This window comes from Haemaphysalis longicornis, unplaced genomic scaffold (assembly GCF_048455015.1).
Source record: "Haemaphysalis longicornis isolate Haplotype H1 unplaced genomic scaffold, Haemaphysalis longicornis Haplotype H1 scaffold_2, whole genome shotgun sequence".
NCBI classification, from domain to species: domain Eukaryota; kingdom Metazoa; phylum Arthropoda; class Arachnida; order Ixodida; family Ixodidae; genus Haemaphysalis; species Haemaphysalis longicornis.
In genome coordinates, this window is record NW_027526295.1 from 7,232,491 (window position 1) to 7,304,579 (window position 72,089).

The window sequence follows — 72,089 nt, forward strand, 5'->3', positions numbered from 1 at the left end:
TACTTTTCTGCATATTAATTTTCAGGCCCACGGTTCTACTCTGTTCGTCTAGTGCGGAAAGCATGCTTTGCAATTCGTCCCCCGAGTTACTTAGCAAGCCAACGTCATCACCCAATCTGAGGTTACTGAGGTATTCTGCATTAACCCTTACTCTCACCTGTACCCAATCCAACGTTCTGAATACTTCTTGTAAACATGCTGTGAATAACATTGGAGAGATTGTGCCTCCTTGTCTGACCCCATTCCTTATAGGTATTTTACTGCTCTCCTTACGCAGGATGATGGTACCTGTGGACCCATTGTAGATATTCTGTAATATTTTTACCTAATGCTCATCTACCCCTGATTCCGTAATGCCTGAATGACTGCTAGGGTTTCGACTGAGTCAAATGCTTTCTCATAATCTATGAAGGCTATATACAGGGGTTCAGAATACTCAACGCTCTTCTCTATCACCTGATTTATGGTGCGAATATGGTCCATTGTTGAATAACCTTTACGGAAGCCTGCTTGTTCTTTAGGTTGACTGTAATCTAAGTTTGCAGAAATTGTGTTAGCGATTACCTTCGTAAGTACCTTGTAATCGACTGACAGTAAGCTGATCGGCCTGTAATTTTTCAGGTCCTTCATTTCACCTTTCTCATGGATTAGGATGATGTTCGCGTTCTTCCAAGGTTCCGGCACACTTGCGGTGATTAGGAATTGCGTATACAGGTTTGCCAGTTTTTGAAGTAGAATTTCTCCGCCATCCTTCAAGAGGTCTGCTGTAATGTGATCCTCACCAGGTGCTTTGCCCCCTTTCATGTATTTCAAAGCCTCCCTTACTTCTTCGGTCGTTATTGGTGGGGTGTCTATCTCCTCTGAACTACTTTCTTGTTCGGCATTATCGTGGATGTCCCGGCTACTGTACAGATCCCTATAGAACTCCTCGGCCACTGTGACTAAGTTATCCCTATTTGTGATGACATTGGCTTGCTAATCTTTGAGTGCATACATTTGGTTATTCCCCACGCCAAGACGCCTCTTCACTGCTTTCAGGCTACCTCCGTTCTTTACAGAGTAGTCGATCCTCTCCATATTATACTTCCGTATGTCAGCTGTCTTACGCTTATTGATTAACTCCGAAAGCGCCGCTAGTTCTATTCTGTCAGCTGGGGTGCAGATTGTCATGGTTTTGCTATTTCCTAATTAGATCTTTCGTCTCCTGGGAAAGTTTACCAGTATCCTGTCTAGCCATCATGCCCCCGACTTCTACTGCACACTCCGTGATAATGCGTGTAAGGTTGTCTCTGGCTTTCGGTGTCGTAAGCTCGGCTTCTTCGGTAAGAGCTGAGTATCGGTTCTGCAGCGAGATCCTGAATTCTTCTACTTTACGCCTTACTGTTACCTCATTAATCGGCTTCTTTCGTACTAGCGTGTTACGGTCCCTCCTCAAATCTTGCTTAATTCGAGATCTCACCATACGATGGTCACTACACCTTACCCTTCCAAGCACTTCCACATACTTCACAACGCCAGGGTTATCACATAAATATGAAGTCTATTTCATTTTTCGGTCCCTATTCGGGCTCCTCCACGCCCACTTCCGGCTCTCCCATTTACAGAAGAAGGTATTCATTATGCGTAGGTTATTCCGTTCTGCAAACTCAACTAGTAGGTCCCCCTGCTATTTTTCCACCCCAGAGCATAGTTCCCAACTGCCTTGTCTCCAGCCTGATTCTTGTCTACTTTAGCATTGAAATCTCCCGTAACTACGGTATACTGTGTTTTTACGTTTGCCATTGCTGATTCCACATCTTCATAGAAGCGTTCCACTACCTGGTCGTCATGGCTGGATGGGGGGCATAGCCCTGTACCACCTTTAGCTTGTACCTCTTGTTGAGCCTAATTACAAGACCTGCTGCCCTTTCGTTAATGCTATAGTATTCTTCTATGTTGCCAGCTATGCTTTTATTGACTAGAAATTTCACGCCCAGTTCTTTTCTGTCCTCTAGACCACGGTAACATAGAAAGTGTCCATTTTTCAGCACCGTAAAGGCTTCACCTGTTCTCCTAACCTCACTAAGCCCTATGACATCCCATTTGATGCCCTTTAATTCCTCAAACAACACCTCTAGACTCGCTTCACTAGATGAGGTTCTCGTGGTAAGCTTTGCCAGGTTCAGATTCCAATGGCGGCCTGTCCGGGTCCAGGTATTCTTAGCATCTTCTGCTGCGTTACTGGTCTGACCGCCGCCATGGTCGGTTGCTTTGCAGCCACTGGACACTGAGGGCCGTGGGTTAATTGACGTATCCATGGGAGGGTGTGGCCGTTACTACACCAGGGTGGCCAATCCTGCTCTGGTGAGGGAGTGCGTTACCGGCAATGGTCGCCGGTGTCAGGCCGGACCCCAAGCCCCAACTGCAATTGCATAATTGCGCGGTTTTTTTTTCGAAAATAGAAAATAGAAATTAATAAGGCGCATTGAAATATGCATCCCTTACGACATTCATAGAATGTGAAAAGACAAAGAAAAAGAAAAGAAAAAACAAAGAAAAACAACGATGACAACAACAATATTAATAAGAAGAAAAACAACAGAAGGAAAATAACAAAAAAAGAAAAAAAGTATCTACTGAAGAGATATATCACGCAACACAGGACCCGAAGGAACATGGGAGCCCACTATTGGCGGTGAGATCTTTGAGTGGCGCCCCCTGGCTCTGACGTCGGCTTAGGGATTCGCGCCGCTGTCGTCTGCTACACTCCGCTTGTGAGGGGCAACAGTGCCTGGGCTAGAAACCGCCCGCTTCGTTGCTGTAGTGCGTTAAAAAGCGTATTTCTAGCGACTCAGTTATTTGGCCAGCTTCTGACGCATCTGAATAATTTGAAGCTGTATCCCCCACAAGTTTGCAACACACGAAGAGATAGAGAACAACTTTCTTCAGAGTATCAGTCAGAAGATCGTGTGTAACTCGTCCTTTCTTGCTTATTCGCGAGGATCAGCGATCAGAGCTTCTCGATAAGTATTCAAAATGCGTAGGCTTCCCTGCAGTATTTTTGAGATGCTCCTATGAAGACTCAACAGTCTAATACTACGTACCAAGTAGCGGCCTCTACACGCTCATCGCACAGCAGGAAATAAAGCGGCTTTCTTCTGTTTCTTTCGTTGTTGTCTTGTATCGGATTAATGTTTCTTGCTTTTTTTTTCTGCCCAACGCATTAATTTTTCTGCGTCGTCACCAACTTCTTATTAGGAGGTTTCGGGATGTTTGGGAGCCTCACAAAGGTCGTGTGGATATTTCCTTCATTTTGTGTGACACACATTCCCTTCTTCACAAATTGGCTTTCATTACGGCTGCGTGCAAGAAGGTGCATATCCGCAGCGTGCTTTGTTTATTCACATGCAAATACAATGAGAAGGTTTGTGCCCCTCCACCGCGATCGCGCCCTAAACAACATGGTCCACAGTACTCGAAGGCGGCTTTTGTGCTCCGAATTTCTATCGTAATTATATCGTTATCATAACGAACTGACTCTAAACTCTAACAATGATAACATGATTACGGTGTTGAAGGCATGATATACTCGCTAACTAACGTAATAAATCGTATACCTGCATATATTACAAGACTCGAACCGAAGAAGAATTCCAAGTAGCTCTTTATTGCTTTTCAACCCTTCCAGGCGCGAAGAACAAATCCTATTCTACTCGGGATGGCATTCTATGATTTGAAGAAGTGAGTGAGTGAACAACTTTAACGGAGCTTCAAATAAAGAATGGTGCGCGAAGGCACCAGATGAGGTGGTTCCCTATTCGCGGGACCCATATGTGTCCAGTAATTCTTCTCCTCGAGCCACCAGCTGTTGCTTAATGGCGATGTCACAGCTGGACAGTAAGGTCTCCCATCGCTCGAGCGGGTTGGAATTGGGGGAGGAGGGAAGGGTGTAGGGGGGCGTCTTGAGTTTTCGGCACTCCCCAATAATGTGCGCGAGAGTGCCGTCTCCCCGGCAGAACAGACATGTGTTATCGTGTTCTGCAGGGTACATTTTGTGCAGAAGCGCCGGGTGTGCGAGCGGCCCTGCCTGTAAGCGGCGCAATATCGCCTGCTGCCGTCTGCTTAGTTGCTTGTGTGGCTTCGGAAGCCTCGTTCTACTTTCTTTGTATAGGCGGACGATCTCCTTATAACTCGTGACGGGGTGTGGTTGCTCTTCCTCGGCCCGGATGGCTAGTTCTCGGGCATAGTGGTCGGCGGTGACGTTGCCTTCCACGAGCGAGTGAGCCGGGACCCACACGAGCTCGGTGACTCGTCCCGGTGTTGTGGGATGTCTCTCGAGTATAGTTGCTGCCGCAAAGGAGACGATCCCCTTCCGATAGCTTGCGTACGCTTTCTTGGAGTCGGTAACCACCGTGCTGACCGTCTATGATTTGAAGAAAATTACTTTTACTCTCTTGTCCTGTACTGAGGACCAGGCCCACTAACCAGATCGATTTATTGTTAAACAAAGTTTTCCCCTCCTCCCCTTACTCCTCCTCCTCTTCCTCTTGAGTGCAGTTTTCCTATAACGCATATCCGGATATCGGGAAGATATGGCTGTGCAAAATGTTCCGAAATATCCCACCAGGTCTTAACAAATATATATGTGTTACTATAAATTTAACAAAGACATGACTCGTTTTGCTCAATAAACCTCCATACTGGTTAGATGCCTGGTGTAGAATCAGCACGCGCGTATATACACACTGGGTTATTTGGAACTCAACCTACAGTTTTTGCAGTCTATAGTGCATGTCGGCAAACTTTCATGCCTTGACAACGTAAAGTGATGTGACAAAACGCTTTCGAGCGTTCGGCAAGGTTGCAAAAACTGTTTTACCTTACATATGATTACCGGGAATCGTGATGCATTCTGCCAAAGCCGACAGCCCTGCTGAAGGCCTAGAATTTCTTTTGGTCTTCCATTTTCGCTGTTGTCGGTTGTCGGTCTTCCATTTTCGCTGTTCCTTTTGTTCGAATGCTTACATGAGAAGCTGACGCCTAACTCCGACTCTTCGCGCCCCGCATTGGACCGGCTTCGCAAGGAATGGGGTGGCGCCGGCAATGCTTCTCCCGTAGCGGTATCCAAAACTATACTTTAATTGACACCGTGAGCTAGTGTATGCGATTTTAAGCCTATTATTATGATAAAAAGTTACCCACACGCCAATTCTGGTGCGGACAAGCATCAGACGTTGACCGAACGCAAAGAAACAGCAGGGAGAGCGATCCTGAGTGAAGCAGACGACAAATGCGAGAATCCCTAAGCTGACGTCACGGAGGCGCGCTTCGCAGCGCCGCCTGTGTTCGCACTCACCGCCAATAGGGACCGGGCGGCCGTTGTATGGCACCACTGTCGCTTCAGCGAACAGCGCCGCCCGTGCCGAGCCGCTCGTCAGTGGAATGCCGGTGGCGGTCAGCGCTGCGATGTTGTGCATGGCTTTCTGTCGTTCTCCTGCGGTGCGGCTTGCAAAGCGTGGATAACCAAGATTACTTTTTAAAGCAAAGCTTTTTACCTCTACTCCCCCCCCCCCCCCAAGGGTTCTTTCGCGGCCGTTGGTGTCACCAGAAAACTCCAGCGAACAAATAAAAGAATTTACTATTTACTGGCATCGCTGGGAATCGAACCTGCAACTAATAGACTAACAAAGCGAGAGCCCGTTGTCTTACCAATTTAGCTACGAGCCCTTTTTTTTTTTCTTTATTGCCCATCTCGGACAGCAACACAAGGTACCAGGTAGAATGACAAAGAAAAAAAATCACAGTAATGCCGCCATGCCCCCCAGGGCCGGTGTTGTCATTTAAAATTCCCTAAGCGTAGTAAGGGGTTCAATTTTTGACAACCACTCTGGCGGAGAGTTCTTCGCTCTCTGAACTTCAACAAACTGTGACACACTTTCCCTAAAATACTGTCTCGTTGGTCGCGCGTCGACATCGCAATGCAGCCAAGCCATGCGACAACGCCAAATGCTGTGCAGACCTAACAACATGACACTGTCAAATGGTACACCATCCTCTCTATCAATGCACAAAAAACGAATACCGTGTGGACTAAGTGGAAAATCTTTCTGGAGTGACCGTTGGAGGACATCCCAAAGGAACACTGCGGCCCAACAATGAAGAAAAACATGCTCCACAGTTTCGGGTTGTTTGCAAATGGGGCAGTCGGTTCCCCATGGAACCGAGAGCCCCCTTTCATTCATCCAAGTAGCGACTGAAAGTGTACCCGTGTGCAATTTAAAAAAGAAAGTCTTTGCCCCAGGTGACACTTCCATTCGCTTGACTCTTTTTAACACATCTTGTCCTGGACCATTGCTGTACAGAGCTCTATACAGTGGCACTGGGAAGACTACGTCACATACATCCTTATATAATTTTTTCCTAGTTACACTGGCCAAATATTGCATCGAAAAACGCGTTGTTAAAAATCGGAATGACAAAACAATTTCTTTAAAATATCCATGGACACCACCTGGCATGCAACTTGAAGAAACCACAAATTCTGGCAAAGCACGCATTAACCGAACTTGGATTACAGTGCGTAGAAAAGGGTCCTGTACATCGCGTAGAAATAAAAATCGATTTACGAGTTGCCGTACATACAGATGAGTCAGTCCTAATCCGCCTTCACGGATTCGCCGAAACAAATTCGTCCTACTGCTCCTTTCCCACGTGGACCCCCACACAAAAACAGCAAATACGCGATGCAGCTTCTGGACATTCAAACGCGAACAATGCAGCACTTGCATAACGAACCAAAGCTTTGCCACGAAGAAAATATTACAAGTCGTGGCTCTCGCGAACACTGACAGCCCAGTTGCTTTCATTTTTTCCGCTTTCTCTTTCAGTGATTGCACCTGCCCCCGCCAGTAGGGCTCACTGTCGCGATAGTATTCCAGAGGGGTTCCCAAGTACTTTACTGGGGTGGTTACCCAAAGCTACATTAGCAAAGATCGCAGGCGTTGACCTCCATTCACCGTGCCAAAACCCCAGGCATTTTCCCCAATTTACCAGACTCCCCGTGACCTCCCCAAAATGCTTCACTGTTTCCACGGCGAACATCACGCTTTCTTTGTTCGAGCAAACAACGGCAATGTCGTCAGCATAGGCGAGAAGTTTGACCTCTGTCTCCTGTAATTTAAATCCGCTTATTTTAGCACTATGAATGATGCTGAGGCACAGCGCTTCTATGTATACACAAAACAATAAAGGACTTAGGGGGCAACCCTGGCGCACCGAACGCTGCACCTCGATGACCGCTCCCAATTCCTTATTCACTATCAACCGTGTAGTGCAGTTCCGGTACGCCATCGCCACTCCCCGTACAATGACAGAACCAAGGTTGATGTGCTCTAAAACATAAAACAGGATCTTGTGGGAGACGCAGTCAAAGGCTTTCTCCAGGTCGAGCTGGAGAATCGCCACGCCCGAGCCCATTGCATCGCAACATTCCAGTACGCTCCTCGCCTTGTGGATATTCGTAAATATGTTACGACCACTGATGCCACACGTCTGATGTGGACCTACAATTTTCTGGATTACCATTTGTAACCTTTTCCCCAGAACCTTCATAAAAATTTTGTAATCAACGTTTGTCAGTGAGATTGGTCGGTATGCTTTAACATCCCTTAATTTTTGCCTGTCGTCTGTTTTCGGAATTAGTATTGTATGGGAGGTAGAAAAAGATGGAGGAAGCGCTTCAATTTCGTAGCCTTGATTGTACATGTCGGCAAGAACAGGAGATATCAAAGATTTCAGATGTTTATAGAACGCCGCACTAAGCCCGTCAGGACCTGGTGACTTGCCCGGATTCAGGTTTTCGATGGCACACTTAACTTCCTCGGCCGAGAAGGGTTGTTCGAGCCATTCCTTTGTTTCGTCATCCAAGCGTGGCAACGCATCGATAAAATCTCGCTTGTATTTTTCTATGTCGGTTTCTCTGCACGCGAACAGTGCCTTATAGTAATCGAAAAATGCGCGTTCCACTTCCTCTTTTTCCGAAGTTACATAACCGTTGGTTTCTATTTCTTTAATCATATTCCGCCGGGCTTGCGTCTTTTCTATTCCTAACGCCCGTTTTGTGGGTGCCTCCCCGAACGTCCAATGTTCCGCCCTCGCCCGTACTAGCGCTCCGCGATAGCGGTCTTGGTCAATGACTTCGAGTTTGTGCTTAATCTGCCCTATGTCGCCTTTGAACATTCCTGGATTTTTGTTCTCCAACGCAATCAACTTTTGTAGGTTCGCTCGCAAAAGGTTTTCTTTTCTTTTTTCCTCATATTTTATACAGCTTGTGGGGATCCTGACGCCCAGGCCATTGCGCGATCACTGGGTTTGTGCCATCACGCGGCGCTTTTCCCCTCTCTCCTCCGAAATTCCGGCTCGTCTTGGCTCCTCTGTGTAGAGCCGAGCCGTCTCTCAAACTCTTGCGTGAGGTGAAGCCTGCAGAGACCGTTGCGGCGATAAAACACTGTCACGCAGCGGGCGCTCCGCCCTGGTAGCGGAGCTAACCTCACCTCATTGGTCCGTTTGAACGATGCCCGAACCCGACTCTCGCCGGGACGCGAACGCGCGCCCTGCGCGGGGGTCCGTTCGGGGAGACGCTTCCAGGACGCCGAAGGCGTTGGCCGAAGGTATGTGACGCTTTCTTTACCAGCCGGTGGCAACTCTGTTGCGCCGGCGAAAGCCCACCAGCCCTTCCGGCTGCGGCCCGTGCCCAAGGCTGCTCCTGTTGTCCCTACGCTTGCATATAGTAAGGCCGTACCTACCACTCGACGAACACGCCGTGCGGTACGCGCCTGTGAGCGAATGGGCCCCGTCTCCCTCGCTGCTGCGAGCCGATCCGGCCAGCACGGCGATGCGCGCGCGCACAACGTGCGAGCACCCCGGAATTTGCCCTGACAGAAGAGCCCACTGGCTCTGCGCCGACGAAACGTGCGCACTTGCGCGTGGCGCCCCATCGCCCCTTTCACCTAACGGGAAGTACGTACCTGTACTGTAAATTATGTAATTGGGACTGTAAAATATGTGACTAGAATGTTAGTATAAAATAAACGTCTTCCCTCCGTACCCTGGGCATATTCCTTTGTCGCCCCTTTCTCCACCTGCCCAACAGAGGCGGTGTTGATTTGGCGCGACGGCGTTTCAGTATCGTGAGCGTGCTCAACTAGCTCGAACCCACGGTGGTTCCTCGCGGTGTGCATGAATGCCTGCCTTGTGCAAAGCTAGCGTTATGCATATTGCGAGGTAGAGAGACCACAAACTGGCGCCCAACGTGGGGCCATTGGCTCATTAGCCTTTGGCCGCTAATTAAGCTGAGTACGCAACCGGAATCAGTCTTAACGCTTATCCGCTAGCGGTAGCTGCTACGGGGACGAGGCGACTGCCCCTCCGTACGCGAGTGTGCGTGCACCCCTCGTTAACCCAGCCCCACGGGGCAGTGCGACGGTGCAACCGCGCCCCACTGGAGCGGCGGTATACGTATTCCGGGAGGAAGGCCACAGCCGCCACTCGGAGTAGTGCACGCGAGATATATGCTTGTTGCCGTCCCCTGAGAGTAGAGCACGAACATGGTAGTTGACGCGCTATCTCGTGCTTCGTAATCCATCGAGATTTATTGTCTAAGTGTGACTTTAGCCGGCGGCGCAAAAGCGTGTGCCGGTAAAGGAGGCGAAATTGACAGCCGTTGAGGGGAGGAAGAGGACCCAGAGTTGAGAAAGGACGCGCGGACACCCCGCAGAGAGGGGCAGGCGCTTTTCGCGAACTCCATGCCGCGGGAAAGCGGACGGGCCTCGGCTGTAAAATCAGGGGGAAGCGATGCCCGTTGCAAGGCGGTTGTATTGAGCCGAAAAGAGCTAGTAGCCGGCTAGCAGAATGACCCGTTTTGTCGCCGGATTTGCGACGGTCTCTGGGAGACACTTTTTTTTTTTAATTTGATTTTTTTAGACGCCGAGACGTAGCTTGTCCTGCTGCGGGCGTGCGCCGAGATGCTACTTGTCTTGTAGCAGGCGCGGGAGGGGGGCTGAAGTCAGCGTGTGTCGCCGACGCCCCGGGGGACTCATTTCTGCTGGACGGTGAAGGACTCGTGCTTAACTACGTAGCCACCGATGATGAGGCAATTGAACCATTCAGTGTGGTAACCCCCTAAGTCTGAGTTGCGCACTGCTGCGCTAAGCTCATGACGAACCATTCGCCGGGCATTTAGGCGGCTCCAAAGTTTTGGTAAACTGAGTCGCTCCGTGACCTGGCCCGGGACGAGGCAAGACATTTTCGCGGTTGCCGGTCCTGCCATGTCTGTCAAACGGCGAGGGCGCCCGGTGGGAAGCCGCCTGGAATTGTGAAGCCATTTGACAGTGTGCGTCCATGGCAGGTAGTTGCTTGCGACTTGAAGGGACCTTTGCCGAGAAGCAAGCAGAGCTTTACTTATATGGTGTCACGGGCTGACTATTTGGCGCTTGAGCACAGTGGCTCTGCGCGGTAATGACACGGCACCCACGTCAATCCAGGCTTCTCTCGGCCAGTTCATCAATATAAATTCGCGAGGAGGTCACCTCAGTAATTATAGCACGCTAAACGGCAGGTACTTTCGCCGCCCGTGCTGACTTCACTTCTTTCAGTCTCAGTCAGCGCGGCCGCCCTTTCCGCCCCAGCCCATTGTGTGTGGTCAGTGTCCGCTACCCTTCAGCAAGTTGTAAGCAAATGTTTCTCTTTCTGTTCGGTTTGTAAAAGTGTGCATGTTGCGGGGCGTTGTTTGCATTACCGTGTTCCATTTTATGCCTGCTGAGGGCGAATGGTGTATTTAGTACCCATTTGTTTGGGTGATTATTTTGTGTTCTCGCTTTAGCGTACGGCAGGATAGAGTTGTGTTGACCATTTGTATATAGCGTGTAGCGTGAAGGCATTTTCTTTTTTTTTGCTTTTTTTTTACATGGTTCTGTATGGTCCGAGTGTTTGGCCTTGCTGAAGGCGTTAAGTGTTACCTTTTTTTTTTCACGATGTAAAGTAGTGTCTCTTTTATGCGTTTTTTTTAGTTATTTGTTTGAGTACAGGAACCCTCCTTAATCTGTACATGTAGGACGAAGTATGTACTATGGTTCTTTTTATTTACTTCTGCGTAGCGAGAAAGGCTAGCATTCTTTTGGAGCTGCTTCTTTCGGGGCGTCCGGTGTTGGCTGGAGAGCGAGGGTGAGAGGGTGGAAGCTCGGTCGGGCTTCGAGGATATAGCCCCCTGCTCCTCGCGCGCGGGGTTCGAGAAGTAATGGGCTTGTTTTTGAAGGTGTCGGATTTCGGCCGTCCACGGCCCCGGTGTTCGGGGAGAGCAGCGCGTACTGGAGGCCGTTGCGTGAACTGTGTGCGGTTGGGAGAGCAGGCCAGACTTTGGGGGACCATATACTCAATGCCAACGGGAGGTTGTGTTTTCCTGGAAAACGCGGGCCGGGCGTACGCTACGAGTGGGGCGCACCGCGTTGTGGCGAAGGGACTTGGCCCCGGTGGCACGAACACTGTGACGCGCGTGTTGTGGAGGCGTTCGTGAGTGCGTTTGGTGTGTGCTTCTGCCGGCTTCAGCGAACCCAACGGTGCATTCCGCGAGTGGCTTCTGCTTCGTCCAGTGCTCCCTCCGTCATGTCGTGTCTCGCCGGTGTGGTTAAAGGTCCGCGGGCAGAGTAACCGACGGATGGGGAGGGGGTTTCCCGCGCCGTGATCTTGACCGGGCCCTGAACAGTTGTGCTGACTCGGCGGTCAACGGCATGTACCCCCTGCGCACCGCCTTCAGCAGGCGAACGTGGCCGGGCTGCGCTGCACCGACGAGGGCGGGACTGGCGGCCAGTTGCGAGTTGCGGCATAGGTGCCCTCTCCAGATGCGGACAATATGGTGGTGTCATCAGAACCGCACCATGCGTCATGGGCACCAGGGCTCAACAACTGTCGTCCGGATGCTGCCTCGCTCACGCAGAGCAGCGGCGACCACCAGCGCAGGTCGCGCCTTGGCGGGCACCCATCGAGTGCCACGCGGGGTCTACAACTGAGCAGCGCCCCCGCGGTCATCATACCTGTCGGCTGGCTGCTCCAGCCGCATGTCCTCCTGGCTGGTACCCCCCTCGTGGAGCTGCTATCTCGCGCAACGGTGAGGTCGTTCCGGCACTGGTGCCCACCATCTTCTCTCCTCGATTTTCCACAACGAACGTTTCCCCGAAAAACTTTTGTGCTCCCAACCGCCGAACTTTGCACAAGCCCCGGGGAACGGTGTCTCCCGAATTTTTTTTGCAAATATTATTTTCGCACCGCAGCGTAGTTTGTATAGCATGCCTGTGTCTTTTCTTTTGCCCTAATTCTTTATAGTCATAGTGTGTGCTCTTTTTGTAACCCTATGTAGCATAGTCTCGCCCTGCATGTATATATTATTACCATTATTGTTCTTATTATAGTCTCGCGGTCACTGTAATCATTGTATATATCAATAGCTTCATTTTGTGTATGCATGTGGAACCGGTTACCATGTATTATGTATCTCAGTGTTGCGTGTAGTTTTCCTGTGTGTATCATTCGTGCTGGAGGGGGGGGGGTAGTGTTGGTAGTGTAGTTTGTACATATTTTGTATGGGCTGGGGACTGAGACTGCCCTGTGCATGCATTCTTTTCTACTCTTTGCCGTCTTTTGCATGCCTGGGCGATGGCCGGTCAACTCTTCTCAGACCGGCGAGGGCATTTAAGGAGAGGGGAGTGTGGGGATCCTGACGCCCAGGCCATTGCGCGATCACTGGGTTTGTGCCATCACGCGGCGCTTTTCCCCTCTCTCCTCCGAAATTCCGGCTCGTCTTGGCTCCTCTGTGTAGAGCCGAGCCGTCTCTCAAACTCTTGCGTGAGGTGAAGCCTGCAGAGACCGTTGCGGCGATAAAACACTGTCACGCAGCGGGCGCTCCGCCCTGGTAGCGGAGCTAACCTCACCTCATTGGTCCGTTTGAACGATGCCCGAACCCGACTCTCGCCGGGACGCGAACGCGCGCCCTGCGCGGGGGTCCGTTCGGGGAGACGCTTCCAGGACGCCGAAGGCGTTGGCCGAAGGTATGTGACGCTTTCTTTACCAGCCGGTGGCAACTCTGTTGCGCCGGCGAAAGCCCACCAGCCCTTCCGGCTGCGGCCCGTGCCCAAGGCTGCTCCTGTTGTCCCTACGCTTGCATATAGTAAGGCCGTACCTACCACTCGACGAACACGCCGTGCGGTACGCGCCTGTGAGCGAATGGGCCCCGTCTCCCTCGCTGCTGCGAGCCGATCCGGCCAGCACGGCGATGCGCGCGCGCACAACGTGCGAGCACCCCGGAATTTGCCCTGACAGAAGAGCCCACTGGCTCTGCGCCGACGAAACGTGCGCACTTGCGCGTGGCGCCCCATCGCCCCTTTCACCTAACGGGAAGTACGTACCTGTACTGTAAATTATGTAATTGGGACTGTAAAATATGTGACTAGAATGTTAGTATAAAATAAACGTCTTCCCTCCGTACCCTGGGCATATTCCTTTGTCGCCCCTTTCTCCACCTGCCCAACAGAGGCGGTGTTGATTTGGCGCGACGGCGTTTCAGTATCGTGAGCGTGCTCAACTAGCTCGAACCCACGGTGGTTCCTCGCGGTGTGCATGAATGCCTGCCTTGTGCAAAGCTAGCGTTATGCATATTGCGAGGTAGAGAGACCACAAACTCCTGACGCCCAGGCCATTGCGCGATCACTGGGTTTGTGCCATCACGCGGCGCTTTTCCCCTCTCTCCTCCGAAATTCCGGCTCGTCTTGGCTCCTCTGTGTAGAGCCGAGCCGTCTCTCAAACTCTTGCGTGAGGTGAAGCCTGCAGAGACCGTTGCGGCGATAAAACACTGTCACGCAGCGGGCGCTCCGCCCTGGTAGCGGAGCTAACCTCACCTCATTGGTCCGTTTGAACGATGCCCGAACCCGACTCTCGCCGGGACGCGAACGCGCGCCCTGCGCGGGGGTCCGTTCGGAGAGACGCTTCCAGGACGCCGAAGGCGTTGGCCGAAGGTATGTGACGCTTTCTTTACCAGCCGGCTGCCACTCTGTGGCGCCGGCGAAAGCCCACCAGCCCTTCCGGCTGCGGCCCGTGCCTAAGGCTGCTCCTGTTGTCCCTACGCTTGCATATAGTAAGGCCGTACCTACCACTCGACGAACACGCCATGCGGTACGCGCCTGTGAGCGAATGGGCCCCGTCTCCCTCGCTGCTGCGAGCCGATCCGGCCAGCACGGCGATGCGCGCGCGCACAACGTGCGAGCACCCCGGAATTTGCCCTGACAGAAGAGCCCACTGGCTCTGCGCCGACGAAACGTGCGCACTTGCGCGTGGCGCCCCATCGCCCCTTTCACCTAACGGGAAGTACGTACCTGTACTGTAAATTGTGTAATTGGGACTGTAAAATATGTGACTAGAACGTTAGTATAAAATAAACGTCTTCCCTCCGTACCCTGGGCATATTCCTTTGTCGCCCCTTTCTCCACCTGCCCAACAGAGGCGGTGTTGATTTGGCGCGACGGCGTTTCAGTATCGTGAGCGTGCTCAACTAGCTCGAACCCACGGTGGTTCCTCGCGGTGTGCATGAATGCCTGCCTTGTGCAAAGCTAGGGTTATGCATATTGCGAGGTAGAGAGACCACAAGCTAGACCTTTCTATGGCTTTTATTTTAACGTCTTGCTTATACAGCTCCCACTTCTCCCCGATTTTACCGTTGTGGCCTTCAGCTATTTCCGTAATTTTTTCTACTACAAAACCCATAAACATTTCGTCATGTAACAGCTTTTCATTCAGTTTCCACAGATCCCACGAGAAAGGGGTGTTCTGTTTTTTCCTACCCAGTCTGCATTTAACCAAACAGTGGTCCGAGAAAGAAATCGGCTGTACATCATAGCCATGACATTGTTGGATTAAATTTAGCGAAAAATAAAACCTATCTAGCCGTGCGTGGCTGCACCCCTGAAAATGTGTGAATCTCACGTCTCTCGTACCCTCAAGGCATTCCCCGACATCAATCAAGCCGAATTCGTCAACTATCTCAGCTAGGAGACTAGTGCTAGCGTCTCTGTAGCCACCGGCGTCTCCGGCCACCGTAGCGTGCGGACGCGGAATCATGAGCTCCCTTGGAGCGGCGTTTGCGGCTCAGTCTGGCCGCGGTAACAGGATTGAAGTGAACGGCGATGACGAGTACCAAGTTATTTTGCCCCAACTGCCGACAGGACGTATCGTGTTGAATACGGTGTTTCTACACGGGGACGTGAAAGCCAGACCGTTCCGCGTCGAGGACTTCAGAGACATGCTCGCACGTGTTGGTATGCTCTCCGACGTGATAGCGTTGGGGGCGTACCAGATCAACCACGTGTGGGCGGTGACCTTCAAAAGTGCCGAGGCTACAAAGAAGATGCTGGCGGCCGGCGAGCAGGAAGTGAAGGGACGCCGGTGCCTCGTCGTGGATCCGCAGGACCAGCAGGTGAGGCGTAAGCTTCACTGGCTGCTGCACGGCGTTGAAGACGAGGACGTGCGTACCGCCCTTGCTTCTTATGGCAAGGTCATTGAAGTCAGCAAGGAAAGATGGCGCGTGCATGGAGTGCAGGACAAGGGGTCCACGACGCTGGCGGTAACGCTGAAGCTCAAGGCCGGGTTGACGGTGGAAGATTTGCCGCATCAAATCAGGGTCGCAGGCGAGTTGGCCCTCTTGGTGGCGCCAGGCAGGCCCATGCAATGTTTGCGCTGCCAAGGGACTGGTCACGTTCGCCGTGACTGCAAGGTGCCTCGCTGCTCGAAATGCCGTCGGTTCGGCCATGCAGACGCGGATTGCGTCCGCACTTACGCCAACGTGACGGGGCCTGCGGGTAGAGAAGAGTTTTCAGAGCACTTGATGGACGTGGCCGAGGCGGAAGCAGCAGCACAAGGCACGGGAAACCTGGAAAAGGTGGAGGCGACCCCTGCAAGTCCGTCCCAAGACACGGAGCCAAAGAAACAGGAGGAGGTGGCAGCGTGTGTTACTGCGATTCCAGTGGACGGTTTAGAAAACCAACAGCCCACTGAAGTTGAGCCCGAATCAAGTGAGGATGAGACCATGGAGGCAGGCGGGCAAGCAAGCGCTGGGAACAACGGCAAGCGCGGCCTTGACAAGACGGACGAGGGAGAGGAAGATGGAGCCATGGCCACCAGCGAAGAGCCGCCGCTGAAAACTAACCCGGGGCGACGCTCTTCCTCTGTGAAACCGCGTCCCAGCGTCGTGAAGAGACGCGGACGCCCAGGAACGCCGGCAACGCAGCAACCGGCACCAGCAACGCCGTCGACGCAGCAGCCACCCCCTGTCTCCACGGCGGAGGAGGGCAGCGTCTAGCGAAACGCGGACGCGAAAGGGCGAGCACCATGCCGGCGGTCTCTAATATTTAAAGGGAGGCGAAATGGAAGGGTCCCTGAATGTAGCAACATTAAACGTCCGGGGTCTGGCTTCAAAGAGAAAACAAAGCCAGGTATATCGCCTTTTCATCGATCAGGACATCGATGTGCTAGCAGTTCAGGAGACGAAGGTGGACGGAGAGGAAGAGACCGAGGGCATGGTGCGCCGTTTCACGTCGAGTTACTACGCTTCTGTAAGTCACGCTGTGGGGACGTCGGCGGGTTGTGTGTTGCTCGTAAAGAAGTTGCCGGGTCTGGAAATGCAAGGGGTCACAGCATGTCTTTCTGGCCGCCTTGTTGTGTGCGATTGCCAGTGCAACTCTGTCGAGTACAGAATTATTTGTGTGTACGCGCCAAATGCATTGGAGGCCAGGTTAGATTTTTTGATAGCCTCAAGCAACACTTAAACACCGAAAGGCGGCTTATGTTATTGGGGGATTTTAACTGTGTACTGTCGAGCCGTGATAAAGCAAGCGAAACCACCTACAGAGATTTAGCTACGAGCCCACGCGACGACGGGGAAGACAGGTGGCGTACTCACCAAGCAGATTTACGGGTTTACCCCTTGCGTTATCGCTGAATGCCACGTGAAAGCGTCACGCGACCACTCACGCCCGTCTAGCCGCCCTGTGCGCACCTTGCTCATGTGCTAAGAGTTACAAAAATTAAAGGAAGCTCACACCAATGCATGGCATCTCACTACTAGTACGCCAATGTGCTAAATAAAGCCTGTGGCCTCCACTGTTCACGCAAAAAATCACAGCTCCTTGTCGTCCGCCCTCACGCCAAATCAAGGAATACTTTCAAATACTCCTTGATGGCCAGGCCATCACTCCAAGCCGCCGCATCAAGATCCTGGGCCTACATCTCGGAGTTAACACTAAGAGTGACGTCTCCTCGCAGCGCCTCAAACACAGCATTAATCAAATCATACACATCATCAGGCGAGTTACCACCAAGAAGCGAGGCCTAAAGGATTCCGGCGGTACCTTTCGATTAATTGAAGCTTTTGTCCTCTCGAGAGTCACTTACGTCAACCCCCTGTCTTCTTCTCAACAAGGAAGACATAGAGGTGCTTTACCTAATGAATAGAAAGGCGGTCGAGCAGGCCATTGGTCTTCTCATGAGTGCGTCCACACAGAGGCTGCTTAGCACGGGGATCCACAACACGGTGGAAGAGCTGATAGAAGGCCATCTTTCTAACCAGAAGGTCCGGCTCAGAACTGCGGTGGGTAACTGCATGCTTCACAAGATTGGCTGGGCAGCCCAGAATGTCACCACGCTTGACATACACCCAGACTCTTGGCGACTAAAACTAAAGATCCTTCATTTGCTTAGAAATATGAACCCTTCCCATGACGAGGGTCACCGATAAGCACGGGCTCAAGCGCTAAACACCACCCTCGGGGGGATCATGCAGTTGTCTACACAGACGCCTCCAAACATCGAGGGCAGCAATACGCCATCATCGTGGTTACCTCCAGAACCAACCTCCTTGCGTGTACCTCGCTTAGGACTCAAGGAATAACGGCAGCAGAAGAGGCAGCCAGCACCCTGGCTCTCATTCAACCAGGGGTTCGGAGGGTAGTCACCGATTACCAGCAAGCCTACTGGAATTACCAGTCGGGTTTGTGTCCTGACCTGCACTGCGCGTGCTAAAAAACCACTCCCCAAACGGTTCCATTCAGCTCATCTGGACACCCCCTCAACGCTTCAATGGAGGCAACAAATACGCCCACCCAACAAGCCTGCGCTTTTATCTCCCGTGCTATCGAGCTGCACGAGAACAGTCACCCGCTTGTCACGTTCAGGGAGATAACCCAGCATTATCGCCTTCTGAGAGAGACCGTACCTTCGCCTTACCCTGACCTTTCCAGAGAACAACAAACTACCATACGGCTCATAGAAACCGGGCTCCTTCCCACAGCCTACGCGTCTTCAATTAATGCATCCGAATCGCTACGACGCTGGATGTAAATTTTACACGGAAGTAGGAACACTCCGCCCCATAATCGGGGTGTGCGACTTTAGCCCTGCGCGCCCTGCGCACCCTCCTCTCTTTCCGTCAACTACCCAACATGAGCATTGAGAGATGCTGCTATCCAGGCCCTCTCTACCTACCCAGCTTCAGCGGTTGGACAGTACACAGGCCGTGCGGACTGCATATGGACCCCACAGAAGAAGGAATCACTCCCAGGGCTGTACTCTGGGCCGTTCAGAAATCTGAACAGAAGTATTTCTTCCTCCTCCTCCTCCTTTTCTGTCGCAAATCTCGTCGCCTCCGTCCGCGGCGCAGAGACCTAAAGTCAGATAGGCTAACACCGGGTTGGAGCTTTAATTTTATAAAAAAAAGTTTCCCCTCTTTTGCTACACCAATACAACTCAATCAAACACGTTCATGCATCATGCATTGATTTAACCTTACCAAGAATATCTCTTTAAAGTAATAAATGGTGTGGTTAAGTGCATTTAACTTTTCTCTGGTTTTACTATTTGTAGAGTGATGTGTGTGAGTTTAAGTGACGTAGCATGGGTAATCGTTATGGGGGCCGTTTACAGCTTTGCTTTCCAACCACATTCACGGGGTGGATTGGCGCAATTTTTTTTCAGATCGGTAAATCTTGTGCGTGGAGGCGACCTGTACGAGGCATGCCATGTGTGTGATTTACGCCCATACTCAGTAATTACAAATAGCAGACGTCGTTCAATGCGCCAAGCTGGCAGTCTAGCTGGAACTGCAAGTCCGTTTCTTCGAGCAAGTTTTTTATGCCTGCATGCAGTTTGGCGTATAGGGGAACATAGTGCAGCTAAATGCTCCTACAAAGCCTGTGTGTGCAGCTGATCCCGGAATGCTGCGGCGCAGGCATTTGTTAGTTAATGATGAAACGGTGTCGTGCACAAGCGCAAGTCAAAGATGGCGGGTGCTTTCTAAGATTTACATCTAAACAGAAATTGTAATGGACGATGCTTCCGTAACATTAATAATTACGGTAGAAACGTCTTTAATTGCACAGAAAGAAGTTGACTACAGTAATCGGGAATTGTTTACGGCATAGATACCGAATGATAGTAGAACGTTGTTCCTTGTCGTGGAAAAGCATTCCTTTATATGAATTGCAATGGCTGCCGGCTAGGTGGTTAATGGTTTTTCAAAAGACAATGCCTGCGTGGCTAACGGACGAGCGAAAGGTGGGTGCCGAAAACCTGTACTCAGTTTCACAACTGAATGCTGCGGTTGTTTTAAAAGCTGCCACCTACACTTGAAAAATCATGCACCCCTCCTTCATACGACGATGACCGCTTTTCTGATTGAGGCGAAAAGCAAAAAAAAAAAAAATCGCGCTAATCCACCCCGTGGATGTGATTGGAAAGCAAAGCTGTAAACGGCCCCCATAACGATTACCCATGCGACGTCACTTAAACTCACACACATCACTCTACAAATAGTAAAACCAGAGAAAAGTGAAATGCACTTAACCACAACATTTATTACTTTAAAGAGATATTCTTGGTAAGGTTAAATCAATGCATGATTCATGAACGTGTTTGATTGAGCTGTATTGGTGTAGCAAAAGAGGGGAAACTTTTTTTTATAAAATTAAAGCTCCAACGCGGTGTTAGCCGATCTGACTTTTACTTCTCTGCTCCGCGGACGGAGGCGACGAGGTTTGCGACAGAAAAGGAGGAGGAGGAGGAAGAAATACTTCTGTTCAGATTTCGGAACGGCCCAGAGTACAGCCCTGGGGAGTGATTCCTTCTTCTGTGGGGTTAATATGCAGTCCGCGTGGCCTGTGTTCTGTCCAACCACTGAAGCTGGGTAGGTAGAGAGGGCCTGGATAGCAGCATCTCTCATTGCTCATGTTGGATAGTTGACGGAAAGAGAGGAGGGTGCTCAGGGCTAAAGTCGCACACCCCGATTATGGGGCGGAGTGTTCCTACTTCCGTGTAAAATTTACATCCAGCGTCGTAGCGATTCGGATGCATTAAGTGAAGACGCGTAGGCTGTGGGAAGGAGCCCGGTTTCTATGAGCCGTATGGTAGTTTGTTGTTCTCTGGAAAGGTCAGGGTAAGGCGAAGGTACCGTCTGTCTCAGAAGGTGATAATGCTGGGTTATCTCCCTGAACGTGACAAGCGGGTGACTGTTCTCGTGCAGATCTATAGCACGGGAGATAAAAGCGCAGGCTTGTTGGGTGGGCGTATTTGTTGCCTCCATTGAAGCGTTGAGGGGGTGTCCAGATGAGCTGAATGGAACCGTTTGGGGAGTGGTTTTCTAGCACGCGCAGTGCAGGTCAGGACACCAAACCCGACTGGTAATTCCAGTAGGCTTGCTGGTAATCGGTGACTACCCTCCGAACCCCTGGTTGAATGAGAGCCAGGGTGATGGCTGCCTCTTCTGCTGCCGTTATTTCTTGGGTCCTAAGCGAGGTACACGCAAGAAGGTTGGTTCTCGAGGTAGCCACGATGATGGCGTATTGCTTCCCTCGATGTTTGGAGGCGTCTGTGTAGACAACTGCATGATCCCCACCGAGGGTGGTGTTTACCGCGTGAGCCCGTGCTTATCGGTGACCCTCGTCATGTTAGGGGTTCATATGTCTAAGCAAACGGAGTATCTTTAGTTTTAGTCGCCAAGAGTCTGGGAGTACGTCAAGCGGAGTGACATTCTGAGCTGCCCAGCGAATCTGGTGAAGCATGCGGTTACCCACCGCAGTTCTGAGTCGTACCTTCTGGTTAGAAAGATAGCCTTCTATCAACTCTTCCACCGTGTTCTGGAGCCCCGTGCTAAGCAGCCTCTCTGTGGACGCACTCATGAGAAGACCAATGGCCTGCTCGACCGCCTTTCTATTCATTAGGTAAAGCATCTCTATGTCTTCCTTGTTGAGAAGAAGACAGGGGGTTGACGTAAGTGACTCTCGAGAGGACAAAAGCTTCAATTAATCGAAAGGTACCGGATTCCTTTAGGCCTCACTTCTTGGTGGCAACTCGCCTGATGATGTGTATGATTTGATTAATGCTGTTTTTGAGGCGCTGCGAGGAGACGTCACTCTTAGTGTTAGCTTCGAGATGTAGGCCCAGGATCTTGATGCTGCGGCTTGGAGTGATGGCCTGGCCATCAAGGAGTATTTGAAAGTATTCCTTGATTTGGCGTGAGGGCGGACGACAAGGAGCCTGGAATTTTTACGTGAACACTGGAGGCCACAGGCTTTAGCACATTGGCGTACTAGAAGGGAGATGCCATGCATTGGTGTGAGCTTCCTTTAATTTTTGTAACTCTTAGCACATGAGCAAGGTGCGCAGAGGCCGCTAAACGGGCGTGAGTGGTCGCGTGACGCTTTCACGTGGCATTCAGCGAGAACGCAGGGGGTAAACCCGTAGATGTGCTTGGTGAGTACACCACCTGTCTTCCCCGTCGTCGCGTGGGCTCGTAGCTAAATCGGCAAGACAACGGGCTCTCGCTTTGTTAGTCTATTAGTTCTAGGTTCGATTCCCGGCGATGCCAGTAAATTCTTTTGTTTGTTCGCTGAAGTTTTCTGGTGACACCAACGGTCGTGAAAGAATCCTTGGGGGGTAGAGGTAAAAAGCTTTGCTTTAAAACGCCCGTGTGTACGGGATTTCGGCGCACGATAAAGATCCCCAGGTGGTCAAAATAATCCGGAGCCCTCCACTACGGCGGGCCTCATCGCCTGCGTTGCGTCGGCGCGTTAAACCCCACAATCAATCAATCATACGACGATGATGGTTTATCGCAAAGCTTTCTCGCAAAGCTTTGACCAGTTTAGCTTTGAATTTGACCAGAACGCAAGAGGGTCTTTTGATCGCAGCTTCTTTGTCATTGACAATTTCCCATTCAATTTCACACGAAGAAAGCTTCGCGTTCAACCATCATCGTCGTGAACGGAGGGGTGGACAATTTTGCTGTTTAATTTTCCGCTTCCGTGCACCCCTCTCCGAATCCTAACTTCTTTCAACTATCAACTTCTGTGAGTATGTCGGAAATGCGTCTGTGCTGGAGGACCTGGGCTGATGAACCCCTGTTTGAGGCAACTAGTCGCCCGTTTTTGGCTGCTTCGCAAGGCGATACACGATTTTTTAGGTACTCGGTAAAGAAATACTTACGCATTAAAACACAAGCTGACGTTAGCCCTGCGACATTTTTGAATATCGGTGTAGTGTGCAATCCTCGCAGATGGTAAAATGGGAAAGGAAGGGGGGTGGTTTGTAGCTTGGGCGTTCGAGTGCCAACACTTGCCGTAGGGGGGCATCAATTGGCCACGTCCCGCCCTCGCTTTGCGACGCGGCCATGGCGGGCCTTCCAGAAATCCTAGAGAGGGACTACACCACAGCTTGCACGCCGATGACTCTGGGTGGCGACTGGCATATACAGCACACTCTACTACAACGGTCGATCGAGGCCGTAGATGGGTACGTAATACCGAGACGCTTGAGTTGCTCCCCACAAACACCGTCCGACCAGCAGAGGGCGCAAAACCGACTCGACCACTCCAAACATTCACCTTTCTGCAGGTGGTACGCAGCGTATCCCGACAGAGCAAAGTATCAGGGTTTTGGGCCTCAGAATTCAGGCCAATGGGCACAACATCGAAACCTTACGCGCGCTGGACAAACGCGTTCATCAAACCATTCGACTCATCTCGCGCATCGCCAACAGGCACCACGGAATGAAAGAGGACTACCTGATTAGATTGGTACCAGTTTTCGTTTTAAGCATGATAGCATACGTTACCCCTTACCCGAACCTAAATCGGATTCAGGAGAACAACATGAACGCTATGATAAGGAGAGCGCACAAACAAGCTCTCTGTACATCGGTAACGGCATCGAACGAACGCTTTCAAGCACTCGGCCTCCATAACACCCTCACTGAGTTCATAGATGCCCAGCTAACCGCCTGTAAGAAACGGCTTTCTATGAGTCACACAGGGAAGCAAATTCTAGATTATCTTAGCATAAATTATAGTCGTGCGCAAGGCGCTAAATTCGCAATACCAGCGGAGATACGGACATATTCCGCCACTCCCCAAGAACATGCACCTGGTGCATAGCGAGGAGCGACGACAGGCCAGAGCCAGGGCTCTGCACAACAGATACGCGAAATCCGAGGACGTTATGTACGCGGACGCCGCAGAATATACCAGCCGCGACCCTATCGCCTTGGCGGTAGTGAATCGACAGGGAGATTGCATCACCTCAGGCTCGGTCCGGACGACGGAACCGGAGGTTGGCAAGGAGGTGGCCATTGCCCTGGCAATGATCGTGTCCTCCAAGACGAAACAAAGTAAGCGAATCCAAATAGGCCATTCTAAACTACGCGAGGGGATGCATCTCACCCGAGGCATTCTAGATTCTAAAATCCGGCCTGAGGATGGAACGAGGTGGCAAAATACAACTGATATGGGCACCGGCCAGCGCAGGCCTGCACGGAAATGAGTGTGCGCACGACGCGCCTCGAAGATTCGTTGACTGAGCCGATGTCGAAACTCCTGGAACAGACGACGGTGAGGGGGGTACAAACAGAGATATAGTTGACCACTATAGACTAGAAAGGGCAAAATACCCAGCCCCCCAAAAGACACTGAGCAAATGGTAGTCAGTGGCGTAGCAACGGCTGCAGACCGATTGCCTCCCCGATCCAGTGGCTGACAGCCGATGTTACCCAGGGGTCTATTCAGATAAATTCAAGGCGTGCGGTGACAGGGCTGGCCTACATGGCATTGTACGGTCGTGCCCTCTCCGGAGAAATGACGCGAAAAACAGTAAGGCAGCACATAGCCTGCACCAGTCCGAAGGAGCAGTGGGAGACCGCGCTACTCAGCTCCTACCCGGGTATCCGGCTCGTCCAGATTGACACGACTGCCGCTAGGGAATAAGGACTCCCTACCGACGGCTAAGCGAAAAATCTGTGTAAATAAAAGGTTGTTCAATCAATCAGTCCCAAGTTTATTTGAGCTGTACACACACGAATGAATAGCCTTTTCTTCCAACTTCTCGCGTAGTGCGCGCTTTTCTTCTACAAATTACTATATTTGTTGTGCAATTATTCTAATCGCTTTTTTTCTCCAAATCTTAGCTTCTTAATCCGGACACAGTAGCCCCAAAAATGCTCCCGATCCCGGCCAATCCCCCAAGTGGGTATGCGTCACCAATAAAAGGAACAACAACAATTTGTGTCCCCGCCTGTACGTATGATGCCTGGCTGTCCCATTTCGAAGTAACGTGTCACCGTTGTTTGCCGTTGCCAAATTGACGCTTCCAGCCACCTCCAAACCAGCGGACTGCCCTGGCGGCCGCCGTTATCGCTTGATCTGTGCTCAGTGCCCCCAAAACCCATTCCCCCCTTTCACAGACGGAAAGCACTGGGCGAAGGCGTTGTGCAGCTCGGACCGTGAGGTCTAGGCTAAGGTCACCCAGCGAGTTGCAATGGTCAACGGCCGGTTACCACCGCCGGTCACCCGACACCCAGACTATACTCGGTCACCACTTAAGAACGGCACCACCTCATGTAGTGTATCACTTCGCCGAAGTGCCGTACCCATGACGTCAGTGCGCGCGCGTTTTGAAAGAGGATCGCGCTAAATGTGCCACATCACCTGCTTTTCTCGCCGAGTTTGTTTGTCGTCACTGCAGTAATTTATAGGCAGATTAAGTCCGAAAAGTCATGGAAACGACTCGTTTCCGATGTGGTTATTGTGTGCGTGCGCTGGCGGTGACTACTATCAGTTGTTTATCTTGCGTCTATAATTTTAGAACTGATCGATTGTCCACACCTCACCCCACCAGTTTGTGGACGGCGCGAGATTTCGCAATTATGACGTACGAATGAACAAATAAGTTTTAATTTAGCGCGTAAAACAGCGAGTGCGTGTTTAATTTGTATAAGATTCAACATGTTACAAAGATCGATGCAGTTATACGTACGTGAAGTACTCGCTGTGCAGAAGCATTAATTTCGCGAGGTACGCAACATTATGCGCGTTCGACGATGACGCGGAGAACAATGATAGATTTTTAGATTATGCTTATGGGTAATAGCAATAACATCAAACACTCTTGTGTTTAGTAAAGTGTGCACAAAAGCCGCGCCATTCGGAGGTGCACATAAGTAGCGCGCTGTGTGTAAAAAGAGAAAAAATAACAAAATTGCTCGTTTCACATCACGCGTGAAAAATAATTTCGCTTCTGCTCACAGGCTGACCAGCTTCAAGCTCGAGGATCAGGAGTACCTGAACTCCCGAGCCGAGGGCTGCTGGGGAGCCTGAGGGCGGCCTGGACTGAGGCAACCACCCACTCTCCTTTCCCCCTCCTCTTTCCCTTAAAAAATAAATGTTATTCCTCCTCCTGCTCCTTCTGCTTCGTGATTACGCGCGAGTTTATTACTTTCAATTCCTAGTTATTGCTCCTTACATGTGCCTTGCCTAAGCACTGCCGTCATTTCTACGACTCTCCTTAATATCGCGCTGTTACGCGTTTTTTTACGCAGTCTTGGCAAGAAAGCCTTCAGTTTACAGGAAGTGACCATGAAGTGTTTGCGCGTAAAAGTCGTGTTTCACGGAGCTGCACATTTTTGCGAAAAAGCGCTTTTAAGCTTAGTACTGCTCAAGTCTCAACGCAATGCAATTCTGATCGAGTCTACGCAGGCGTTTCCAAATAGATGGTAAATTCTCCATTCGTGAAAAATGCTCTTTCGCAGCTGCCATGGCAATTGCGATTTTGAGAACGCCAATATAGGTTATAACAGGCTATTTCACTTCTTTCAGATTGTTATACGCCCTAACACACGGCATTTGAAGTGTCATTTTACGATACTGGGGAAAATGCCTGTACAGGGAAAATTTTTTGGCGTCATAATTACAGCTCACCTTTTTATGCCCATTGCTTGAATTTACATCTGCTGGTGCAAGCTCAAAGAAATCGCAGTCCAAACAGTAAAAACGTTTGCTTTTCTCTTAATATGTGGGAGGGAATTATTCACACATAATTTGGCTAGAGAACCGCTACTTATAAACAGCATTTGTTTTTATTCCTTTTGCGCTTAAATGTTTATGAATGGAGAGTTGTAGTGTCTTCTATGCAAAATCAAGTGCCAAAACAGGGGCATGATGCAGACAGTCTCATTGGCAGACATACTCATGGATACGAGCTTGAGGTTCCAATTTACAAATATGAAAAGGTTATTAGAACCCAGAAACATTAGCAGGCGCCTCCCGCACCCAACCAAAATAAATTGGGCTAAAACGTGTTGTGTGGTTTTGACATGGAGCTTCACTGAACACCAGAATGCAGAGTGCGACAGGTGATTCCCTGCAGGCCTTCCATCTGGATTTACCACTAGGGCACTACCGCAGGTGTATGAAGACATTCAGAGTGCTCGTACGCAGTTTTGTTCACTGTTTCCTCCCCATTATCACAATAACGCACTGCTAAGAACCTCGATATCTCACATTTCTCTCTGAAGTACGCTTTACAGCCCAGATGTTGAAACAGCTGCTTACACTTCTGTTCAGCTGCTTATTTATATACGTGAGGCACTTTCGACAAACTTGACTCAGTCTTCTTTATCACATCAAAACAAAGTTGCATTTAATGAAAACAAAGTTGCATTCAATGACCTCCCCGTACCCGTAATATGACAGTCACATTTTATCGTGTCATACAATGAGCCTGAGATTATTATACATGCATTCGTTATAAGCAGTGTACTCTACATGCACAAAACTCGCAACGGCTGCTTTTTTGATACGATTCAACATGACACCAAGCCAGGGATGTGTTACAAAATTGCAATTGCACCGTCAATTGTAATTTTTTCAGTTACATATTACATACATTCAATTACACTGCAAGATTTGGCTTGAAATCACATACAAGCACACATGTAGTGAGCGGAAAATGTTCACATCCTCAGTGAAAGAACATAACGTCCCATACGTATGCACTGCCATGAAAAGTCTATTCAAGCACACAATAGCATATGATGCCACTTCGAACACTTCAGTGATTTCCCTTATACCTTACTTCCAAAGGCTGCCGGTGCCAAGGAACTTAGTGAGATGGTTATACAAGTCGTTTTTTTGCCTCACCACCTCGGCAACTCTTCATTGCCAGCAGTTTCAAATGAAATAAAATCACCAAACAACGAGAAATATGGTGGCAGGTCACGTAATGCTGCGAGAAAATTTCAAGCTTATGCGCAGAAGGTTCCTACTCATCAGGCACAACGCGACAAATTAGACGTAAAGAGAACAAAACGACAGAACATTTTGTACAGCAGCTAGTTATCGTAGCAGCCGCTGAAAAAAAAAATTTCTGTACTGCCGCGAGGCACAGTCCCCTCGTTGAAGCTTGCCGCTGAAAGTTTCAGGCAGTCCGGTAACTTAATCAGACAGCCTTGCCCTGGTAGAATTCAGCGTATCTTGAGCATTGTTGCAACATGTTGGCATTCGTTCCAAGGGTAGAAGTCTATTGTGGAAAGGCAGGGCACACACGGTAGCAACGTCAAAAATTTGTTGGTTGGACAGTAAGTTAGCCTGCTAAATGTAGTCGTGTAATCCTTACTAGAAAAACAGACCTCCTTAAAATTGTTGACTGCAAGCTTGGGCAGATGGTTTCTCCCTGGTAGATGCAAAAATGAGCGGGAAGTTTTTCTGTTTCCTTTGCGTGCATTCCCCCGCCAAGGCGCAACCTCGTTCTGTCCTGTTTGCTGCCCCACAAACAGTACCACGTAATGTACCGGGAAATGTATTTCTTTTTTTATGAGATATTAACTGCGTAAAGTGTCAGTGACAAGGGAGAGCAGAGCCAGACACTCTCAACTTGTACGTTGTTTGTTTTGTGGGACAGTGATAGAATCCATGTGGACCCGGGACGTCAGTGGGATGCCGCCCCGCAACACATGGCGGCATGGCACGTCTCAAGCTCACCTGGACCGCTTCTGTGTTACCAGGGGCTTCTTGCCGTGGGTGGTTACATACGGTGTCGCACGCCTTTTCTGACCATGGACTAGCGTCTTTTTCCATATTAATCACCTTGGATCGTGTAGAAAGAAAGACCAGCAATCGCCGGATAACGAATCCTGACGCTGTTCACAAACCTCAACTCGTTGAAAAGGTAAACAAGACCATTGGAAACCTTGAAACCAACACTGCTGACGCGGCCGCATGAAAATATTTTAGGCAAGAATTTAGCACCAGGCCACAAAGATAGGTAGGCGGGAGACAGCCGAGCATAAAGTTACAGAGCATCGCCTCAATAATACAAGATTGTCTTTTAAAGCAAAGCTTTTTACCTCTACCCCCCAAGGGTTCTTTCGCGACCGTTGGTGTCGCCAGAAAACTCCAGCGAACAAATAAAAGAATTTACTGGCACCACCGGGAATCGAACCTGGAACTAATACACTAACAAAGCGAGAGCCCGTTGTCTTATCAATTTAGCTACGAGTGCACGCGAAGACGGAGAAGACAGGTGGTGTACTCACCAAGCACATCTACGGGTTTACCTTCTGCGTTCTCGCTGAATTCCACGTGAAAGCGAGCGTCACGCGACCACTAACGCCCTTCTAGCGGCCCTGTGCGAACCTTGCTCATGTGCTAAGAGTTACAAAAATTAAAGGAAGCTCGCACGAATGCATGGAATCTCACTTCTAGTACGCCAATGTGCTAAAGCCTGTGGCCTCCAGTGTTCACGTAAAAAATCACAACTCCTTGTCGTCCGCCCTCCCGCCAAATCAAGGAATACATTCAAATACTCCTTGATGGCCAGGCCATCACTCCAAGCCCAAGCATCAATATCCTGGGCCTACATCTCGAGGCTAACACCAATAGTGACGTCTCCTCGCAGCGCCTCAAAAACAGCATTAATCAAATCATACACATGATCAGGCGAGTTGTCACCAAGAAGCGAGGCCTAAGGAATCTCGTACCTTTCGATTAATTGAAGCTTTGGTCCTGTCGAGAGTCACTTACGTCAACCCCCTGTCTTCTTCTCGACAAGGAAGACATAAAGATGCTTTATATAATGATTAGAAAGGCGGTCGAGCGGGACATTGGTCTTCTCATGAGTGGGTCCACACAGAGGTTGCTTAGCACGGGGCTCCACAACACGGTGGAAGAGCTGATAGAAGGCCATCTTTCTAACCAGAAGGTCCGACTCAGAACTGCGCTGGGTAACCGCATGCTTCACCAGATTGGCTGGGCAGCCCAGAATGTCACTCCGCTTGACGTACTCCCAGACTCCTGGCGACTAAAACTAAAAATGCTCCCTGTGCTTAGAAATATGAACCCCTCACATGACGAGGGTCGCCGAAAAGCACGGGCTCAAGCGCTAAACACCACCCTCGGTGGGGATCATGCAGTTATCTACACAGACGCCTCCAAACATCGAGGGCAGCAATACGCCACCATCGTGGCTACCTCCACAACCAACCTCCTTGCCTGTACCTCTCTTAGGACCCAAGAAATGACGGCAGCAGAAGAGGCAGCCATCACCCTGGCTCTCACTCAATCAGGGATTCGGAGGGTAGTCACCGACTCCCAGCAAGCCTACTGAATTACCAGTCGGGTTCGGTGTGCTGACCTGCACTGCGCGTGACAATAAACCGTTCCCCAAACGGTTCCATTCAGCTCATCTGGACACCCCCTCACGCTTCAATGGAGGGCGAGAAATACGCCTACCCAACAAGCCTGCTGTTTTACCCCCTGTGCTATGGAGCTGCACGAGGACAGTCACCCGCTTGTCACGTTCGAGGAGATAACCCAGCATTATCGCCTTCTGAGACAGACCGTACCTTCGCCTTACCCTGACCTTTCCAGAGAACAACAAACTACCCTACGGCTCATACAATCTGGGCTCCCTCCCACAGCCTACGCGTCTTCACTTAATGCATCCGAATCGCTACGACGCTGAATGTAAATTTTGCTCAAAAGTAGGAACACTCCGCCCAGTAACCGTGGTGTGCGACTTTAGCCCTGAGCACCCTCCTCTCTTTCTGTCAGCTACCCAACAAGGGAAATGGGAGATGCAGCTGTCCAGGCCCTCTCTATCTACGCAGCTTCAGCGGGTGGACAGAACACAGTCTGCGCGGACTCCATATGGGCCCCGTGCACAGAAGAAGGAATCAATCCCGAGGGCTGCACTCTGGGCCGTTCAGAAATGTGAACAGAAGTATCTCTTCCTCCTCCACCTCCGTCTCTGCCTCAAATCTCGTCCCCTCCGTCCGCGGCGCAGAGACGGAGAAGTCAGATCGTGTAACACCGGGTTGGAGCTTTAATTTTATAAAAAAAAAGTTTTCACTCTTGTTCTACACCAATACAACTCAACCAAACACCGTTATGCATCATGCATTGATTTAACCTTACCAAGAATACCTCTTTGAAGTAATAAATGGTGTGGCTAAGTGCATTTCACTTCTCTCTGGTTTTACTGTTTGTAGAGCGATGTGAGTGAATTTAAGTGACGTCGCATGGGCAATCGTTATGGGTACCGTTTACAGCTTTGCTTTCCAACCACATTCACGGGGTGGATTGGCGCGATGTTTTTGATAATGCAATATTGTGTAACCATCCCCCTTAGTTTTATGTTTCATGTTGCTCAGCCCTACACTGTTGACCAGCCATGTAAACAACCTTGGTATTGTTCCAGAAAAAAAAGCTGATTTCTGCTGCATAAACAAACATAGTGGGAGGATACAAAGGTGGCAAGCTCGCTGTAGGGCAGACCGCTATTCAACCTATGGTGGGCTTTTAAAAGAGCCGTTTGGAGCTTCGGAGCTGAAGACTGCAGCATCGTAAGCCTCACTCCATTTGCTCGATGCTGGAGAGGTCGTCATCTGCACTGCCACAGCTGTCATCGTCTTCCTCCCCGAGGCTGATGATGATTAGCTCCACATGGTCGCTGAAGCCACGCGCCTCTCGGCACTTGTCCTCAATGCCAATGACATGCTCAACAGCCTTGGCCCAGTTGTTTGGAGAAACATTCTCAGTTGTTGTAATGAGGAGCTTCCGCACACTGTCAATCTTGAAGTCAGTGTACAGCCTAGCAACTTACCTTTCATCTGCGCCCAGATCAGCTTGGTGGGGTTAAACTCGCAGTGGTATGGTGGCAACGTGAGAACGACACACCCAGCCTTTTCTGCCGCGACATCAACTCTGAACTTCACAAACTGGTCTTTCACCGGCGCCACCAGTTCAATAAGCTGCTTCTTTGTCATCGTTGCATCACACGGGATACCTTTTGATGTCAGCCAGGCTAGTATATCAGGCTTGCGTGAGGACATGGTCGGGACAGTCTCCAGACGCCTGGAGTGGAAGGACACGTTGCCCATGACGACAACACTACCCTGGGGCAGCTTAGTGAGAACAGAGTCAAACCAAGCCTCGAAATGCTCACCGTACATTTCCTCTTGATTGTCTCCCGACTTCGTTCCTTTGAAGACGGACAGACAGCTGTCAACAAAGCCGTCCTCGTTGCTGATGGGAGTGACTATCAGCCACGCTCCTCTTCCGGATGGCTGTTCGAGCCCAGTTGTAAAACCGCGCTGGAAAGCGTCGTCAGGCGTTTTCACTGTCTCTTGCCTCCAAGCCTCCGTTACGGTGTGGCCAGCGTTTACCCAAGTTTCTTCTGTGTAGAACACCTTGCGGTGCTGCTGCCTGTACTCAGCGATCTGACGAAGGTACCTCTGCCGCCAAATGAGCACGTCCTGACGCTCGATCATCATCGAGTTTTGTTCGTGTTTCTCGAAGACGAAGCCGATGTCACTCAGGAGGCGGCGGATGGTTCACGTTCCAAGGCTGGCGAGATGCTCACTCCTCCGAAATTCTTCCGCAATCTTCTGTGCAGTAGGCGGCTCGTTGCGCCGGGAGAGATCGTGCACAATGTTTCTCAGCGCGCACAAAGTGAAGCCATCATACATCGCTTCCGGAGCTTTTCCGCGAAGGTGTTGTCAGCGTCCCCCCGTCGCCTTCGCTTTGGATTTGATGTCCAAAATCTTCCGGAAAGTGACACCGGTGTACTCACTTGTCGTGCGTCAACTTTGTTTCACGCCAACGTGCGGGTGCTCCTCTCGCAGCTTCGTGTAGACGTTCAAAACTGTATGCTGAACGTGGCGACAAAGAACAATGCCGCTGCAGTTCTTACTGCACAGATGCTTCGGCGTTGATGGGCTCTTTGGAGGAGGTGAACTTGCCCCAGACCGCAAACGCGACGAAGATTCTGGTGTCGAAGAAACATTAACAAATGCTGCTGCAGGTGGCACTGCGTAGGCATGCTCCGCCAAAAAAATCGACCTCGTACGAGACGTCCATGTTGGAGAATGAGATGGTGGAAAATGTGGGAACGAAAATACAATGCGCGAAGCAAAAAGGCCACTATACGCTAATACTTCGTAATTTCAAAGCTACTGAATAATGCATACGTATGTAAAATACAACACGTAAACCATAAAAAGTAAACTGAACTTTGTTATTTTTTCTTAATAAGGCTCTGTTTTGTCATTCTTTGCACCGGGTTTTGACTGGTAATGGCAATTTTTTATGATGTTTTTACGTTTCAATGCATGGTAGTTGTGGTAATGAATCTCACATTGAAATTTTAAAATCCCAACAACATTAAGTGTACTTGTTTTGTTTTGGGGGGTTCTTTTCTTTTGTGCTTCCAAAAATATTCGCAGTAACACACACTTTTGGCCGAGCGGAGGAACAGCCGGTTGCGGTAATGCGGCGCAAGGGCAAGTTCCGGTGCCGTTTTTAAAGGAGCCATGAAGAGAAAACATAAGTTCGGTTCATTCGAAAGATTGCCTCATTAGATCCATACTGACACCACTTTTAACAAAAATTCGCTCAAATAAGCTACATAATTAGGAAAAAAGGGAATGACCATGCGACCCACCAGCTCATTTCCCGCCACAGAACCTATGATGTCACACGAGAATGCTCTGCGATTGGCGGAGGCCGGCAAACGCAAGTTAGGCAGGGCTTACCAGTTTGCATTGTTAGCTATATGCCCGTTAAACATACTGCATATTCCTTTTATGACACTAAGAACGGTGGAGTAAACGGCTGAAGTTCCGAATAAACACGCAAGCGTGTACGCCAATACGTACGAAACTACCGCCAGCCGAACTCGACATCTCGCCGTCGCCACCGTCGCGCAGACGAATTTTCGGGTTCGAGGCTCTTCGGGGCCAACGAGCCGTCCCAGCACGCACAGCCGCGACCTTGCTTGGTATCGTAATCCCTTCACAGGAGGTTGGCCGTCATATCGCCAACCAGCAAAGGTAAAAATAGAAATGAGGGGAGTAAGGAACAGCAAGCAGCGACGAGATAGTGACAGTCGTCGCAGTTTCGGAATGGTGTTGGCTTGCTGCTATTGTTAGGAGCTCGTTTCCAGTTTACAACCACTGAAAACTTCAGTTTGTTCGAGTAGTTTACAATAAAATTTCGTTGCTACGTTTTAAAATGCCCATGTAGTACGGGCAAATCGTCGAGGGAGTGCGACATCCCCGCCGGTGAGATCTCCTTTCATGTGCTGCCCAACGACTAACCTCGGCGAAGCAAGTGGCTATGTTTTGTGAACTTTGCAAACGGAGGAGAAAGAGAGCTAAAGGAAGTACGAGTGTGCTCGCTTCATTTCCGAGGAAGTGATTACGGCAGGGACCCTTACGTTAGCTCACCCCTGGAACATGCTGGCGCTCGTCGCCGACTTCGTCAAATCGCCGTCAAAGCGCTCTGACCTTGGGGGAAAAAATGCCGTACACACCGCGCATTGACGCTCGTATCTTTCTGGTCGAAGCAGAGAGCTCGCGCGAACGGCTTTCCATACACAACACCGGCCAACTGGCATAAGCGATACTGCTACTGAAATTGAACTATTATTAACCGTAATAAAAATACGGCACATACGTACCAGTCTGTATCCGTCCGTCGCGACGGGGCTGACGAGGCAGCGGTGCCGACGGCTGGACGTTTGTCTGTTGTGGCTATCGCGGAATATCGCTTTCCGGTCCATCCGCGTATCCCACAACTCCTGCCGCTCGTGCACTTAAAGCATTGAGCGTTCCAGTGATGTGGGGTTGTTAAATGCAAGCCCGAGCTTCTCGGCGAGAGTTTTGTTCTCCGGATCAGGCGATTCCATGACTGGGGCTGCGGGTGCACTTGGTTTTACTAGTATTTTTAAAATGGCCGCCGTCTCGGTTTGATTCCCGCGTGTGGGTGCTATATGGAGTCGACATACTAAGTATATGTTTCATGGACCGGCTCGTATGACACCATTGTTCACGTCACGAAATGTGCAAATTAGCGGGAGATTTAAAATTTTGGCTTAAATTGCCTTATTTCTCACTGAATAAAGCATCATTTGCTTCCGGGAAAGCGCTTAGGGTACTATGAAGCACCTAATCTTTCGAATAAAACAAACTTTTGTTTTCTCTTCATGGCTCCTTTAAGTTGTAACCGAGTATAGCCTCATGGGGCTCAAATAAATCTCTCTCTCTCTCTCTCACGGACTAGATCTTTGCACCCCAGTTTAAAGTTTTGAGGAGCAAGATGAACCAAGCCAAACTGTCGCCTCACTTTCTTTTGACTATTTCCCGGAGTATTTTTTACGCGTGCTTGTCGAGTTGAGAATGGCGAGTTTTCTGCGAACACCGGTCAGCTTTCGTTTAGTCATGCAAAGCTTATTCTTTGAGAACTATACTTTTCAAATGTCGCACGTCATTGTTTTGAAAATGGGTGTGCTGCGGCATTTCAAGATACCGCCATCCTTTGTATTCACGAAATCAGTTCACCAAGGAAGTTACTGAGGCTTTTCAAATTCGCTGGGTCTGAAGGTAACGTCGGACGTACCTTGCAAATTTCTTCTAAAGTATATCGGACGCACCCGCAAGATTTTTAAGCGTACGTCGGACGTATCCGTAAGATTTTGTGAAGACGTGTTAGACTTATTTGCAAAGATCCGTCGGACGTCTGCAAAAGTTTTTAGAGGTACACCAGCATTCTCGCTTGAACTCGGACAACTTCCATTATCTATAATTTCGAGCCACCTGCTCCAAGAGCTTATTTAAAGGAAACGCAACTGGCGGTGACGGCAGCACTCACTGACTAGCCGGCATCACTGCTAATTATTAATCAATATTAACAATCACAGGTGATCGGGCTAAATCTTCGTCCGGACGAAACTGCAAGCGGCTACCTCGCGCCCACTTCACAAAATGCATCGAGGGCGGTCTTTCTTGATTTTCACTCAACCGGCGCAAGACCACTCGTGCGGAACTTAAATGACGGCTACGTAGGCATTGCCACCCAGCACAAGATTGAGGACTGCACATGCGACATTACCCTTGCAGAGAAACGTAACCAACGGGCGCCTGATGGTCGTTGCTTACGGTGCACGGTAAAAGGTCAGCGCCTCCGTGACTGCCGTCGAAGAGTGAACTGTCAGTCATGCAAATGACATGCGTCATCTATGTGCGACAATGATAGTGATATAGTAATGCCAACCTTGACTAATGCTCAGCAGCTGAACGTTACCATGCGAGTCGCCGCACAGAAAGCTTCAGTGACGTGCTACTCCAAACGTTTCGAGGATGAATGATGGAGTTAGAGCGTTGTTGCTACATGTGCGGAGTCTTCGACAAGGGAGCAAGCGAGCGTTCGCCAGAGACCGTGTTGCTTCCAAGCTGAAGCTCGGTACTGTCCTCGAGACGGAACTCTCCATCAGCGCTTTTGGGAGAGTGACTGGACCAAAACGACGACAGAATAGTGAAGTTTACGCTACGCAGTCAGCACTACGGCCTGACTGTCGATATTGAAGCTATCATCCTGCCTTTGATATGCGAAGAGATACCACCTAGGGCACTCCGGTTTCTCCAAGTCATGGCTGCGGAAGGAAAACATCTGGCGGACGAAGTCGTTTTACCCGGGCATTAATCGGGAGCCAGGAGGGAGTATCCTCATTGGCTGTGATCAACCCTGGGAGTTGATGTCGAGTACGCCAGATGCCAAGGCGGAAGAATGAAACCCTGCATTGACCTCCAGTTGCACAAAAATGGGCTGCACTCTGTAAGGCCCTTTACCTCTTGGTGGAAGTACACGCAACAAAGCGAGCAGCGAAGGGGGGGGGGGTTCTTAGAAGAAATTTCAACTTTAACGGCGAGATTTCTTGGCCAAAGCAAAGAGTTTGGCACCTCCCAGACCCAAGTCTTCAGAGGCATTCATCTGAAAAGACCAATCCGGACGACCTAATCGGCAATTCCACAATGGTCGGCAAAGGCTCTGCACAGAACCTGTTCATGGATAACATGTGGCAACATGGGCTTCAACGGCAAGCTGGTTCCAAAGAAGCGTCGCCGCAAGGCAAAGCTATTTGTGGAGAGTCATCAGATGTGCTCCGTGACTCTTACCTGGCTTCCTGCAGTCGTGACTTGCAATCTTTTAGATGCGACGCTGAGAGGAGCATCTCTTGCCGGCGGCCCTGTCCTTCCTACGTCGTCATCGTCCGCGTCCGCACAGCTGCGTGTCTCCTCGCTCACCCCCTCTCCTATCTCCGATAGCGAACACTCTCTCCCTACATCTGCGGGTGCGTGGCGCAGCGCACTCTCACTCCGCCGGTGGGCGGCGCAAGCGCGCTGTGCGCATGGCCAGCGCCCTCTCCCTCCGCGGTCTCCTCTTGTTCGGGCGCGCTGCGCATGTAAGCGGAGTGCCGCGCTCCGGCCGGTATCTCAGTCGACGGTCGTCCGCGCTACGTTTGCTCTCTCTCTCTCTCTCTCTCGCTCGCATTACCCGACGATTGCTCACGCAATTCGAGTAATCGACCCAACGGAAACGCACAATGGAACCCCCTACAGCGTCGCATCACACCAGGGTTCCCGCGAGGGTAGGTGGGCGTAATTTTTTGGGAAACCATGAGATCCTGACAATTGATACACGTTTTGGAAACGTGGATACTTCAGAAGAGGCAGTCTACCCGACCCGGCAACTTGCCAATCAGCATTGACAAAAACTCACCCCCAACAGCATGCACCAAACCCTGCCCCATAGTGATGTCAACGGCTCTCTTGCGGAACTGCGTGAACAGTTTTGGGTTCACGCAGTGGATTGGGTTCACGTTTTGGGTTCACGCATCTAAGTGCAAAGTGTGTGCCTGTACAGCTCTTGTGTCGGCAGAAGTCGGCGGAGGGAACTTTGTCGGCACAGAAGATGTTGTAAATTGTATTTGAACCTCGCACTGGACTATCCCGTGGTTCGAACGAGCCACGCAATGAAGAGGACAATAAAGAAGATATGTACGTACAGCACGCAGCGCGTGCTGTGCCTTTTGTTTTTTCAAATGGAAAGAACACGATGCTCGATGAAATGGATTGCGGGTTTTGCGTCTCTTGTCTTCAGTGCTGCCACTAAAAGCTGAGTCACGGTTTTCACGCTGACCGATTTCCGGCTATAGCGTTTCAAAGTGGGTGAAATATTAGCTATTTTTGTGAGTATTAGCTTTGTAATCTGAAGTCCACTTCTGTTACCTGGAACGACGAAGTGTTGCTGCAGAAACAAGGCATTGGTTCTTGTATAGCCCCAAAACTTAGTAACATGCTGCTTGCGCAGTGTGATACACGCTTTCGACGCGTTTGGATTCTGCACGGGATGCGAAGGCGTTACGTTAGGTGAACGATTTTCTTTTGCTTCTGAAGTGTAGTGAAGAAAGATTTGAAACGTGCGTCTCTGAAACACTTGTTCCGAAACACAAATGAAGGCTTAACCCCTCAGGATACCAGACATTCCAGAGAACGAATCAATGGGATTTTTGGATTTGAACCTGCCTGCATATTCGAATCATATGTGTTGGCAGTACAAGCCACGCAACAACAAGCCGCTTACTCCGTATCATTCCAAGCTGGTAAAAAGGGAGTAGTTAAACCGTGCGTCTCGGACACCCTAAGCAAGCCATGCCGTGGAAACTTCCTTCACAAACAAGTCAGTCAGATCCAAGCGTCTGACTACCCACTTCACCTGGTCGTATCGGTGACGGAAGGCATCCTCAGGAACCTGAAATCTTGCCATCGCAAGGATGGGAATGACTCTTCAGCTCAGGACAGCCAGAGCAAAAAGGTTGCCGTACATTCCTGTCTCACTACTTGAAAACCATTGCCACTCGTGTATACGTAAGGGGGTGCTTAGCTCCGAACAAGCTCGTTGAATTCTCCAAGAACATTACAAAGACAGGTGTGAAGAAGCTTGTGTTTTACGTAAAATAGTACGGTAATGGAGAATTTAGATACTAACCACGGAACGCACGGCCGAAGGTACCAGTACTGGAAAATAGACGGGCATGCGCGTAGAATATCGGGAGCGAGGGTGTGTGTGTCACTGCGTTGCATTGCCCTCTCTTCGCTCGCACGCTTGCGTTATCGCCATGCCGCAAGAGCGCGGCAAGCACTGCAAGTCATACCGCCCTGCAGCTGAGGGTGCTCATCGTGCTGATAGCAATGTGGCGCATCATTGCTTGCAGCTGCGGCCAATGCTTGCGCGGGAAACACGTGAATGCTCTCAGAAGGCGTACTAATGAGTTTATCCAGCTTTCTTGACGAAAACCGGCGCACAGAAAGAGACACAAAATAAGCATGCCCACTAACTTCTGATGGCACTGCAATGCTTTGCGTTCGTAGTGCAATTGCTTGGGAATTGAACAATGTTCTGGCTGCCCAGAACACGTATATGACCCAGTTATTGCAGAGCCGCTTTGCGGATTCAGTGCATGTAGCAAACAATAAATATACCACCAGGGCCCGCTTGCACGAACACACGTTCTTTTTGGTGGTCTTATTCACAGTCTAGTCTTATTCACGGACTTCAATAAGACCGCGAATAAGATTCGGACTAGTGCACTTGCTCGAAAGCACTCGGGCCAGGCTACAAAGCGGTCTTATTGAAGACTATAGGGACAGCGGGTACCTATATAAGCACGAGAGAGGCCTCTAAGGAAAACCGGGGAATACGCCCCAAAACTGCTTGTTGCGGTCGCCGGCGTTGGGCAAGCGTTTATTTTGAACCATGATTGGATAAATTCAAGAAATGCTGACAATCAGACGGCGTATTTGGGCCTTGTCACAAATACGTTACAATGATGCGCCATCCGTGGTAGGCCAACTCACGCGACCGGGCCCCGGTCGCCCGGCGGCGTAAACGAAGTCATAAACAAACATCGTCTGCTCGAAGCCTGTGCCCGAGAAACCCACTGGGCTGACGCAAAAAGCAGCGACGTTGTCTCACGTTGTCGCAACACGAGCCGTGCTTTTCATCTCACCGAGAATTAGAAAGTTGCGAATGGGCTTCAGGTTCATCGTCGTAGACTCGGATGCAACGAGCACTCCATCGGCTCACGCCGCCTGGAACGGCGACACGATCGCCACAACCCGCTGCCTAGCCGGCAGCATGCTAGCGAGTGCTGCAGCTGTAAACAATCGCGCTGTAGAATATAGCCGAATGTTGATATTATGCATGCTGCTTTTACGTGCCGCCTCTGGATCCAAATTGCTCAAGCATAATGCGCAATCAAAGTAAAAACTTTAATTTCGTGATTCACCAACTGAACTGTTAAGATTAGCTGGGCTCCCAACAATCAGCGATCGCGCAAGATACCTTCGAGTGAAATTCCTGTTTCTTCTCCAGAGCAATTCTCTAAAAATAGACAAAAACTGGTTCCTAACACGTTCCGATACAAGGAATTTTAGAACAAAATACAATAAACAATTACTCGAATACAGCGACACCTTCAGGTATTCCTTTTTTCCGCAGGCCATCAGAGAATGGAATATGTTACCCCAAGAACTTGTTGATTGTACGTCCCGTGACTCTTTTCTGTCCGGATTGTCTAATTATTACTTTGTTACTACGTAATACTGTATGCTTGTTTTTTGCTTTTGAGTTTGCTTTGCGAGAAAATGTCGCATTGTGTATGTCGTAGCATGGGTCTTGTCGTTATGATTGCTTCAACCAAGGCAAATGCCTCTTGCTACTCTTGTGGAAATATGTCTGAATGATCATGTACCCTTTTGACCTTTCACTACTGTACCCTTTCCTGCCAAAGCCTTTGTTAGGCTATCAGTATGTACAAAATAAATAAAATAAATAAATAAACTTAAACAATCAAGCTTCGTCACCGCCACATTCGAAGAGAAGGATTCAAACAGAGTTGATTGAAAGACGCGAAGTCTGCGCAGCTTCTCGTTGAAAACGCGATTTTATTTGACGCTCACGGGCAGATGTACTACAGGCTGCAAGCGTTTTGCTGCTGTGTGTAATTTTGTTATCATATTGCATTTTATTTTGAACGCCTATTTGTTGTTCCTGAGTTTATAAAACATGATTTTATAAAACCATACAGTTTTTCCGTCCTTTCCGTGCCTCCTTTTCATAGCTACTGTGGTGACAGCTGGCATAGCAGACGATCATACATTCACACCGCGCGCTTGGCCGCCCGATGTCTGCTCGGGACTAATATCGGGCCGCAGACTACCATTCCTGCCCATCTTTCTTTGACGTGACGGAGAAAAAAAAGTCGCGCAACCCGGGAAAAACAAGCACACGACCATAGCGCACAACGAAAGTTGAAAACGGTGGTTGGCTGCAGCCAAGGAAGACTACATGCACTCGAAGGCCAAAATGCGGCAGCTGGCAGAACACCACGTAAGGACAAGACATACCTTCGGCCGTCCTCGCTAGATAACCACGACCAGGCAGACCCCACCCGAGCTAACCATGGCTAGCCGCGTGGGGAAGCAAGAGAAAAAGCCAATGGTGTGGCAATGGAACGCAGGAAGCATCAAAAGGAAGCTTGGGTCACTCTCACAATATATTGATTCATGCACGGACAAACCGGATGTACTCGCGCTGCAAGAGGTAAACTCCTATGCACGACTACCTGGCTACATCACACACGGTGACCCGGAATGTGGAGACACTACCACGCTCATCAGCATAGGAGTGACGGCAGTGCAACACACGCTACAGCTACCCAGAACAGAAGGGACCCTCACAGAGCTGATACCTCGGAAACCTGAGAAAGGAAAGAGCATTTTCATCTTTAACGTGTACTGTAGGCCTAAGAGGAAGCAGTCGGAATTAAGGAGCCATACCGCAAGCAGTACAGGTGGCTGATGCCTCCCTTGCTAGTGTTGGGTGATTTCAATGCGGCCCACTTCGTATGGGGATACCACTACTCAAATAAGCGAGGTAACGAACTAATGGCTGCCTCTGAATAGCACGAGCTCACGCTGCTCACTGACTGGACTGCACCTACCAGAACGGGAAATAGTGTTTCCAGAGACACGTGCCCGGATCTCACGTTTGGGCGAAACGTCTCTCAAGCCACGTGGGAAAACACCGGGGAATACCTAGGTAGCGACCACGCAATTATAGCTACCACTATCATTGGGGAGGAGTAGAGAGCACATACTGGCGTAGCCCGCATCGTGGACTGGGCTAAGTTCCGAGAGCAGCGAGAGATCCAATCCGCCTCAGAAATCAACGACATTAGTCACTGGGCTTCCTCGTTACTAACAGACATTAAGTCGGCAACACAAGAAGTCAAGACCCCTGTTCAGACTCCAAGTGTCGATCCCAAGCTGCTACACCTGTGGGAGGCTCGCCGCAGCCTCATCAGGAGGTGGAAGCGTCAGAGCCACAACAGAAAACTCAAGAAGAGAATAGCCAAACTCTCTGAGCAGGCCGCAAAATACGCAGCGGAGCTCTGCAGTCAGAACTGGCTCCAGCTCTGCGACGGGCTCCGCGGTACCCTCAGCGCATCCAAAACATGTAAACTGCTCAGATACCTCATCGATCCGACAAATTACAAAAGCGCAGCCTGCAAGAAAATTAACACCATTATTCACAAGTTTGAGGGATCCCAAAAGGATCTGCTCAGAAAACTGCAGCAGAAACACCTGCCATGCACCCACCTTATGCGGCCCCTGACTACAAAGTAGATCCAAACTTGCAATTGGATGCACCCATTATCACGGATGAGGTGAAAGCTGCGCTTCAGAAGATCTGCCGAAATACCTCGCCAGGTCAGCACCAAATCACAAACAAAGCATTGGCCAACCTCGACGAACTTTCTATAGCATCCCTCACAGGCTACTACAATCAGTGCTGGGAGAGAGGAGCCATCCCACTTGAATGGAAATCCGTTGAGGTGCGCCTAATACCTAAACCAAACAAACATCTCTGCATCGAAAACCTACGGCCAATATCCCTCACGTCGTGTATCGGGAAGCTGCTCGAACACGTCTTGCACAACCGCCTGCAGAACTTCCTCGAAGACACAAAGCAGTTCCCATCTACCACGTACGGGTTCCGACAGCACCTGTCGACGCAAGATGTGTTGCTGCAACTGAAGGAGGACATCATGAAACGGGCCAACACCCATACACCTAAGGCCATCCGTGCTCTAGACTTAAAAGGGGCCTTTGACGACGTCAGCCATGATGCCTTACTCACTAATCTGAACGAGCTCGGGTGTGGCAGTCGCACATACACCTACGTCAGAGACTTTCTCTGGGCGCCAAGCCACCCTCAAGATTGGAGACATTCGGACACAACCGACTCGCACCGGCGGACGCGGCACGCCAACAGGAGCGGTCCTATCCCCCCTCCTATTCAACATTGCCCTCATCCGCCTGCCTAAACAACTGACGTCGATTTTGGGCTTACACCACGGTCTTTACGCCGACGATATCACGGTGTGGACCGGTATGGGCTCGGTCGAGGAGATGCAGGACCGTCTCCAAATGGCGGCTGATACCGTGAACAAGGATGCTAAGAACTGTGGACTCTCGTGCGCCCCAGAAAAATCTGAGCTGCTTCTAGTGCGCAGAAAGGGCGGTTAGCAAACAGATGTCCCTTCAATGGAGATCACGCTGGACGGTGCTACCATCACCCCCGTCTCCGCAAGGGAAGATTCTAGGTATGATATTTCAAGCAGGTTGTTCCGCAAACACCACGATGATAAGGAATTTCGAAAGCACGAGTAGACAGATTGCTCACTTGCTCGGTCGGATCACGACGAGGCATGAAGGAGGCGGATACGCTTCGCCTCTTCCAGGCGTTCGTATGTCGAGAATCTGCTATGTGACGCCCTATGCACTACTAAACAAGGCAGAGAAGAACAAGTTAGATACGCTCTTGCGAAAGGTGTATAAACAAGCCCTGGGTCTGCCCCCCTACACCTTCACGGATCGTCTCCTCAAGCTTGGGTTGCACAATACTGTGGACGAGCTGATTGAGGGCCACCTGCCAAGTCAGCGCCACCGGCTAGCAGGGACGGATACAGGCACGACCCTTCTGCTAAGACTGAGCATAAACATCCCTGATCGTCCTCTCGAAACCACAGTAGACATCCCCAGCGAACTACGCCGAAACATCAGAGTGGACCCGTTGCCCAGAAACATGCACCCAGAAACATGTTCCACTAGGGTCGGAGAGAGGCGTGAGTTAGAACCCTGGAGAAAAACTACGACTCAAACGATATGGTTTATTATACGGACGCCACAGATTATGCAAGACGAGGAGCAATGGTAGCGACTGTGACGAAAAAGGATAGCCACGCCACGAGCCTCACTCTCAACAAAGTCTCGACGCTACAGGCCGAAGAGGTAGCTATTGCGCTGGCAATAACGCAGCCCCCAGTGGAAGTGATAATCACGGATTCACAGTCAGCGTGTAGGAGCTACCTCCAAGGCCGCATCTCGTGCATCGCCATGAAGATCCTTGGCCAGAACCCTCCGAAGAAAAGGGTGTCGATTATCTGGACACCAGCTCACGCTTCCCTCTGCGGTAATGTCTTTACTCATGAGACTGCTCGAGGTCTAACCAGCCGAGCGCCGCGAGAAAGTTGGCTAGAGACAGCGATCCCCGTAACTTCATACCAGGAGGTGACCCAATTCTACAGGCTCACCAGGCTTATGCTACCCGCTGGCCACCCCTCCCTCAGCAAGGCAGAGGAGCGCTCCTGGCATCTCCTCCAAACCAACACGTTCCCCCACCCGACCAAACTCTGCTTATTCTGGCAAACAATATACTACTTATTGCCAATGCTGCAACGCGCCCTGCACCCTGTATCACATGGTGTGGGAGTGCCAGCTTAACCCCTCACTTTCCCCGATATCTAATCCCTCGATTGAGCAGTGGTAGGAAGTGCTGGCTAGCTCTAGCCTCGAAGAGCAGCTTCGGCTGATCCACCGGGCTGAGGCGGCTGGACGCTCCAACGGGGTCCTGAACTGGGGAAACCGCCCGCTTGACTCCTCTCATTAAATAAGGTTTATTCTCTCTCTCTCTCTCTCTCTCTCTCTCTCTCTCTCTCTCAGTGCCACATCAAAGTAGGTAGGCCTTGCGGCTTCCGACGCCCGCGTTTACTGTCCCTTCACGCCCTCTCTCCCAACGGCGTTTCCAAGGGCGTCGATCTCCTCGGAACAGGCATTTATTTGCTCCAAGGAGACGGTCGAACGGCCACCTCTCGGTATCGTTTGCCACTTGTACGGCTACTGCACTCGTTTTTCACAGTATGGAGGTCGATCTTTATGATCAAATAACCGACCACGTCAGCATAAGACTGTGAATAAGACTGTTCGGAGCAGGCTTTTTCACAGACTTATTGTGTTCTTATTTAGAGTCTTATTCGCTGTTTTAAAAGTTTCCAGAAAGCGTCTTATAGCCTAGGGAATATAAGACCCACAATAAGACTGCCAATAAGATTAGACTGCCAATAAGACTGTCTTATTTGGCTTCGAGCAAACGGGCCCAGAACTTCTCTCCAACAATATGTGTTGATTCCAAGCATTGTGTGGGCAGAGGTAATTACTGACAGAACTCTAGTATTGACAAAAATTAAGAATTTAGGCAGGTCAAACTATTCTACAAGCCAGTTGCTGTTACACAACAATTTTGGCGGCCCGATTTTTTGTCTCGCAGGCATTGCATGTAGAATCCGAGCGAGCAGCATTGAAGATGGTTTTGGCGTGCCCACTGTGTCCGACATTATTTGTTGAAGTCACAGGACAACACTTGCAAAGCTATGTCGTCAGTGCGACGCCGGCACAGACGTGGATCGGGCGCTCCTGGGCGCCGAGCACGCAGTGTCCGCCGTTGTCTCGCACCACATCACCAGCGGAATTGTTTTCAGCGCTCTTGCGGCGAGGCGGCAAAGCAAGCGGGGGAGCGGGGAGAGGGACGTGCCCACACCGCAGTGGGACGCGCCCTCGCTCCCGACACCGCTGCCGCGCATGCCCGTCTCTTTTCCACGGCCGCTGCCAGGTGACGCCACCGGTGTCTTCGGCCATGCGTTCCGCGGTTCGTATTTCAATAGTTCATGACTATACGTCCCATGTCTGGAGCGTGTCGTTTATCGCATTCCCCTAAAGAAATGTGGGTCAGTATACGTTGGTCAAACTGGCAGATTCCTTAGCGTCCGATTGAGACAAGACGACAAAAACGTTCGAAGGTGAATGATGGTCGTCGAACCTTGCATGGCAAATGTTGCGGGTGCTTGGTGTGTGCGAGGTGGCACACACGAGGGATCGGAAGCCAGACTACGCGAGAGATAACTGAAGCTGGAGATAACTTAGATAACTGAGAGCTCGAAGCCGTCATCCACCGCCTCTGTCCACCACAACGCTCTGGCCCTACACAAGGACAGGCAAGGAGCCAGGATCCAATTCCTTCGAGGAAAGTTCAATTAAAACACACTGTACACCGACGCCGGGATACATGAAGTACGAAGGCAAGAATTGTCGCAGTAGAGTACACAGTGACTGGATGTACTTCCTGCACACAGGGAAGGAAAGCGAAAACTGGAAACAGTCATAGCAATCCGCCGGGGGATCTATCAAATACAATCTTTGACATCATCACGTGCTCCATCACCAATCACACCCGTCACCCGCATGTCGCGGAAGGGGCTGCAATCGCACTAGCATTAACCCAAAGGCCCACCCCTGAAATTGTATTTTCGGATTCGAAAACGGCCGTTCAAAACTTCGCCAAAGGGCTCATTTCCACCCCGGCACACAAAAGTCTCGATCTAACATACCTAAATGAAATGAGTGATCACAAATCATACACGCTAATATTGCGTTTGTTCCTGAAATACGTCAAGCTTGCAGTAAAACAATTCGACTATATGAAAACGGGAACTATGAGGCCCTCATTCGTGAACTTGCTGCCTTCCTTCTGTCGTTTTAGGACGGTTCTTGGGATCGATCTATTAACGAAAACTGGTTTATCTTCAAAAACAAAATGAACCGGTTAGCTGATGAATTCATCCCTAAGTGAACTTTCTGTCCCACCCGCCAAAAACCCTGGTTTACGAAGTCATTAAAAACGCTTGAACACAAGAAGAAACGCCTTTTTCGTGTCGCGAAGACTAGAAACAGTGTTTGCTCGTGGGAAAAATACAACATTGCAGAAAAGGCATATTTAAGAGAAGTGTGCAACGCCAAGTATTCATTCTTTCACACTGAGCTACGTACAATCATCGCTCATTTACCCAAACGTTTTGGGCAAATTCTAAACCAACATGACACCCCCCGGGCCCCCCTGTTATCCTTACTAGTCAGTCTGGTCAAGAAGCAAGTAGTTTAGAAAATGCCAATATGTTTCATGTAGCCTTTCATTCTGTCTCTATGAAGACCCTGACCCTACCGAAACTGAAGTGTTCTCTGTTAGTCTGCCTGAAATGCCACCCATAAACTTCTCCGGTATCCTTTCCTTAATGGAAAAAATGAAGCTGTCATCATGTACTGGTACAAACGAAATAAATACCAAACTCTTAAAAAACACAAAGCACATACCTGCCGAATTTTTACTATTGCTGTTTACTCAATCCCTGTCCTCAGGAATTCTGCCTTACTACTGGAAGTGTGGGAAGATCATTCCAGTTCACAAATCAGGTAACAGAGACTGTCCGCTAAATTACCGTCCCATATCGCTAACCAGTGTGTTGTGCGAACTCATGGAACATAGCTTATACTCTCAAATCATGCAGCTGCTTGATTCCAACAGCTTTTTCAGCCGCTCACGACATGGATTTCGAAAAGGCCTTTCATGCGAAACCTAACTAGCCCTTCTCCTTCATGATCTGCATACTAACCTCGATACTAACCTACAAACAGATGCTATCTTTCCATTCGAAGTACCCCACAAGCGCCTACTAATGAAGCTTTCTCAACTGAATCTGCCACCCGACGTTATAAACTGGATTGCCCAATTTCTGACTAACCACTCTCAATTTGTCTCCCTTAACAATTTCCAGTCTAACTCGCTTCCTGAAACGTCCAGTGTACCGCAGGGGTCTATCCTCGGCTCGCTTTTATTAATATATATCAAGGACTTGCCTAACAATTTACCATGCAACGTCCGCATATTCGCTGACGACTGTGTTATCTACCACAAAATAACTAACACGTCTGACCAAATAGCCCTACAGAATGACATTAATAAAGTGTTAGACTGGTGTAACCGCTGGCTAATGACCCTGAATCCTAAAAAATGTAAATTAGTTTCCTTTTACCGCCGCATAAATCCGCTCCTATTTTCCTATGAATCGCTAACATACCTGTCGGAACAAGTGACTCATATAAATACCTTGGTGTAACACTAACCCCTGATCTTACCTGGCGCACGCATATTACTAATATCATTTCATCGGCTAACAGGTCATTGGAATTTCTAAAACGCCATCTGCGTCACTCACCCTAAAACGTTAGACTTTTGGCTTACCAATCCCTAATTCGGCCCAAACTTGAGTACGCATCACCCATTTGGAGCCCTCACCAAGTTTACTTGATCGACGCTATCGAAGCAGTGCAAAATCGTGCTGCTGGATTCATTCATTCTTCCTATTCATATGATATCAGCGTGTCATCCTTAAAAATGAATCTGATCTGTCCACTCTTTCGTGTCGCTGCAGAATCGCTACACTATCCCTTTACCACAAGCTTTATCACAGTTGTTTCAGCCACCCACCTTACATCGCTCCCGCCGTGCGCATTTCCCCCCATACGGGTTATCCACTTCAAGTCTCCCGACCCCGTTCTGGCACCACAACTTTTTCTGCATCTTTCTTCTGCCGCGCAGCTGCAGAATGGAATGGCCTTCCTTACGACATCGTTTTTATCACCTGTAGATCACATTTTGTTCGAAGTGTATCGATGTACTTGTCTTGTTAAAAAAACTGTGGCATTTGTAACATCTCTGTACAACCCACCCCTTATGTAACACCCCCTTGTGGGGTCTTTAAGGAAATAAAGTGAAGTGAAGTGACGCCATCCGACACGGTGGAACTCTAATGGTTCCCAGCTCACACGGGCATTGGAGGGATAGAGACGACCCACACGGCAGCCCGAGCACTTGTCACCCGGGCGTACGATGTGGACTGTTCCCTCCATGGAGCCAGATCAACCAGGGACAGTCTCCTCACATATCGAGAGGTCACACAGCATTACCGCCTCTCCCGCCGAAAGCTTCCCCCCGCTCACTCATCCCTCACTCTGGCGGAGGAACGCCTCTGGCGTCAACTACAAACAGAATCTCTACCGTGCAGAGCCGTCCTTCATCATGTCCACCCCTCCCTCTACCGATCTTTGCTCTGCCCCCGCTGCGGTGAAACAGCCACGGTCCAACACGAAATGTCGGTTTGTGCAGAGGACCCATTCCCTCCATTTATTTCTCCTGACCAGTGGATAGAGGCGTTGGGCCGCTCGGACCCCCAGCTCCAGAAGGAGCTCGTGACTCGAGCGGCTGAAGTCGTCGCGACCCTCCGGGTCGTGCCCAGTGCGTCCTAACCCTTTATGTAAATAAAAGTTATTTCTCTCTCTCTCTCAAAATACCTCTATAACAACCACGATTACGGGCTGCAGCCACCATGACAGGCGGCTGCAGCCCGAATACGTATCTAAACGCTTCAGGAAGAATTTCCCATACACAATAAAGTTCACAACAACCCATGGACACAAGGCAGCCTACCAGGAAGCACGCGAACCCAGCACCAATATCCTTACGACCTCGTCAAAAAATATGGAGAACATCTCCTCAGGCTACGCCAAGGATGAAAGCAGAAAGTTGGGCGCCTCCCGCCAAGGAGGTTGTATAAAACTTCTGGAGTGAAGGCCACCCATAGCGGGAAACGCGGGGAGGTGAAGCCGAGCGAACCGGTCGGCGACCATATTCCCGTGGGCAGAAAAGGCGCTGAGCCGGCAGGGACCCCTTACAAAAAATCCTATGGTGTTTTTGATGTATTTCTGTAGAATTTTGTCCACACCTTCTATAGAGATTTTGTAGACTTTACGAAGAATTTTTTTGACGAACTTTTGACGTGTTTCAACAAGTATTTGGCCACGGAGTTTCTGTAGAGAGTTTGACGAGTGAATTTCTGTAGAATTTATGATGTATTCCTGTAGAACTTTGTCTACTTTTTCTATAGAGATTTTGTAGACTTTGTGAAGAATTTCTTGACGAACTCTTGACGTGTTTCAACAAGTATTTGGCCATGGAGTGTCTGTAGAGAGGTTGACGAGTGAATTTCTGTAGAATGTATGATGTATTTTTACAGTGTTTTTACGTGGATTTATATGTACTTTTTGATGCACTTCTATGGTTTTTATGACGACACCTTATGTGCTTCATGACGTATTCTTATGGAGTTTAATTCTGCGTACTTCCTGACGCGTTTTTGTCACTTTTGCAATGCATTTCTGTGAACTACGTGCACATATTAGGTTTTCATTCAAAATGGATACTTAATTACACATCATTGTACATTTTTCTGCAAGTGTTATTAGGAAAAATAGGTATATGTTTGGCAGTGCCACATGGTGTCACCACAGCAATAGTCATAGGTAAATTTAGTCAGACAGCGACAGCCAGCTGAAAGGCTTGCCAGTCAAAGCTGCTGAAATATAAGCAGCCACAAAACTCAGTGACTGATGAGATTTATTTTTTAGGTTACTACGTGCTAGGCTGCACAGGCGCCTTGATTTCCCTTGACACCAGGGATGACAGCGTGGCCTTGATCACCTGTTGCTGCACGCCGAACTTGGCACACGTGTAAGCTGGAAAGGAAAGAAAAAGCAAACTTGCATCAGGATAGAACACATCAAATGTAATATATTTTTTTCAAATAAGCTACTCCAATCCTAAATTTAAAGTCATGATGAGTTCCAGGAAATCAAGACAAGAGGTTGGGGATATCAATTAATGCAGCAGTGGTCAGGACAGCGATCAGCACCACTGTGCTGTTTACAAATCAGTCGTGGCAAACAAGGTAAGAGGTCAGAGCATCTATCAAACTGTGCCACGACTCCGCACAGTGCACATACAACTGCGCTGCTTGGCACTCTGTAAACTGAAAACAGCTCACAGTGCTCGTCGGTCACCCTACATGTGCTTGGAATCTTGATAAAACATGTGCCTCCCATAACCGACCAGGGTCTAGCGCGTCCTTGACATGTCCCCAACCCTGCAGACAACAGTGGCCACAACACATTGGCGATGCTGCCACCAACCTTGAGGTTGAATTTATATATATGAGGATGCACACGGTAACGCAGTCCGATTTTTTTCTTGTTCTCCACTTTAGACGGACCAACAGAAAGAGGGACTTCCAACATTCACATTTGCGATTTTTCGCTCTTAGTCTTCAGGCAGATATAGCATCCAAACAATCAAATTAGCAGACTGTGCCGATTTTTTATTCATCCTTACAAACCTGCATGTATAATGTGTATACTCACTTGTTCGCTAAAAAAAAGCATTTATTAGAAGATTGAGTGCCACTATGACAGAATATAAAGTTAGTAATGCTCATGTAACAATTACTATGTTCCTGAACATATCTAAATATGTTCAGCAAATCACAGCAAGGAATTAAACACGAGGAATTAACCTCAGCACAGCACAGCAAGGAATTAACCATGAAGCAGAGTGAGACTAAATGCTATGCTTCGCCTCTTTTCGCTCTTATCCCTTAAATGAGTACCTGCATGAAATTTCAAAGCTGAGATGACTATGTAAAAAGCTTCCTTTGTAACTGGAGATATCTCCCAGCAAGTTTCAACAGTAACCGTCCAATGTAGCATACTTTGAATCAATTTTCCTTCTTGTGTGCACATGAAAGGTCAGAACCAAAAGCCTTTCGCAAATGGCATCACCATGATGCCACCTGCTTCTTGCCCCAGACTGCTGGCGTGAGGGCTACGGTGAAATGGCCAACGCGCTGGCTGCCGTTGGCACGCGCTGTACCGCCTTGTGTATCACATCACGGTTGTGGGAGTGACGTCATGCTGCCCAGCGCACACAGATAGTGGACACCACGGCCAGTCCGGGAGCGCGCGCCCACCCCAGCAGTGGTGTGACAAGGACGGTAATGGCACGAGTGCCATTCTGTCATCGCGGCCACCTCGGTGTTCGTATTTTCGAAACCAAAGCTGACATACGTAAACGAGGCCACTCCGGCCTAGCAGGGATTGAGGCGGCCCACACCGCAGCCCGCGCACTTCCCTCGCCTAGCCTCGACCAAATAACTCCCCCTACCCCCGACCCAGCAGCCCTGACACCTCTCGACCCCACGTACAACTGCATGCTCTCCCACCATACACTAACTCCTAACGACGATACCCGCCCCCCCACCCTTCCTTCTCCGCCCAACAGGCCTACATCCTCCGCTGACTACAGACCGAAACCTAATTTAACCACATCATTCTATCCCACATTTCCCCTTAGGAGGCTAACTTAGGAGGCTAACCACACCCTTATATTCCTTCCCTTTGGCTCATTAAACATTTTGCCGCCACCACCACCACCACACGCTGCTATTACTGTGTCGTTCTATGATTAGTGGGCTAGCTACAGTAAAAAAAAAATTCTGTGTCAGGACTCCTTAAAGAGGAGACAAATATGCAAATACTGCACACGTTATGCATGCTTTCACAGTTAGTCTGTAAGCTATAAACCACTAATAATTGCTCACGAAGTCTAAAGGCTGCATGCAACACAACCTTCAGATATTTTCTTTTGAGTTTGCATTCCCAATAGCATGGAGGAAAGAATACTCAGGAGAGGCCCCTAGCATCCCAATGCATTGCAAAAAGTGTGGAGGAAGTGTTGTCATTTTTCTTGAGCCCATAGACAATGTTAATGTTGCTGACTTGTTTGCAACTGCGGTGGCCAAACCTGGGCGAATAGAACGGACAAATTTTTAAGGCGCTTGGTTTGTGGCTGCCTCGCTACGCTTGCAAACCAGCGCAGTCGCTACGACAAACGTTTTTAGATTAGGCCAGTTTGAAAACTCTGCCGTCGGAGGCGGCCTTAACTCGTACCCCGGCCGCAGCGGCACTTACGTCGCGTCAAGATCGGCGGAGCGAGCCGCTGCCGCCGCCAGTGACCTGCCGGGAAAATCCCCTTCGCTCAGTGTTGGCGAGAGCCCCAGTTCGTTCTTTGCTCACTTTGTGTTTCTTCGTTGTGAAGTGAAGTGAAATTTATCGCTGCTGAGACGTAGCACGCGAAGACCGCAGTGATGTACCACCCTAAACAATGCTCCCGTCGTCTGCGTTTGCCATCCCGCGAGCCTGTTGCTATGACGACGACAAACGCTACTTTGCCAGGCTTAAGAGCTGAAAAATCGTCCTATCTCAAAAACGAAGGCCGTTGTTCGATTGAAACTTTGGGTGAGGGTTAGAATGGGCAAATTGAAGGCGAAATCAACAGCTTAGAACATGACATCGCACCGAGGAATTAGTAACAAAACTGTTTTCGCTTCGAAGCGGGAGGGCAGGGCGACGCCATGTAAGTCAAATCAAACCGGAGACAGCAAAGGATGATGGGATAGAGTGCTGGGCTCCGTGGGCTCAAGTCATGGCAGGACTCGGCTTCACAAATGTCACGTCAGGGCCTCTCCTAACCTTTTCTTTCCTCCATGCCCTATAGGGACCGGGCAGCTGGACGGGTGGCGCCACCACTCTGCTCTCCCCTCGTTAGTGGAATGAGCCAGAGCATTGGACTACGCAGCCTTGCATTGTTTATGCCGTGTTTTTGCTTCAGTGCTTTGAGTATTTAGCGGGTTTGGTGAGAGGATATGTGCAGTGAAAGGAAGTCTAGAGAGATGTGTTGGGTTCTTTGATGCACTAACGGCTACGTAAACTTGTTGGACGCTTTGAAGGTTGCGCATGGGCTACATCGCCACATTGCTTTGGCCTGCTGATAATGCAGTTTAAAATGCTGCTTTGCAGTGGTGCCCCCCCCCCAAAGCTCTAATGCAAGCAGAATAACACCAAAACATTCCTTCACTGCAACATGGAAATTGTGTAACCGCAAAAAATCGCTGTGAAGACCCGTAACTTCAGCGAATACCCTGCGAAGCAACAGCGGGGACAGCAGATAAGTGGGTGAAATCATAGTGAGATATTATTCGCAAGGCTTGGGAGGAGACAATGGCACACAATTTGTAGGAAAAGACTATCCAATTTTCATAGAGATACGTGAAAATACGACGATTGCATTCACTGTGTGGACTGCACCAACATGACTCCAAAATGAAATTTTCAAGACTGCTTACAGATCACAGCATTCAGCCGCACAGGGTCAAGACCCTCCTTCTTTTCCGTGCCCTTGTTGGCGTTGCTCGCTTTCCCGGAGAGGGACTTTCCCTGCAGCTCCTCGACCGAAAAGATAGCCCGGAGGAGGTGGCGGGCATACTTCGTTGGCTGCCCCTTGCAGTAAGTCTCAAGGCGCTCCAAGAGCACTGCCTCCGCAGTCACGCCTCCACCAATGTCCACCTGCATATTAAAGCGTAAAAAGAAGGAAACTTCAGATGCCAGCATTTAAACATGTCTGCAAAGAACGTACAACTAAAACTATCACAAAGTAATTTTTTCTCATATTAATCCCTCCGGCAAACATTAAAGCTGAACACACAGCAATGATATAGTAAAAACAAAGCAAATTAAATGACGATGAAACTTTTTTTAAACTCCGAAGTTCTTTATCATCACGGGAAATACAAGAGTAAAGCCCGCCAACACCCCATTCGACATCTGGAACAATAGATACCCCTTTTGAACGTGAAAGCGTTAAATCACTGTTTCAAATATGCACAGTGTGAGGATGAGAAAAAAAATGGCATAAAAAAAAACTCTGCCGCGCATCCGCTCGCGTCGCTGCAAATGTCGTGGAAAGACGACAGTCTTGTGGCACCCTGCAACGTAACTGCCTTTCCTGTCTTACCCACCAACTGCTCAGGTAGACGAGCATTACCTAAGAATACTAGAGGATGTCTACAATGGGTCCACAGGTACCGTAGTCCTTAAGGAGAGCAGTAAAATACCTACAAGGAGACGCAATCTCTGCAATGTTACTCACATCATGTTTACAAGAGGTATTCAAAACATTGTATTGGGAACAGGTGTGCATAAGGGTTAATGAAGAAAACCTCAGTAACCTCACATTTGCTGACAGTGTTGCCTTGCTAAGAAACTCGGGGGATAAATTGCAAAGCACGATTACCGCACTGGACAAGCAGAGTAGAATCGTGGGCCTGAACAATAATACGCAGAAAAGTAAAGTGATGTTATACACCAAAATATAAAATCTTGATGCAGTACAAGAAATGTCATTAAAATTGCAGTATAGTGACCATCAGACCTAGAAAAACACGTTTTTAAAACAATGCGTACAACTAACAGCAAGAAGCGCGCAAAAATAAACCGAGAATATTCATTTTGATGCTCTTTTATACACTTCACGTTGGCCTATTAACGGCCGTGCCTATGAATTCAAGCCAAAGCCCGGCCCGGGCCCACGGCGTCGAGCCCGAGCCCGGCCCGGGCCCGCCGATAATCGACTTCGGACGGCTCGGCCCAGCCCGCGGGCCGGGTCAGGCCCGGGCAGTGCTCTAATTCAGATATCTCAGGAATCACCATACCGCGCTGCTGCCAAGTTTTCAGTTGTAAAATGGGTAAGATAAGCCTGCCAGCACCACTTAGAAGCGGAAAGTTAACTAGCCTAGGTGCACACAGTGGCCGACCACCCTCCACCTCATTGAAGACTCAAATATGGGTCGCTTCGCCCCCATCCTGTGGAGCTTGCCTGGTTCATCTTTGTGTCCTGAGAAGTGTTTGCACAATAGGCAGATAGTTGGCTGGTTGAGCACTGTGCTCACAAGGTGTCTGTGCTTGTGTCAAGAAAACGCTGAGACCTCACAAGTACGTGTCTTAGTATGCCCGCAGTCTGCCAACTTGCTTGTGGAGAAATGAAGGTTGCAGCGCAAAATGGTGAATTCAGTATAGAAAACATTACCTAAAAGAAAAAATGAACTCAACAAGAAAAAAAAAGCCCAACCAGAGATTCAAACCTGTTCACTGCAATTGCACTACACCCAGTGCTTCAGACCGCTCGGCCGTACTACTGAAGTTGCTGTGAAGGATATGAGTTATGTGTGATATAGGGTTTAGGGTGCAGCCCTTTGGTCTATGGGCTGAGCCGCGTTGTCAGCATAATCGTGCGAACGATGGCAAGACCGACGAGTGAAAGAAAAAGCAAACTTTGAAAGAAAGCAAAGGAGGAGAGAGTCGTGAAATTGGGAGGGGAGGACGGTTCGCCATGGGAGTGCGAGCCAGTGAAAGTGAGCAGTGGGGGAGGGGAGGAGGCAGTATGCTGTGCCCACACGAGGCACTCAACAGTGCAGCACTTGGCGAAAACATGAGGGGGGCATGTGCGTGACTGTGATGTGCGTTCGCTTAAGACGCAACTTCCTGAGACGCACTTCGCACCGCCGCCGCAGAGGCTCACCGTCGAGAGAACCCACGCGTGAGTGCTGCCTCAGCGCACTGCTTCTGCGTCCAAATATCGGATTAGAGAGTATCGCAATTGCCAGCCAATTTTTTTTTCCATTTCAGCATTCTGAGCATCTTGGATGAGTATTTCGTGAATAACTCTTGTGCAGTAAGCATTCCTTAAGTCACCATTCTATCACTTGCGACTGCGTTCCTTGGGCAGGAAAGCGTGGTCGTGCTGATGACCGCTGTGCTAGTTCACCCTGCTCCAAGAGTGGCTCCCGTACTTTGATTTTACGCTTTACAATAAAGTTTTTGGGCGATTTGAATTCCCTAGTACCCATATTACCTTGCTGACTCTTTTCCCGCTTTTGATTGGCCTTAGATTTTCTACTTGCACACAAGTCGCACAGGCATATGCAGCTAACGGCTCCAGTGAAGCAAAACCAGCAAAGCACTGCATGTGTGCTTGTGAGGACCTACTTTGACTGGCTCAACTTTACTAACCTTGATACAGTTTGCAAACTAACAAACAAAAACGTTCTTCCCGGTACAAATCTTTCGTGGCTGTGTTTTAACCGGGTGTACGAATTGCAACAACCCACCACCGGCCCGCCTACTGACCCTGTCGGAGGGTTGGCAACCTGCGGACTCAAGCCAAGTCTGCTATAGTAAGCATCCTACAAAACGTCATAGGAAATTGGCAAGGAGGATGGAGAGAGGAGGACAGCCCTTTCAAATTGATTTTGCTACTAAATCAAGTCACATAAATGCACTCGTGAAACATGGTCTAGGGACAATAAACTTCAATTTGCGCAAGTAATCCCACATGTTTACAAACCACTTCAGCGTCCCCTTAAAAGTCGAAGGTGCCAGAGGCGGGAAGTGTGAGCAGGGGATTATGTACCAGAAAAGGGAAACAGAATGGAAAAAGGGCTCCTAGAAAGGGTGATGCAGTGCGTGCCAGGAAGTCGTGATGTCCAGCAAATAGGAACAAGCTTCGGAAAGTGCTGTTTAGGGGCCTGTGCCCCTAAACAGGCACGAAGTTCTTAAATTCAACACAAACTTCAACAAAATGGCACAATGTTCAACACAGGCACAAAGTTCAACAGAATGCCTCAGCAACAGAAAGTACAACTAGGCGTTAAATTTCACATTATTGGAAAGTTCTAAGCATACCCAATATTTTTCTGTTTCAGAAATACTGTAGGCTCAATAATTGATTGATTGATTGTGGGGTTTAACGCGCCGACGCAACGCAGGCGATGAGGCGCGCCGTAGTGGAGGGCTCCGGATTAATTTTGACCACCTGGGGATCTTTAACGTGCGCCGAAATCTCGTACACACGGGCGTTTTTGCTTTTCGCCGCCATCAGAAAAGTGGCCGCCGCGGCCGGGAATCGAACCCGCGACCTCGTGCTCAGCAGCGCAACGCCTTAGCCACTGAGCCACCGCGGCGGGTTAGGCTCAATAATTCAACAGCGACATGTGAATGTACTATCGGATAATGCAAATTATATTTTTTCAATTTTCAAGTGAATTAAAAGCTGACTCATTGAAACCCATCAACACAAAAACAATGAATATGAAGGCTAAAGCTGCACTGTTCGAACACTTCGAATATGTTTCCTTTGTCCTGTTGAAACAGCACTGTTTCCATTCCCTAGCATCATGTACTAACTTGCCTGCTTTCTTTGCCTCGTTCAACTCACAAATAAAATCTCATACAACAGAAGGGAAACATGAAAAAAAAAAGAGATGGCGGGTACGGAAGTTAGGCGCGTACCATAAGGATGCCACTCAAGGCCACTACAAATATATGTTCCCTGACTGTCAGCCGAGAATAACTCAGAATAAGCTGTTATCCTTCTGAGTGATCTTGCAGTGTTAACAGCACTATAGCATACAACACTGCCCAAATATACGAACATCTGTAAACCAGCAAGCCCCCTTCACCTATAACGCAAATATGGCAGTGAACACTGGTGCAAGCTGGTCTCTCCATTAAAGCTGCACATATCTGTATACCTGCTGAGCAGCTGCATACCTAAGCAACAAAATTCTCACCTGTGGTGCAGGCGTAGCAGTTGGTGGAGCATCGTTCTTGCTCAGCACTTTTTCCAAACGCTTGGAGAGTTTTTTTAGATTTCGGGACATCTCCAATGCATCTAGGAAAGCACGAAAGAATTCTTAGGAAGCACTTTGCAACTTATAGCGTTTTCTTTTTTGAAGAGGTGCACAAGGAGCCGCCTTCACTCTTCTTTTACAAAGTAGTTGATTGATTGATTTATTGTAGGGTTTAACGCGCCGACGCAATGCAGGCGCTGAGGCGCGCCATAGTGGAGGGCTACGTGTTAATTTTGACCACCTGGGGATCTTTCACGTGCGCCGAAATCTCCTACACACGGGCGTTTTTTGCTTTTCGCCTCCATCAGAGAAGCGGCCGCCACGGCCAAGAATCGAACCCGTGACCTCGTGCTCAACAGCGAAACGCCTTAGCCAGAGCCAGCACGGTGGGTTTTTAACAAAGTAGTCAGTAAGCGCATTATATGAAATAGCTCAACACATGACCAACCGAAAGCTGACCTAGCTTTAAACAGGGGTGAGACAGCTGAATCAGATTTGGGAGCAGTTTTTAAAGCAGCGAAATCTCGATTTTTGAGCAGAACCTTGATTTGGAGCAGGAGAACGACATTTATTATGTCACCTTAGGAGCCTAAAAAATCAAATTTTTGCCAACTCACAGGGGAAAAGTGTACTTTTTAATCGGTTTTGAACATACATAACACTGAAACTGCCTTTCAATAAAGTTTTTTCTCCCAGAGTATCACAAGGTACAAACTACACTACCTTTTTACAATCCATTTTTAAATTTTTAGGTTCTATGCATAGACAGCGTGGGGTGCCGTTGAAAATATCGAATTGAAACACTAAGCAATCGTAAGGCATTTTTATTATCCTGTGAATACCGAAATTGTTATTTTTGTAATCCCAGACTCGTCTTTACGCACAAGTGTAGAGCCACAGCAAAAGTTGCGCAAAGCGAGGTGACAGTATTCGTTGCACCCCACCAGCCCTCCCATTTCAATCCCCAAGGTGCACGTTCACTAAGATTGTAATTTGAGTAACGTTGGTATTTTTATCCACCTCCCTTTTGGCATTAAATTTCACTTCAGATAAATGAACCATTATTGCTAGCGTGAATAGCCCGTCCCGCTATCAGACACTGCTTGAAAGAACATTTTGCGGCAATGTAGCCTGGCGGCCACATCTGCAGTCTCGATCATCCCATTCCCACCGCTCGCAAGCTTGCTGCGAAAGGTCGCAATAACTCAGCGTTTTATAATACCGCAATTGGTCCGAAATTTCCCTTCAAGCACGCACCGGACTCGCACCCAAGGCAAAGTGGCAGGCGCCATGTTGTTTTTCATGAACTCTCTTCTTTCAAGTCGCGTAACTTCCCGCAACAGATCAAACGACTCAGCCACCCCCATAAATAAAACCAAGGTACAAATTGGCGAAAAGCGCTCTGCCTGAACCACAAGCGACTGCTTCGCCCGGCGGCCATGTTTTCACATCTTTACCACACCAATATGCCCAATAATATCGTTCCGGAGATATGGCACTCCAAAAATTGACGTTTTTTTCATTAACTTGCACAAGTAGTTTGTCACCTCAGTACAGATAAGTATTTTTTCTACAGGACTCCGCAATGGTTTTCGAAAGGAAAACTTTAAAATGCAGATATATAACATGTGCAACCTGACATTATGACTTTCGAAAAAACTATATCGAGGACAATTTAATGCAGGTTTTTATTGAATGATCAATCAATTAAACCTCTACAAACAGCATCATCTTGGGGGTGCTGAAAAATTATGCCATCAGTAAGCATTTTTCCCCACTGAAACTGACGGGAGCAGCTGTTTTGGAGCAGTTTGGTGTAATTTTTGCAATTTTCAAGCTTTCGGAGCAGCCTGGCGCAGGAAAACAAATTTGTATCAAATCTACGCAATATGCGCAGCTGTCTCACCACCGTTTAAAGGGGCATGGAAGACCTTAAAAATCAGGCCCTTAAATATTCTTCAGGCCAGTAAGTTATTCAGACGTTACACACCCCAGCCAAAAAAAGAAAAACCAGCCAACAGTATACACATGCTGCTGGTCCCCATGAAGACCAGGTGGAATGGCACTATACTTGGTGACAACTTAAGAACGGCACCGGAAGTTGCCGCTGTGCCTCATCACCGTAGCCAGATGTTTCTCCGCGCAGCGCAAGTAGGGCATTACTGGGAATATTTTGAACATGGCGTGATCCGTTCCCGTGATTTTTTGGACTTCATATGCTTATAAACGACTCCAGTGACGACAAACAAACTGCGCGAGACAAGGCAGACGATATCACGCATTCATAGCAAACCCCTTTCAAAACGCGCGCGCCCTGACGTCACGGGTCCGGCGCTTTGGCGGAGTGATACACTACATGAGGAGGTGCTGTTCTTGAGTTGTAACCGAGTATAACTTGATAGCAGTTTAACACCAGATGCCTTTGTAGATTTGTGTGCTCACAGCAATGCCTTAATAGGCGATCACCACTGATTGGCCGCACTCCCAAGTAGCCGATCGGCAGATAGCCGATGACTTACAACTGAAGTGCCATTAAATTATTCCCTGACATTAATACTGCCATTGCAAAAGCCCTTAGCAAATCTATGCACAGCTGGTCAAAATTAAAATGAATCTGTTGATACTGAGCCCGTTACATCTACAAAAACATACTTTTTTTTTAAACTGCGTGCGGGGGCCAAGAGCACGTATGCACTGAGGTTACACCTGGTCTGTGAGGTTCGCCATACAGGGAAAAAATTAATTCAGACCCCCTGAGGATTATTAACATGCAGTGAAATCTTCCAGACTGGTATTTATGTTTCGAGATTCTCTCTAAAAATGTCAATGTGCTCAGACATACAGAAGCCATGTTTTTGTGCTTAGCAGACTTCTGAGCCACCAAACCACTATGTGCAGCAGCAAAACATATTTGCCCATGCAACACTGCACATTACTATGGACGTTGTAGACAATGATGCAAGCAGCTGAAACAAAGCTCCTTACTGTTGTTGTGCTGGGCCTCTTCTAGGTCCCTTTCTAGCCTCTGGATTTTGTCTTCCAGCATGGCCAGTTTTTGTGCGGCTCCACAGCTGCAAACTTCCTGCATTGATACATTTTTTTATTTTTTAACGATTCACAGCGTTAAGGTGCAAACATGCCAGTTGGTTTTTGCTAGCAACGTAACTGCGACAAAAAAAGGTTGTCCTTAAGGCCTGCAGATTTTTGCTAGATCACTTGATTCTGTTTTAACAACACTGTGCTCATTGCCTAGAGTTTAGTACAGTCGCACCAGGCTTGTATAGGGAAAGCAAGCGCGCGGCTTCGGAGCATGGTGGTGACATCTGCAGATAGCAGCTGTGATGTAGATAGCTTGTCATGGTGCGTGCGTGAATCTGACAGGCCTGCGCTGGTCGTCTCTTAGCATGGGCCACTCGAACTTACAAATGCCACCCCCCGAAGGGGCGCTTCTGTTCTGTAGGCAGTGACACGTGTGTAAGTGCATAATTTGAAGTGATTCATTATCAGTGCAGCCGTGACGTAATCGCACCAAAGGTTCGACGGACACTTGTGCAGTCAATTTTTGTTGCGTGCTTTTCATTTGGTAAATGTTAGACTTAGAAGAAACAATGCATCTGTCTGGCTTGTCATTGCTCACAGCTCTAGCTCTGTAGAAGACAAAAACCCCTTGAGGGTGGTGGCATCAGCAAATTAAAGCAGCACATGCTATAAGACGACCGACCCGAGCCTGTCTGAGATCCACGCATGTGCAATGGCAAGCTATCTCCAACCCAGCCGCCATCAGCAAATGTCGCCAGCACGCTCCGAAGCCGTGCACTTGCTTGCCCTTGGCGAGCCTGGCGCACACTGTACAGTGCACGTCAGGCTTGTCTAGGGCAAGCGAGCGCGCGGCTTCCGAGCGTACTGGCGACATTTTCTGATAGTGGCTGGGTTGGAGATAGCTTGCCATTGCACATGCGTGGATCTCAGACAGGCTCGGGTCGGTCATCTTATAGCATGGGCCTCCCAAACTTAGAGACGCCCCGCCCCACAAGGGGCGCTTTTATTCTAAAGAGCCAATCTTAGGCGGTGACACGGGGTAAGCGCGTAATTTGACGCCATGCATTATCAGTGCAGCCGTTAATTAATCGCACAAACGTTTTGACGGAAAGCGCTGCAGTGCGTTCTTGTTGCGTGCTTTTCGTTTGCTAAACATGAGATTCAGAAGATTAGCGGAGGTCGTTTTCTAGCATTGCGTAACCGCCTGATGAGTTATTGCACTGCATCGAACGGCGCGTCTATCTGGCCTGTCAACGCTCCCGGCTGCCACTGTGAAAGACAATCGCCCCTCGAGGGTGATGGCGTCTGCAAATTCGAGCGGCACATGCGAAACCACGACCGGCCTGACCCTGTCCGAGATCGGCGCACGCGCAATGGCAAGCTATCTCTAACCCAGCCGCTATCAGCAGATGTCGCCCGCACGCTCCCAAGCCGCGCACTTGCTTGCCCTAGACAAGCCTGACGCGCACTGTACATCAGAGAAAAAAAAACAGTCGAATGGCAATGACTTCACACTCAGATGCAACAGGCTTCTGCATATTCTTCCAAGTCGGACAGAATAGTTATCTAGGCACAGGAGACCAGTTAAAATCTAAGAATATTTTAGTGCACGTGCAATAGAATTTCAGGCACTGGTATTGGCAATGACAAGTGCAATGTTTACGGATACAAATGCCCGCATAGTGCGGTATTTTTTAGCCCTGTGCCTGCAAGTGTCAGCCGAGAAAACTTACGCCTGGACCGTGCGTTTCTTTCGCGGACAGTACTGTTTTGGTCGTGGAACAGGAAAACAGGCATTTAGTGTACAGCTTACTAATTTTAGTACCAAGCGATATAAAATATTATGACTAATGTCATAACGGGTAGGAATCTTCAGACTTCCTCGTACGAGTGTAAGTTTAATCAGCCCCTGTAGGCCATTTTTCAGCCCGACGCTTTATTGTTAGAATCTCATGATCTATACCTTGCGTTTTTCCCCCGGCATGTCGGCCCCGTCGCCGTCCGGCTCGTCGTCTGATCCATCATCGCTGCCCTCCGACATGTCGGTGCGGGCGGCAGTTCTCGTTCGGAGACGCTCCATTTGGCGCACGGAGCCAACACATCAAAAGATAATTAGAAAAACAAGGCTCCAAAACATGACCGACAAAACAAACACATTTACATTATGTTTGATACTTACCAAAGCCCAGGAGCTGCACCTCTGCTGCCGGTTCGCCTTCCTTCCACACGACCATTACTTTTTTTCCGCGCCAAGCCTTAATGGCCGTACTGTCGGACAACAGTTTCAGGCCCACGCTTGCGTCGATCAGTGCCCTGACGGGGTAAACATCCCACGCCTTCTCCCGAGGCCACTTGACTAAAATGTGCGTCATTGTAAGATGAATTAGCTAAAAAAGTGCGTTAACTTTACCACACCAACCTTAGCCACCCACTTCGCGACCTCGCTGACCTCGCCGTTATGACACAGAACAGGCACAGAACAGGGAGGATTGAACAGGGGGTATGACAAAAGAGCCCCCGATGGCTCGGCTCCGTGCTTCGTGGGGCTCGCCAAGCGACTGGACAAAAGAAGCAAGAAAAATAGGAGAATCGCCGTAATAAATTGCGGTGCATAAATTTAAATAAGTAGTTGTATAGAAATCGATTGGATAAAATATTTTACTTTTATTTTATGAGCAGTTGTCGTTACCGCAGAACCGGTCCTGCACTGTTTTCGTCTGCTTCTGCATAGTTTGTTTGTTTGTTTACTCCATGTTCTGCACCGCCTAGGAAAAGCCGTGAGCTAATCCTGCACTCTCTGCACTCTCGAGAAATCGAAGAAGAAAGTGCAGGCGCCGGGCGCTCCACTCGAATACCAAACAGGCGAGAGCTGCACTGCCTGGATGAGTTCATGAGTGCAGCCAAACCGAAGACACCTCGCATTTCCTCGGTTCTTTGTGGATCGTGCGTATTTGCGAATTGTCATGGGGCCGAAAAAGAGGAAGTACAATAAGTACCTTTCCGACAAAACATGCGAAGTTCCTTCTCGCACAAAACATCGCCAGAGGAGCAATGCAGCAGAGACTGGCGAACCTTCCAGCGACGTGTTTGCGCAGCCGTGCTCGCGAGGCGAGACGCTGCTCGCCAGCAGCACAGCGGCCGCTGGGGCCGATTTCGTGATGACCGTCAGTGAACCGAACGATGGTGCGAGCCCAGTGAACACACATACCGAGTGCAACTCGGAGGATGAAAGTGAATGTGATCAACCGCTCTCCGTTGGTTCTGACGACAGCGACAGCGACTTGGACGGTAACGATTCTTCGGATTCCACTGCCAGCGACTCTTCGGACACCACTGCCAGTGAGTGCTCGGACACCACAGACAGCGAAGTTGAAGCCGGCGGTCGTGGATTATTTAATGAAGACAGTGACCTGGTAAGCGACGCGTCTCCGTTCTTGCAGCGTACATTTTCTGAGCTGTTTCCGTGCACAAATTTGCCCTTGTTTATTCATTAAAGGATACCGCGCAATCACCCAGTATTCCCTGGGCTACAGTTACTGAAGCTAACACTGAATATTACCGTAAGAGAAAATGGTAGCTGGTCCCATCGCGCACAGCTGGTTTATGGTTAAGTTCCCGGCTGGCCCCAGCTGAGATTAGCTCGTTTTTGCTGGGAATTTAACCATAAACCGCTGGGGCCAGTACCATTTTCTCTTGGGACAGGTCAACCAAAAAATATCTTAGAGTTGCAGCCAGTAGTTTTACCTGAAATGTAATGTCAAAAATCACGTATTTTTAAGCTGTGTATGCATGCATTGCATTCCCAAAGTTCTCTTAAGTAGTAGTTGATGCTTTAAAAGAAAGTGGGCTGCCCATAATTTTCAAGTCTTTCAAAATTTAATACTGTTGCTGTGAGAACAAAACAATGCTTTTACATAGAAAAACAATGCATTTTCTCTGTTATTTCTATTTATTTTTTTTTGCAAATGGGCTAGACCATTACATGGCCCTGCAGTTTGAACGCTGCAGTAACTCTTATGCTGCCTAATGTGGTGTTTCTTTCTTTTGTGCCAAAACAGAATCAGCCGCTCTACCCTGGGTCCAGGTTGACAAGGGCTGAGAGCCTGTTGCTGGTGATGGGGCACAGCCTTCGGCACGACGCCTCCAAGGAGGCAACGGAAAGCCTCTTGAAGTTACTTAGTGCACACCTGCCTGATGGGACAACCTTCCCAACGTCAAAGTATTTATTTTTTAAGCACTTTGCAAAGGGTGAAAATAAACCTGTGAAGCATTTTTACTGCAGCAGCTGCAACGCATATGTTGGCTTTGTCGATGAAACGCTAGAAGAAGTTCAGTGCAGCAGCTGCAGCGTAATTCTTGAAGTAAAAAAGCTGGAAAAGGGAGCTTCTTATTTTTTTTCACTAGACCTCGCATCACAGATCCGTGACTTGCTGACGTCAACCAAGATTTCATCGGGTCAGAATCACAATGTGTATGATGTTACAGACATCACAAACAGTGTAGGTTACAGGAAGCTGCCTCTTGGGCCCGACGACATCACACTCACTTTTAATACGGATGGTGTCCCCCTTTTTAACAGCAGTGGATTCGGCATCTGGCCGATTCTCGCTGCTGTTAATGAGCTTCCTTTCAAGGAAATGGTCCAGAGGCTGCTTCTGGCAGGACTTTGGTTTGATCCAGGGAAGCCTGATACGAATGTCTTCCTGCTGCCTTTTGTAAACACAATGAATGCCCTTTCATCAACTGGGCTTGATTGGGTAGATCAGCATGGGAACAAAAAAACAACCAAAGTTTTTCCTGGGCCCTGCACAGTAGACACTGTGGCACGACGTGAAGTAATGCACATGAGTCAGTTCAATGGCAAGCATGGATGTGCCTGGTGTGAGCTGCCGGGCAAAATTACCAGCAAGGGTAATGGTCACTGTCGGGCTTACGCTCCCCCTCCATCCGCCCCAAAGCTTCGCACGCAAGAGTCATTCGGCTACCATGCCCGCAAAGCCAGAGCAGAAAACAAGAAGTCAAGCTGTGGTGTGAGTGGCACAAGTGTGCTCTTGATGCTGCCTACTTCAACTTCTGCTCTGGCTTTGTCGTGGACTACATGCACGCTGTGTGCTCGGGGTTCGTGAAAGCCACAACACTTTTGTGGCTTAAGTCAAAAAGGTGTAAGGAATTTTACTTTCACAAACACCCCGCAGAAATGAACAAGAGAATCGTAAGCATGACCCCTGTTTGGGAACTGTCAAGTCTGCCTCGATCATTTAAGGACATCGCACACTGGAAGTCAGCTGAGTGGCGTGACTGGATGTTGTTCTATTCACCGATTTTGCTGGCCGACACTATTCCTGTCCGGCACTATCATAACTGGATGACATTTGTGAACATAATGCATTATTTGCTAGGCCCATCTGTTTCTTTCGAAACATTGCATGAGATCAAAGGTGAGATGCTGCAATTCCTCAAGGAGTACAATGAACTCTATGGAATCGAAAATATGACCTACAACTCCCATTTACTACTGCATCTCGTGGACACTGTTTGGGAGTGGAGTCCTTTGTGGGCATACTCCATGTATCCCTTTGAATCCATGAATGGTACACTGGGAAGGTATGTGTGTGGGTCACGGTACCTGGAAAGGCAAATCATTGAGAAGTTCACCTTTGTGCAGTCTTTGCCGATATTTTGGCGCGGCGTATCTCCAGTGGGGGGGGGGAAAATTGATGAGTTGTTTACAAGTTTAATCAGTGGGCATAAAATGAAAGCAATATTTGTGAAAACTGGTAACACAATACTTTTCGGTAAAGGGATTGGCATGCCTGATGGCACGCACTATAAGAAGATGCGAATTGGCCGTTTTACTATATGCTGTGCTCAACTTGACAAATCACGCAGGTTGAACTCTTTTATAGAAACAAATGGTTTGTTTGGACGTGTGCTTAGCATTATTGCTAGCTGTCCTGAAGGACATACCTTCTGTGGTTGCCCAAAAGAAGTTGTTTTGTATATAGAAGTTTACACAGTAACTTGTGCCATTATAAGCAAATTCAGGAATGGCTCTTTTCACTTTGTTGAAGTTCGGTGTAGTCTAGAAAGAAAGAATGTCAATGTTGCTGCTGTAAATAAATGTGTTTGTCTCATTTCTGGTACTAAGACATATTTGTGTGCATTAAATGAAAAGTATGTTCTTGAATCTAAGTAAGCCCTTAAAGGAGGGATGTGGCTGCAGTAATTTGTAATGCCCACACACTTGTGGCAGCGATCAGCAGCAGCCTTCTCAAGTTCGCTGCAGGATGAAGGCCTCTCCCATCAACCACCAGCCGCTCGTGTCCTGTGCTGCTTGAGTCCATTCTCTACCGCCAAATTTTCTTATTTTATCCCTCCATCGAACTGGCCTTCCCCTTCTTGGTACTCACTCAGTTAACCTGGTGGTCCACCTGTTGACATTTCGCCTCACTACATGGCCAGCTCAAGTTCATTTCTTTTTCTTAATTTCAACTATCATATCGTCAACTCTAGTTTTTTCCCTGATTCAGGAAGCTCGTTTCCTGTCCCTGAGTGTTACTCCTATCATCATTCGTTCCATGGCCTGTTGAGCCGATCTAAGTTTGAGGCACCAAGTTTCCTTCCAATATGTCATTACTGGTAGTTTCCATTGGTTGTATATTCTTTTGAGTGGTAGAGGTAGCTCAATTTTAATTGGGAGTGCGTGCCGAGTGCACCCCTGGCCCATGCCTGTTCTGCGCTGAATTTATATTTCATATGGGATCGGCACTGACAATCTGTCCAAGGTAGTTAAAGGGACACTGAAGTGAATTTGTCAAGCTCCCGTTTTTGCTTGCACTGTGTAGACTGGTTCAAATTAACACACTATTCATCGTTTATCCGGTTGACAAATCGGTAATTATTTTACAAAGCGCGAAAGAAGAAAAACTACTATGCGCGGTTTGCGGCGGCCGCACCAACTAAAGGCTGTGATGTCAGGAGGGGGGGGGGGCACCGTGATTGGACGATGCCCAAGGTTAGCAATCAAAAGTTTCGGTTTCGGTTCTGTAAAACAACATGCTTGACATCTGATGGCGTTGTTGGATGGGCATTCTCGATTTCTCAATTATCGCCGTACCGAGCTTCTGCCATGTTGTCGGCTGTCAAATGTCTAAGATAAACCTCCCAGGGCGGCTTGGAATCGTAGAAATCACTAGACGAGGCCTACGCAGTGGATGAACGCCCTTTGCGTCACCGCAGACTCTCAAATGCCATGCGCTTTTCCCGCATATTCGAAGCTTGCCTCACTCATGTCTGTTCGTAAAAAGCTAGTTCGCACCAGGCCAAGGGTGTGCTGATTCAGGCCTGGGCCCACTGCCCGCAAGCAGTCGGTGCTTGTGGCAACAGCACGCCAACGAGAACTCGCTAGCGCGTCATTGTCAGTATGCGCGCGTTCTGCGATCTCGCTCGTGGAGCAGTGAACGTTACGACCCAAAAATGGTGAACTCAGTTCAGAAAACATCGGCCGCATACGAAAAAATCAACTTACAAAAAAAAAACTACGTGTACCCTCGGGGGATCGAACTTGCGACTTTCACAACAAATTCCAGCGCCTCAGACCGCTAGGCCACGAGCCGGCAGTGGCCGGTTTGGATATATAAGGTTTATAATGTATGACCAGTTTACACTTTTATTTATTTTAAGCATTTTAAGTACTTTATGTGACTATTTGTTGTATATCACTCCTGCAGTAAGTGTCCCCCAAACTTCCACAATATCTCACGTCTAGCAATTGCATTTCTTTGACGGAAAAGCGTTCGCAGATGTGCGGTCGTGCTGCTTACCGCTGTGCTTGTTTACCCAGCGCAAAAAGTGCTTCCTGCTCCCTAGTTTTGCGCTGTACGGTAAACGTTTCAGGTGATTTTATTTTCTTAGTACCTATATTGACTTCGCTGACTTTTCTCCCGCCTTCAATTGGCCTTAGATTTTCCTACTAGCGTAAAGTCAGCGAAGCGTCGCATGTGCACTTGTGCAGTGCTTGTGTGGAGCGACCCGGACTCTGAGTTTGACACAGGGGATCCTCGATTTACCAGTCCCGGACGGTCCGCGGGCAGTCCGAGGACTGCGTTCGGACCGGAACTCCCATAGGAATATACAGGAAAATCGAGCGCCGGATCGCGTCTCGGGCAGTCCGCGGACGACCCGGGACTGATAATCGAGGAGGCCCACAGTGTACAAACTAACAAAGTAAGGAAAGGCACATTCTTTCATTCACAAAGGTGTTGTGGCTTAGTTTCAATTGAGCGAGCGAATAGCGACGACCCGTCGGCGGCCGGCGGACGAAACGCTGGGCCGACTGACTCGATCGGTAGGTCGGCTGGTCGGCGAACCGTGCAGTAGCGCAGCCATTTTCCAGCTCATCTCCTGCTGACGTCACACGAAAACGCCACAGAAAATGGGCGAGCGTAAAGAGAGGAGGACAGCATTTTCGAATTGATTTTTCTACTAAATAAATTCGCGTAAACGCGGCCAGAGTGGTCGAAACAATGCCTACGGACTCCGAACTACAATTTGCGCTAGTAATCCCGCAATGTTTACAAATCACTTCAGTGTCCCTTTAAATTCTTCTACTTGTTCTGCCGCTTCATTCCATATGCTGAAAGCATGCTTTCGGCATGCCTTTTTCTCATTACTTTAGATATTCGTATTTTTTATCCCGACAGCCATGCTTGCTGGTTGTATTTTCTCAAGAATTTTTTCGCGGGTGTTCTGCAGTCTCCCTCAGTAAGACTATGTTGTCTGCAAATCCCTGGCTCAAGTATTCTGTTTATCTGCAAACCTGTGCTTTCCCAGTCAAGCATTGACAGTTCCGCTACTTTACCCTACTTTCATGTTAGATTTTTTGATTAGTCCCTTTGTTTTTTTGTTTTTTTTAGTAAGTTTTCCAGTTTGTTTCTTTCATGATACTTCTCTCACAGCTGCTGCAGGCTCTGTGATTGCTGTTTTTAGGTTGTCATTTGGCATGTCTACACTATCCTCGCTTTCGCCACCTAAAAAAGCAAATCTGAGCCGTAGTACCTCAGAATTATTATACATGTTAATCTGCATAAAATATATCGGAGGATTGTTTGTTTTATGAGCTGCTAATGATTTTCATTGCACTAATTTGTACATTTCTGTGCTTTTGTACTTGTATGATACCACGTGGCTGTGCGTGTTGCTCCTTCATGTCCATAGACCTTTTACCAGTTTTCTGTCAGTGTGCTTAATCGGGCTGAACATTTAGGTCTATGTATGTGTGTGTGTACATTCATATGTTCAAGTTGACATCCTGTGTATAATTCTAGGCAGTATAACGTGCCTTATGTTGGTGTTTTGCAGCTATTTCGTTTTTTGCTATTTTCATTAAAAAAATTGCCACTACGGTGTGTGTGAATATTTTGGCATGCGTGCATGATGTGCTGCGCTAACCATTTTATTGCAAGGTCAAAGAGGAAAGATTACTTACAGCCACTGAGCAATCCCTGTGGGCCACACTTGTCAAGTATTTGCACTTTCCACGTGAGCGACTGTTTTGGGCAATTACGAGATGCGACAAGTGTGCACATTTTGAGTGTGAACTTTGCTGATGCAAAGTGAAGCAATCTTGCAACCCTCACAAAAATGGATTACGAATTTCTGTAGAGTTTTCATGGAGATCTTATGGAGTCACAAGAAATACTACAGAAACTCATCAGGAACTCTGAGCTTATGGAGTTGCCCCCATAAAAAGTCTACAAACTTTTTATAGCTACTTCTCCACAGAAATTCATTAAGAGCTAACTCTTCAACACCTCTATAAATATTCTGTAGAATTTCTACAGTCACTTTTCCATAGAATCTCTATGAACTTAAACAACTGAAGGCCTCTATAAAGACTGTAGAATTTTTGTTGTGACTTCCCCATAAAAGTTCATTAAGAGCGAACTCTTCAACATCTCTATGAATTATCTGTAGAATTTCTGCCGTCACTTCTCCATAGAAACTCTGTGAACTTAAACAACTCAAGGCATCTATGAAGACTCTGTAGAATTTTTGTTGTGACTTCCCCATAAAAGTTCATTAAGAGCAAACTCTTCAACATCTCTATGAATATTCTGTAGAATTTCTACCGTCACTTCTCCATGGAAGCTCTGTGAACTTAAACAACTCAAGGCCTCTATGAATACTCTGTAGAATTTTTGTTGTGACTTCACCATAAAAGTTCATTAAGCTTCCACTCATCAAAGCCTCCAAAAAGACTATAGAATTTCTACAGTTAGTTCTCCATAGAAACTCTGTGAACTTTAACTCAATTATAAGCCAGCTCCCCAGCACTTTTATTGTTTGCCATCATAACTCGTGTGTACCAGCGGCCGTCCTTCCATCCAAGCAATACGATACACGCGCGCACACACACGTACACGCGATTCACGCGTCGCGCGAGCGTCAGCGTTCATCGGCGTCGCCGCACCATCACGCAGGAGAGCTGCAAGAAGCCGCAACCACATGCAAACGCATGGAACAGGCGAAGTCATGCGTCAACCACTGCTTCGACGAACGTTGCTGAGCACGTTTCAATGAACTCCATCTGCAGGACTTTTAAATTATTTTTGATCGTTTATGAGCAGTTATTTCAATTGTTTAAATGCAGTAATTAGCATTCTAGATTTGCCATA

At 48.9% G+C, this 72,089-nt stretch overlaps 1 protein-coding gene across 1 annotated transcript; it reads right to left on the reverse strand.

The window, feature by feature from the left end:
* Positions 1 to 31,238: 31,238 nt before the first annotated feature.
* Positions 31,239 to 54,560, reverse strand: LOC144166959 (uncharacterized). The gene is made up of 3 exons (XM_077696393.1): positions 54,034 to 54,560; positions 50,448 to 50,533; positions 31,239 to 31,460 (listed from the first exon to the last, which is right to left on the reverse strand). Exons 1-3 carry the CDS (start codon positions 54,296 to 54,298, stop codon positions 31,239 to 31,241), a joined length of 573 nt encoding a protein of 190 aa, XP_077552519.1. The 5' UTR covers positions 54,299 to 54,560.
* Positions 54,561 to 72,089: the final 17,529 nt, after the last annotated feature.

Bases quoted from the DNA above. Each gene is read 5' to 3' on its own strand.
- LOC144166959 (XM_077696393.1), bottom strand. From the start codon at position 54,298: ATGCTGGCATCTGAAGTTTCCTTCTTTTTACGCTTTAATATGCAGGTG. The intron at 50,534-54,033 runs GTAAGCAGTCTT...TTTCCTTTCCAG, and splicing joins GCGGCTGAATGCTGTGATCT to CTTACACGTGTGCCAAGTTC. The intron at 31,461-50,447 runs GTGCAGCCTAGC...ACTGACTTCAAG, and splicing joins CAAGGGAAATCAAGGCGCCT to ATTGACAGTGTGCGGAAGCT.